The 72,089-nt window shown below is 42.9% G+C and overlaps 16 non-coding genes across 16 annotated transcripts; 2 read left to right on the top strand and 14 right to left on the bottom strand.

Moving 5' to 3' along the window:
- The first annotated feature begins 1,437 nt into the window (after positions 1-1,437).
- Positions 1,438-1,519, top strand: trnas-gcu (transfer RNA serine (anticodon GCU)). Its single transcript has one exon. It is a non-coding gene; the product is annotated as a tRNA-Ser (tRNA).
- An 11,717-nt stretch (positions 1,520-13,236) lies between these two features.
- On the bottom strand, positions 13,237-13,308 carry trnah-gug (transfer RNA histidin (anticodon GUG)). Its single transcript has one exon. It is a non-coding gene; the product is annotated as a tRNA-His (tRNA).
- A 20,522-nt stretch (positions 13,309-33,830) lies between these two features.
- Positions 33,831-33,903, bottom strand: trnav-cac (transfer RNA valine (anticodon CAC)). The gene has a single exon. It is a non-coding gene; the product is annotated as a tRNA-Val (tRNA).
- Positions 33,904-37,124: 3,221 nt separating this feature from the next.
- Positions 37,125-37,197, bottom strand: trnav-cac (transfer RNA valine (anticodon CAC)). Its single transcript has one exon. It is a non-coding gene; the product is annotated as a tRNA-Val (tRNA).
- A 1,499-nt stretch (positions 37,198-38,696) lies between these two features.
- trnal-cag (transfer RNA leucine (anticodon CAG)) lies at positions 38,697-38,778 on the bottom strand. Its single transcript has one exon. It is a non-coding gene; the product is annotated as a tRNA-Leu (tRNA).
- Positions 38,779-40,450: 1,672 nt separating this feature from the next.
- trnav-cac (transfer RNA valine (anticodon CAC)) lies at positions 40,451-40,523 on the bottom strand. Its single transcript has one exon. It is a non-coding gene; the product is annotated as a tRNA-Val (tRNA).
- A 1,499-nt stretch (positions 40,524-42,022) lies between these two features.
- trnal-cag (transfer RNA leucine (anticodon CAG)) lies at positions 42,023-42,104 on the bottom strand. Its single transcript has one exon. It is a non-coding gene; the product is annotated as a tRNA-Leu (tRNA).
- A 1,672-nt stretch (positions 42,105-43,776) lies between these two features.
- trnav-cac (transfer RNA valine (anticodon CAC)) lies at positions 43,777-43,849 on the bottom strand. Its single transcript has one exon. It is a non-coding gene; the product is annotated as a tRNA-Val (tRNA).
- A 1,498-nt stretch (positions 43,850-45,347) lies between these two features.
- On the bottom strand, positions 45,348-45,429 carry trnal-cag (transfer RNA leucine (anticodon CAG)). The gene has a single exon. It is a non-coding gene; the product is annotated as a tRNA-Leu (tRNA).
- A 1,672-nt stretch (positions 45,430-47,101) lies between these two features.
- trnav-cac (transfer RNA valine (anticodon CAC)) lies at positions 47,102-47,174 on the bottom strand. The gene has a single exon. It is a non-coding gene; the product is annotated as a tRNA-Val (tRNA).
- Positions 47,175-48,673: 1,499 nt separating this feature from the next.
- On the bottom strand, positions 48,674-48,755 carry trnal-cag (transfer RNA leucine (anticodon CAG)). Its single transcript has one exon. It is a non-coding gene; the product is annotated as a tRNA-Leu (tRNA).
- Positions 48,756-50,427: 1,672 nt separating this feature from the next.
- Positions 50,428-50,500, bottom strand: trnav-cac (transfer RNA valine (anticodon CAC)). Its single transcript has one exon. It is a non-coding gene; the product is annotated as a tRNA-Val (tRNA).
- Positions 50,501-51,998: 1,498 nt separating this feature from the next.
- On the bottom strand, positions 51,999-52,080 carry trnal-cag (transfer RNA leucine (anticodon CAG)). Its single transcript has one exon. It is a non-coding gene; the product is annotated as a tRNA-Leu (tRNA).
- Positions 52,081-53,752: 1,672 nt separating this feature from the next.
- trnav-cac (transfer RNA valine (anticodon CAC)) lies at positions 53,753-53,825 on the bottom strand. Its single transcript has one exon. It is a non-coding gene; the product is annotated as a tRNA-Val (tRNA).
- A 1,499-nt stretch (positions 53,826-55,324) lies between these two features.
- trnal-cag (transfer RNA leucine (anticodon CAG)) lies at positions 55,325-55,406 on the bottom strand. Its single transcript has one exon. It is a non-coding gene; the product is annotated as a tRNA-Leu (tRNA).
- Positions 55,407-59,518: 4,112 nt separating this feature from the next.
- trnas-gcu (transfer RNA serine (anticodon GCU)) lies at positions 59,519-59,600 on the top strand. Its single transcript has one exon. It is a non-coding gene; the product is annotated as a tRNA-Ser (tRNA).
- Positions 59,601-72,089: the final 12,489 nt, after the last annotated feature.

Genomic DNA, 72,089 nt, shown 5'->3' with positions numbered 1-72,089 from the left:
CCACCTGCTGAACAATCACATTTGGCTCTCTCTCCACACATGTCTCTTCACGTTTTAAATACTTGCAGTATGTTTGTTGATCAAGGAGTCATTGTCCAGAAAAGGTCATTTCTCAATCCACAAACACGGGTATTTTCCCATAAACTTGTCTTTGCTCAATATCACCTTCTATCCAGACCCCTCAAGACAATGAATAATTGAAGCTGCTCCATGTGAGGCTCAAACTTAAAACTTCAGCACAACACAGCCCACTATACTGGCACAGAGATACCATGCACTGTCACCTGCATCACAGGAGCAACGCATTTATGCTTACCTCCACATTCCTGGTTGTACCTTAACGTTTGGGAAACGGAAGTTCTCTGATTCCATGGCTAGTAACAGGGATTAAACGATCATCTTCACCAGTGGTTCTGACCCCGAGTGAGGAAAATGGTGAGCTACCCATTGCAAAGATGGGTAGATTTTTGAAATATATAATTGCAACATTTGCCTTCACTAACCAATGAACATTTTATTTCATTTTTCATCTGTAGAAATCTTAAAATCTTCATCTTTAACAGACTCAATGACAGATCTCCATTGTGTCTCTGGTATCAAATTCCAAAGTGTAAAACCGCTCTGAATTCTTCCACCACAGTCCGCTTTTTGGTAGTGTTCCTGTTGTGGGAAATGCACTTCCCCGCGTGTCAACTGCTGCTCCCAGCATTCTCTCTGGCACTGCACTAATTTTCGTACTGACACTTGCTCACTGTGTTGCTGTGATCATACTTGGTGTTGCATGACCCAGGAAAATGATACAGATCAAGGTTTTTGCATTGTTGAATTCAATTGTCTGTTTAGTCTTATTTAGGATTTTGAAAGTGTCTGTTCTGTACAGAAGTGCTTGTCAAAAACATCTGAGCAGAAGAAAGGTGTTCCGAATAATGACATTGAGCACTATACACTCTCCTCCAGTCTGGAAAACAATTCCTCACAGGCAATTTAATAGACAATAGACAATAGGTGCAGGAGTAGGCCATTCTGCCCTTCGAAACAGCACTACCATTCATTATGATCATGGCTGATCATCCTCAATCAGTATCCTGTTCCTGCCTTATCCCCATAACCCTTGAGTCCACTATCCTTATGAGCTATATCCAACTCTTTCTTGAAGGAACACGTCCTGCTTTCTCGGGTTCTTCATTCCGTTGACTTCAAATCTTCACAGAATTCAACAGACTTTGTTTCATTGTCTTTTCTTCATTTTTGTTCAGATCACTGTGAGCAGAGTGTCACAGTGGGAATGCCATTGCCCCACAACCCAGAGGCCAGACCATAGTCTTGGGACAGTACTGTGCTATTTAGCATTTCACCAGACCAGGGAGAAATATCTGCTGTTCTGCATAATTTACGCAATTCACTTATTCATAACTTCATACACTTACTATTATATGTGACGAGGTGGCCGAGAGGTTAAGGCGATGGGCTGCTAATCTATTGTGCTCTGCATGCGTGGGTTCGAGTCCCACTCTCATCGCCGTTTTCAAAGTTGCTATTTTTGCATGCTCACACCTGTCTTATTGAAATTGGAACTCCAATGGTCAATTTATATGCATCGACGCTATTATAAAATCTCAAAGAATAATTTGAGTCAGTTGCTTAAACTGCATTGAAACGTAGATCGCATTGGGATAATGAAAAGTAACGCGATTTTCTTTTTCATGTCAAGCTGCTGTGACCTTTTATCATATGAAAGAGATCCAGGAAAACCAAAATACAAGATATGCGAAGGGCATGTTTATGTAATGGGATTCTTAATGACTGTTTTGTCAAATGAAATCTGGAGCAGGTTGAGTAGAAGTTATTCATCTTGGTGAGAAGAGTACAGCGCGACAACACAAAATAATGGAAATATTTCAAAAGGGGCAGGGCGTGGGTGTTGGGGCACCGAGAACTGGCTATAAATGCACAGTAGAGAATTGCAGATATGGGTGCCATGCATGGATACGGAGAGACTTACACATTGGTCTCTCGCTCGCCCGTTGCTCTCGCCATTGATGAAGGCTGGACACAAGACACAGATAAACACAAGATGTGGGAAGCAAGCTCCAAAACGTTATGCACACACTGGATGCATCACATTGAACAATGAACAACTGGAGAAGTAGCATGTTCACTGCAGGGACTGAACCTAAACTGTGGATCAATAATCGCAAATTCATGCAGCATTAGCACGAAAAATGATTGAATGTGTCTTTATACGCATGTCATTAATAGACGTTTCGTTCTAATACCCGTGTGGTTGAAAGAAGAGGACACCACATGTCAAGATGGATGACAACATAACCAAGTTTTCTTTGAAATTGAGATCCATTTCATCATTGTACACAGTGGACAAGTTCATTTTAAATAATACAAACCACATTCCCTCACCTGGAATAAAAGTGTGATTGCATTACAAACATTGCCCTTGCTAAGTAGCAGTTACTCAACATGAAAAATATGATGTAATTTTTATTGAGCATACATCAATTAGCACCATGATCTAACTTCGGATTGACTGCAATACGCACATGATAAACAATATTTAAGAAAGAATGTCTTTTGGAAGTAATGATTCGGTGCTGACGAAAAATGACATTAAATTCACATGTTGCGGATATTCCACCAATGGCTCCAATGGTGGAAATAGTCAGTGGGCACTATTTACAAGTTGGTATAGAAGTGTGTGAGTTGCAAGGGTTGGGAGCTCCCACCTCATCTGGAGCAGCGTCTGCTCACATGGACCAGCGAGCATTGGGGTAGCAGGCTGGGAGTTCCCACCACACCTGGAGCAGCTTTTATTTACTTGGAGTAGCAGGGAGCATTGGGGCAGCAGACTGGGAGATCCAACCTCACCCGGAGCAGCTTCTATCGACGTGGAGCAGCAGGGAGTATTGGGACATCAGACTGGGAAATCCAGCATCACCTGGAGTAGTCTCTATTGACATGAAGCAGCAGGGAGCATTGGAACATCAGACTGCGGGATCTTACCTAATTTGAAGCAGCTTCAGTCGACATGGAGCAAGGAGCTTTGCGAGATCCGTCTGGGAGCTCCACTCTCACTTGGAGAAGCTTTTAATGTCAAGTAGCAGCGGGAAGCATTGGGACATCAGAGTGATAGATCCAACCTCAACTGGACCGCTTCTATTGACATGGAGGAGGGAGCATTTGGACATCAGACTGGGAGCACCGACCTCACAAGGACCAGCTCTTAATGACACGTAGCACCTGGGAGCATTTGGCCATGAGAGTGGAGTTCTAACCTCAACTGGACCGCTTCTATCGACATGCAGTAGGGAGCATTGAGGCATCAGACTGGGAGCTCCAACTTAAATTGGAGAAGCTGCTACTGACATGGAGCAGCAAGGAGCATTGCAACCTTAGGTTAGGGGCTCCAACCTCATCTGGAGCAGTTGATATTTACATGGAAGAGAAGGGAGGATTGGGACATTAGGCTGGGGGAAAGGATATTCAACTATTTTAATCTGACGTAAAATAGGTTTCAAAACTCAGATGTTAATTGATTTATGAATAAACTTTCCCAGGAAAATAATTAATACTTTCGATACTAATGACAAGTCCTGCAAACATCCAACTCAGGAAAATGCATTGGTACAGAGAGAAATGGGAATGATGTTTCATGTCTTTGTCTTTTCTTTTCTGACCGACTCTGCACTGGATTACATCACCGGAAGAACGTTTTCATTCATTTCATGTTGTTCAGTATCCTGCAAATACGGACAGGTCATTAACGTAATCTAAATCTGAAAATTAATGGGAATATGCGATGTTATGATTGGGCTGGAGTTTACCTCTAATTGTGGTGAAAACGCAGCAAAGTAAGTTGCAATTTTTTTGATCAGCAGCGACCTCATTGATTGGCTGCTCAAATTGTGAATGGTAGTCTTTTTAAGACAATTTGAAATGGATCATTGATGGTGATTATCTTTGTTCTTTGTTCACCTTGTGACTGTTACTGTTATTGCTCATGTCATTGTCAGCACCACAGCTCCGCAGCGTGTAAAATTTCAGCTGTGCATCTGGCCAGTGGTACAGCCATTCGTATAGCTGGTTACGGATCAGGCGGGTGCAGGTTCAACTTTTGCTTGGCGCAAGCGCATTGTGGAGATTCAACACACATCCAAACTTTTTTTTTGTTACACTGAGGTGGATAATATTTGAAATTTTCATCTCCACGAACGAAAATTCGTTTACTGTCTTCGATCAATTAAACATTACCAAAAGCTCTCAATGTTGAAAATCACATTGCATCAGATTGTATTGAACAAGCATATTTGGAAGCCCCAGTGTTCCGTGCACTGTTTCTTCATCAGGTGGTTGTCAACTGTTGGACTCTAATGTGGCTTTGTATGATTTTTAAATTTGTCCACCCCAGTCCACCACCAACACATCTAAGTCATGGGTATCATCGACACCACGAACGGTCAGTTAAAGTACAGATGATCTTCCAAACTATCGCGCATATTGACACACGCATCAAGTTTCTGCAGAAAGACACCCACCTGATGAAGGAGCGGCTCTCTGAAAGCTCGTGTTTCCACATAAACCTGAAGGACTATGCCCTGACGTTGTGTCATTTTTAACTTTGTCTACCCAACTCAAACACTGGCACTTCCATATCATTGAGAACATCAGTCATGTCCCAGCGCAGTCAGAGAAGGCAATCTTGGAATAGCCTCACTCATTGTTCAGAAGGTACGTTTAATTTTCAGAAACCAACCCACTCAATCGTGAATTACTGCAGATTGTTAATGTGCTGAGCTGTTTGTTTGAGCTTTACATTGAATGGAAGCTGGTTAGCTCAGTCCGTTGGCTAACTGGTTTTTGGTATAGAGTGAGACTAATGACGTGGGATTAATTGTCGCACTGTCTCAGGGTGCCAGAAGGATCATCATCTCCTCTGCTTACGTGATCTGTAATACAATGTGACTCTAGTGAGTAGGAATGCACCTGTCGATGTCAAGCATCATTATCATTGCCATCGATTGCCTTGGTCGTTTGGTCACAATGACCAGGAACGGGACTGAGTCCTTTTAATACTCACTGATTTAATGGGATACAGAAAAATGTTGTGCAAAATAGACTTGATTGAAAACTGGGTTTCCAAGGGTCGCTGCGTTGTTTACAGAAAATGTTACATTATCACAGGGCTTCTCACTCGGTCGGCTTCAATTCAGCACAGAATTCGATTCAACCACACTTCACGAACACGCTTCTGCAAGATCCTACAGACAACATGAAACACACTGCACTCATCATTAATCTTCACCATGGCTTCATCCAAGGACATAATGCACAGTTTTCATGAATACTGAAGACATAAGAATGTCATGCAAGAGTAAATTGAATTTCAGTTTAAGTTGTAAAGTGATAAGAATCTAGAGTAAGATACAGAACGCCCGAAATTCATGTTTATTACCGTGGTCAGAACTCTAGTCAGAAAAAGGAGAAATCTGTCCCTGAATCCCCAATATCTAACCGGCAGTTTGCTCCATGTGTCTAGTTGGAAACCTGTGTGAAGAAGCATGCAGCTTGAACGAGCACCTAGGAGAATCCTGCACTGTCTGATCTGAAGCTACAACAGCAGCTGTGAGAGCGGTGGGATAAAGGGGAGGACCTTGGTATTCCGTGGTGTAGATTCACATTGTCCTCATCATGCTATTGTTTAAAACCCTCTGTCAGAAACAGCACAGACTGAGAGGAATAGGAGGGGGCCATTTCACCCGCCAGCGCTACCCCGCCATTTGACATAATTACGGCTGATCGAACAGGTCAATGTCTTTTCCCAGCCCATCTACATCAACCTATCGCCCAAAGGGAAAAAGACACTGAATAAATCGAAGCACTCTGTGCAACCGTGGGAGGGAACTGTGTTGAAAGACAGTGGGTATCTGCAGTGGGTTTTGTGAATGCGCAGCCGATTGCTGGCTTATCATATTTCAGATGATATGATTTTCTTAAAACTCACCACCAAGAAAGTGAGGAACCTTCTCTGGTCAGTAGCAGGAACGACAACTCCAGACGAGGGGAACTGACGATGAAGCAGCAGAACAATCATTGAATCAGCTGAAATCTGAACAAAATTGCGATTCTGGCGGGAATCAAACCCACAAACTGTGAATCGCGATCTTAACAATGCAGTAGATGTCCACCACGTCTTTCATTGTGCCACTGAGCTGCGCTAGCCTCCATTTTACTGCACCGAAAGTTACAGTATTCAAGTCTTTCAATAAATATCTGTTTATCTTCGCCCCACCTTCCAGTACCTGGTCCTTATCCGTGCATGCTCTAGCTCCTCAAGTGTTCAGCTAAATTCTCCCGAAGTATTTGGATGACTCTTAGCTTTACCACACGTTCAAACAGTGAGTTCCAGACAAACAACCCTCTCCGGATGTAAACATTCTTCCTAAATCTTCCCTGAACATCCTCCCTGTAGCGTTTCATCTATAACCTTGGTTATTTATCCATCCCATATGAAGTTTATTCCTGTCAAACATACCTATTCCATTTCTGTGCACGTTAATCAATTTCTCTCTCAGCTTTCTCCGCTCTCAGATAGAGAGCCCCAGTCGAGCTCATCTATCTTTGCATTGGCGAGAGTGTGGTACTTTAAAAGCACAGAACGTCTGGCAGCATCCGAGGAGCAGGAGAATCGATGTTTCCGGCATAAGCCCTTCATCAGGAATGAGGCTTTTGAGTCGGGGTTGAAGAAGGGGAATGGGGTTGGTGGTCAGGTAGCTGGGAAACCGATAGATGGATGAAGAGAGGTAGAAGGTTGTAGTTCGGAGGGGCAATGATGGCCGGGTCCAGTGAGCAGTGCCTAGCTGGAGGCTTGGGATTGGGATAATGTTGGGGGAGGTGAAATGAGGAAGCTGTTGAAATACACATTTATCCCGTATGGTTGCAGGGTCCTAAGGTGGAACAAAAGATTTTCTTCCTCCAGGCATCGGCTGGCAATGGAATGTCGTTTTTTTTTTCCCCGAAACATCGATTTTCCTACTCCTCAGATGCTGTCTGACGTGCTGGGCATTTCCAGCACTACACTCTCGACTTTGAGCTCCAGCACCTGCAGGCCTCACTTTCGCTTATCTTCGCAGGGGGAATGGTCGAGCTCAGGCACCACGTTGATAAATCTCCTCTGACCACAATCCCGTCCAAACGCACTTTTCCTGAAAGGCTGGCAATCACAACAGAATAAAGTTATCAAAAGAAATGTAGAAATATCGGAACAAAATCTGCAGGTCTAGTGCATCTGGGGAGAAATTTTCGAGCCAAACCATCCGCCTTTGGAATGAATGGTATGTGTAGATGGGGCAGGAACATGAAAGAAGATGGGCAGGGTCTAAAATGATTGAACTCCACGTTGGGTACTGAAGATTGCACGGTCTCTCATTCGGAAATGACGTGCCACTCTTCCAACTTGCACAGGCCATGCGGAGCTCTGCAGCAGACCAAACTGACATGGAGGCATAGGAACACAGTGGGAATTTGCAGTGACAGGAATCTAGAAGCTCAAGTTCTTTTTTCTGTTTGCAGACAGAACATAGGTGTACTCGCATTTGTCACCCATTCTGTTTTTCTCTCCCCAGTCTTGACGAGATTACACTGTGAGCAGGAAATGCAGTTTGCTAAATTGAGTGAGAGGCACATAAATCACTGGAACTTTACACAGCGAGGAGAGACATCGTAAATAAGTAGCATTGCATCTTCTGAGATTTCGTGCACTTGTGCCATATGGGGAAGTGTTGGGGACCAAGGAGGACTGGATAATGGTGCTCAGAGAGAAATTGTCCTACATAGTGCCGGTATTCAGTGGTATGGGCGAGTGGGGAAAGGGCAGTAGAATGTATATTTTCCTGAGCTACCTTCTATACGTAAACACCTCACTACAAGCAAAACTACCTAATGATTTTCGTTCCAACACCGACTCTAGGTACAGCTTACAGAAGTCACGTGTTTGCACAGTCACTGTCACTGTGTCTCCCCGGGAGCAGCAGCACTCCCACACGCTGATTCAGACAGCACAGTTCTTACTCTGACATGTCCGTTCGGGAATGGAAGGACAAGTATGAATAACCCATTCTTGTAACTGAGTATCTGTATTGCTCAATCACAATCACTTAACTATCCGAACTCCTTTTTAAATCACTTGATACAGAGCCTTGTATGTCTTGGCATCACAAATTCGCATCTGAATACTTCGGAAAGTTATGTGGATTTTGCCTCTCCGATCCTTGCATGCAGTGTGTTTCAGATTTGAGCCACCCACTGCTTGCAAACGTATTTCCACGCATTCACTGTAATCTTTCCGCCTCTGATATATTGTCAACACAGGAGAAAACGGAGCTTCGTGGAATGATTGGTTCGGCTGGGATTATTCTCTTTGAAACAAAGGAGGCGGAGGGGACCTGTATAATCCCATGATAACATTTATAAACGTTCAATATTCATGGGATCTTGACAGGGTAGTTATGGGCAGGTGGTTTATCCTCTGGTATGAGGAGAACACCAGAGGACATGAACTCAGAATTAGATTTTGCCTATTTAATTCAGAAATGAGCAGTCATTTCTTTGCTCAGGGGCCAGTGAAACAGTGGAACTCCTTACCGAAACTGTTGTTGAGGTTGAGTTGTTGTGTATTTTCAAACTGTGCCAGACAGATCAGAAAGACGATAATGCTTTGTCAGGCAATGCAAGAGAATGGAGTTGAAGATTATCAGATCAGCCGTGAGATCATTGAATGTTCGAGCAGACTCGATAGTCTGAATGGCCGACTTTCACTACTGCATCATTTGGTCTAATGCCTTACTTTGTTGATAAGTTTCGAATTTTGAGGGGATGGAATGAAGTGATAGAAAAGGTTTCTCAAACTGATCAGACAGATCAGGAACTAGGCTCATAAGCTCATAAACAAGAAATGTGCTGCTGCCTGGAGACAACAAATGGCACTGGGCACACCCCAGATGGGTATGTGCAGAAGTTGTGGTTGCTAAAGAAAATTGGTGGATCTAATATTGTTGCCAACTTGGTGATCACGCTGGATGCCGGATCCCGGTATGATGCACACAGCAAAAGATTGTGAAAGAATGAAAGGCTCATTACATTTGAAAAGTTTTCTGCGGTTCCAATTCAATTGACTGTTTAAAATACTGATCAAAAGTTTGTGTGGTGTGTTACATTAAAATTCACAATCCAACTGGATAAAATATTGCACCTGATCTCTCCTTATTTGTATTGCTTTCATTCGATGTAAATTCATAGAAAGTCAAGATGGAATGAAAGGAGGAAAGAAACGTTTGCACTCCTTTTCATTATCCCAATTTAACTTACAACGGAAACAAATTGCTTGATTTCGACTTTGATGAGGTTTCGTTTTATCACAAATCTCCGGTGCAATGAAGGGCAAGAACAAGACTCTCCATTCCAATGTATACTAAAGATGTGAGGCACAAACGAAAACCACAGCTGTTTTTGATGGAAGTAACAGCCAGAGTAGGATTCAAATCCACACATGCACAATGAAAGACCAACCCGTCGCCTTCACCTCTGGGCCACTTCAGCCCATTGCAAAGGGGCTCACAGGTGACCACATCAAGATTACATATGGTGCACCCAGGGGATAAGAAATTCGCTGAGAGGAATCGAATCCACACCATTATGTTTCTGCTTTCAGCGAATAATAATACCAGCAAAATCCAAAGAATTGACCTCGTCCTTGGAAGGAATACCTGTCCTTGATTCATTCCGAGTCCGAACTGTCTCAGAATGAACCAGCAAACATGAAATTGCCGTCACATTCACACGCATATTTAGTCTTGACGCATAATTTCTTCAGACAGTTTCTCTCTCACGTGAAGAAGTATATATGGAGAGAGAAGTGAAGGTGATGTTTTAGCTCGATGGGCTTTCTCATATGGCTGCATCTGAAGTGGGTAAAATTTCCGGAAATGCAGTTTTCTTCATTTCATTTTATTAATTTTGCTGCAACTTCATTCTGTTCATTGCAATGATCGGAAGTGAATTTGATTTATATCATTGGAATGTTTAATGTTGCATTCAATTTTGCTCCGAATTTATTTCAGCTTAAAGAAAATACTGTTGAGAAAAACAGAAGGTTAAACTACAAAACAAGATGCCAGTTTTGATGCTCAGTTACGTTGGCAGATTTCAGTGGGTATCCAATGAACCCAACATCATGGCGATTGTCCTTCCATCTTTAAGGCGTGGGATTAAAGCAGGAATGGATCTCCAAGAGACAGGTCACTTCCTATTCATTATGGAATATCTTTCCTTGACAATATACAAAATCTGCTCAGTTCGATTTATAATGTTTCATGTAGAATATCAATATAAATCTTTCAAAACTCTGATGGTTCTTTGCTCAATATTATTCAGCTGCATACGTTTCCGATATTTCTTCACATCTAAATTCGTCCAAATTAGACATTGATTCCTCACAACTTCCACCGCCCACACACCTCCCCCCACCCCCAAACACACCCCACGTTTACACATTTACCTGGCCACAGGCTGTTTCTCTCATGGTGTAACTCACTGCTTCTGTGTCTCGAAATGTGTCTCTCCAAATATTTGGAAATGGATTCTCAGAGTGACAGAAATTCTGCTCTTATTATTTCTTTGCCCGACATCGATGGTTTTGAAAGCCTGACGTTCAGAAATTTGCGAACTTGAAAGAGAGCATTTACCAACTATTTACTCTCTCCAAACCTCAAATACTCTGGAAAACTTCCATTCGGTTTTCCTTGGTTCAGTTTCCAATTTTCCAACACACAAATAAATAAAATTTCATCCCCACGAAACGCCGTCAGCATCGTCTCTAATGTCTTAGCAGCCCAGTAAGCGCTGGCAGTGTCCTCTCCGATAGAATCACAGATTCCCAACAATGCAGGAAGTACAATTCAGCCGATCAGGTCTGCAGGGACATTGGAAACAGCATCTCAACCAGACCTAGCTCCCGTCTCTATCCTGGCATGCCTTTGGCTTGTGATTTCAAATAAACCTGTTGGAATGAAACCTGGCATCGTGTGACTACTGACCTTATCACTGCGTTACCCATGGCTAACTCACTTAACTTACTGAATTCACTCCCTGAACACATCAACGAATTTAACACGGCCAATCCACCTAACCTGCAGACTTACCAGCAGTGCGAACCAATGAGCAAATGTACCATCATATTGAACACTATCCGTATCATGTTTAATGGCTTTATACACTTGCAACTCAGCCGAGTGAAAGCAAGCTGCGCCCTCAAACCGAGCTCAATGCATGCAAACGCGGTTCTGCGCTGTACAACCTCATTAGTGCTGCTGGAAATGTTTCTGCACTCAGATCTGAATGGGTTTACTCTGTTTTCTTCCTCAGATTGCTGCTTTATATAAACACACAGTCAGGAACAACTCTATATAATGGTTTTCATTGCAACACAAACACAATGTGCAGTTTGCAGAAGTTACGTGTTTGCACTTTCACTGACACACTCTCTCCCCAGGAGCTGCAGTCCTTCCCCAGCTGATTCTGACAGCATTGTCCTTCCTGTGACATAACCAATCGAGAATAGAAGGCCAGGCATTAATAACCTTCACTGGGGAACAGAGCGACAGGTTTAAAACATTTACGATACCCCCAGCTGAGAATTGAGCCCAGTGACAGGCGGGGACACTAACCACGATACTGTGGAAGACAACAAAATCGAAGGAGGCCCTGCAGCCTGTTGTGGCCGCACTTGTTCAACACAACTGCTTAACTACCTGAAACAAGATTTCCATTGTTTAGCCCATAGTCTGATATGTATGGCATCACAATTTCACATCTGAATTTTTTTTTCAGGTTAAAAGAGTTTCCGCCTCTCTGACCGTTTCCGCACATATAATCAAACCTTTCTGCCTTTTCCCAAAATCTGTTGGCCCCGTTGTTCAATCCCTCCATCAATAACAAACGCTTCTTTCAGTCGATCCTATCCATATCCCTCATTATTTTGTACATCTCAGTCATGTCTTCTCCAATCTCCTCTGCTTGGTGACAAACAACCCCAGTCTATCCAATCTCTCCTCATAACTGAAACTCTTCAGCCCAGACAATATCCCAGTGAATCTCTCCTGCAACGTTCGCAGTGCCATCACATCATTGCTATACTGTGAATTGCAGAACTGCACACAGTACTCTAGCCAGAGCTAAATTAACTTTTTTCCTATTCTGTTACAGAATGAGGGCATCGCTGTCTCGGCAGCATTGATTGCGATCCCTAATTGCACAGCGGGTAGTCGATACTCAACCGTATTGCAGTGAGTCTGGAGTCACATCGAGGCCTGACCAGGTAAGAATAGCAGGTTCCTTCCTCAAAGGACGTCAGTGAACACGATGGTTTTGTTTTTTTTCAACAATTGGCCATGTATTTATAGGTGTTATTAGATTCGTAATTCCAGATATGTATTGTATCCCAATTCTAACACCTGGCATGGTTGGAGTCAAACCCGGGTCCCTGGTTCATCTGCTTGGTATCTGAGTTAACTATAATCGTGCTCGGCCATTGCGGAAAACCCGTGGAAGTAATCTTTCTGAAAGCAGTCGCTTTTCCTCGATATTGTCCTGAATCATTTTCCTGAGCTTGACCGCCCATAATCGCAAGTCCATATCAGTAAAAGCTGCTACCTGAGGATTGGCCTCACAACAACCGTAACCAAATGGATCAACTGGTCTTCAGGTCCTGATGGTGGGGTTGGGGCACGTTCAACCAGCAACGGTGACCGCAGAAGCACAAACTGAATGGTATCAATGTGAGAGTCAGTGTTAGATTCTGCAGTGCCTTAATGAAATAGGAAATGACTCCACAACCACATGATGAAAGAGCAGCGCTCCGAAAACTAGTGCTCAGTTCAATCTGTTAGACTCTAACCTGGTGTTGTGTGTTTTTTAACTTTTTACACCATAGACCAACACCGGCATCTCTAAATTAATGTAATGGGGGTGTGGGATGAAAAGTTCAGTTAGTGATCGTAGGAGGGAGTGAAATCTCTGAGAACGGGTGGATTTGAATTCTGACATATGAAATACAGAGATGTGAGCGAGCAGAATTTGAAGGGCAAAGATCATCACCTTGGAAAAAATTACCTTATCCAAACAACTGATTCCTTTGTGTTTCCCAAGAGCTGGAGAAGATAGAGCAATTACTGCCGTGACTCGGATTCGAACCGAGGTTGCTGCGGCCACAACGCAGAGTACTAACCACTATACGATCACGGCATTCCACACATGAGGGCGTTGACAGCGTGCAATAAGTACAATCTCATAGGACACATTAGGCAGAGCACCAAATGCACAATATCAGTGCTAAGCGAATAGTGGCAGTTATGTGGGAACTCAGAATGGGCTGACCGTTTAATGTCGGTTCCCCCAGAAGCTGTGGTGATTCCATCATTAATATGCTGAAGGCTGAGATAAGTAGATTTCTCCAAAACATCAAAAACTCCGGGGACAGTGCCGATGTTGTTGAAATGTATGCTTCAATCGTAATGCAGTTTAACATTGGCTACTTCACCAGTTTCCCCACACAAGGCAGTAACCACTGCTGCCACATAGTCCCAATTCCCAGCCCCAGAATCAGAGGAACTGAGTGGCGCAGTCGCGAAGATGTGCGAAAAAGCTTTATCAGCCAGTGGGTGGTTGGAATTTGGAATATACTATCTGCATTGTTCAGAGCGACAGAAACCTTTACAAACTGAATAAATATTCAGATGTGAGCTTGTGATGCCAAGACATGTAAGGCTGTGGGGTAAGAATTGTGAAATGTGATTCAGTTCATTAGGCAGTTGTATTTGAGAAGTGTGGCCACATTTGGTTGAAGGGACTCCTTTGACACTCTTGTTCTCGGTAGTATAGTAGTTAGTATCCCCGCCTGTCACAGGGCTCAATTCTCCGCTGGGGACAGTGTAAATATTTTAAAACTGTCGCTCCATTCCCAAGTGCGGGTATTGATACCTGTCCTTCTATTCTAGATGGGGCATGTCACAGGAAGGAAACTGCTGCCTGAATAAAGGTGGGGAAAGACTGCAGCTCTCAGGAAGGCTGTGTGTCAGTGAACGGCCAAACACGTGCCTTCTGCAAACTTCACCTTGTGACTGTGTTGGAATGAAAAGTATTTGACAGATTTGTTCCGGATTGAAGTGTTTACAAGAAGCAGGAAGCTGAGGAAGAAACAACGTAAACACATTCAAATATGAGTGCAGAAACATTTCCCGCAGCACGAATGAAATTGTAAAGGACAGAGTAGCGTTTCGTTACATTGAATTTGGGTTCATTTATTCTGATGAGTCTGTTACCAGGGTATAAAACCATTACAAAATGACACAGCATTTACTCAGTATGATGGAACATTGTCTCAGTAATTCGCATTGGTTTTCAGAGGGAGGGTTCGGTTGATTGGCAAAGTTAAGTTGCCCTCTCGTGTCCAGGGAGTGAATTAAGTAAGTTAAGTGAATTAGCCATGGGCATTGTGGGGATAAGGTCAGAAATCACAGGACGTCAGATTATACTCCAACAGGTTTATTTGAAATCATAAGGGAGAGGGATTCCCCTTCTTCAGGTGAAATATATGGAAATAGGGAGGGGAGGTGGGTCTCGGTGAGATGCTCTTCAGAGAGTCGATACCGGCCCGATTGACTGAAATGCTCTTTCTGCACTGTAGGATTCTGTGATTCAATGAATTGATGATGACGGGGTTTACTGGGGTGTAAAGCCATTCGAGAAGATGCTGATGGGGGTGTACTGAAGATGAGATTTTGTTCACTTGTCTTCTTGGAAAACTGAGAACAGTTATCATTTAACCAAGGAAGACTTAATGTTTTTTTTTTCCAGTTTATGAAATGTTTGGTCAGAGTAAATAGGTGGAAAATTCCATCTTTCAAGTAAGTAAACATATAGATATCAGGTGTTCAATACCTTTAATCAAACCTTTGAAGGAGAAAGAAATGATGAGAACAGAATCACTGCCACTCCGAGAATCTGGTTTTCAAAATATTTGGAAAGGCACTTTTGTTGACATACAAGGAATAAATTTCACAAGGAGAGACACAGCGTGTGGGTAGGTAAAGGTGTAGGGATGGGGTGTAGTCGGTCGGAAGTTGTGGGGAAACAATGTCTAGGTTAGTTGACTTTAAATGTAAAGAAATTCCTTTAATGTGTGCAGCTGAATAAGATTCGGTTCCAAAACTCTGCATTTTGAAAGATTTGGCATAATATTCCACCTTAAGCATTGTAAATGGAACTGAGTGGATTTTTATTTATTGTGAAGGGAAGATATTACATAATGAATAGGAAGTGAGCAGTTGCTTGGAGAACGACTTCCTGCTTTCATCACATGCGGTCAGGATGTGAGAACAAACACCATGATGTTTGATCCATGTAGTACTCTGTGAAATTTGTCAAAGCAACGAGCAACAAACCTGGTGGGTTTTCTTTTGCACTTTAACCCTCTGTTTTTCTTAGCAGTATTTCCTTAAGCTGAAATAAAGTCAGAGCAAATTTGAATACAACATTAATCGTTCCAATGAGATATATCTAATTCACTTCTGATTATTAATGAACATTGTGAGGTTTCAACAAAATTAAAACGAAACGAACAAATCAGCGGTTCTTGCGATTTAATCCAATTCAGGTTCAGCCAAATGAGAAAGGCCATTGAGCGACAACATCGTCCTTATTTCCCTTTCCATGGCTGCTTCTTCACGTGAGAGAGAAAGTGACGGAAGAAATTATGAGTCAAATGTACGTGTAAATATGAAAGAAAATTTTTTCCTATTTCATTCTGACTCAGTTCTGACTCAGAATGTATCAATGACAGTTATTCATTCTGACCAGCATGGCTATTTATTGGAATTTGCTGTTATTATAATTCTGGTGAAGGCAGAAGCACAATGGTGTGGTCATATGTCACCCCTCTACAAAATGTGCAGAGGGGACCGAGGGATTATGGTGGTGGGTAATTATACCGCTGTGATCCACATTCACAGGTTCGAGTCACACCCTGGCTGCTAACTTTATGTACCGCTCTGGCAGTTTTTATTTGCAGCTCACACTCTGGTATACACTGGATCGAGAATCTTGTTCTTGCCCTTCACTGCACGGGAGATTCACAAATAATCGACACCACATTAAAGTCGAAATGAAGAGTGAGAGCAGCCATTCTATTCAATTGTAGATGAAATTGATGAAATGAGAAAGAACCCATTTTTCTTTCCGCCCTACATTCCATCTTGTCTTTCTATGAATTTACATCGAAAGAAAGAAAAAAAAACCTACAGATCGGAAGCACAGGCTTATCCAGTGGGGTTGTTCATGAGTATTTTAACCTAACACTTCACACAAAAATCTGATCAGTATTTCAAACAGTCAATCGGAATTGGAACTACAGAAAATGTCTCCAATGAAACAAACATTTCATTCTTCCACAAATTTCTGCTGTGTGTGAATCATGCAACGATCCATCATCCAGCGTGATCACTGACTTGCCAACTGTATAAAATCTAGCAACTTCCTTCAGCAATCACAGCTTCTGGACACAGCCACCTGTGCTGGGCCCAGTGTCATTTGTTGCCCCCAGGCCACAGCATATTTCTTCTTCCTGAGTTGATGAGCATTGTTCCTGCTGTGTCTGATCTGTTCAATAAACCTTTTATGTCTCTTCATCCCATCCCCTCACAATTCTGAACTTATGAATAAAATAAGGCGTTAGACGAAATATTAAACCAAGTGTAAGTATGCTATTCAGCGCAAGGAGTCTGCTCAACCATTCAACGAACTCATGGTTGATCTGATTTGGAAATGCTGGTGTTGGACCGAGGTGGACAAATTTAAAAACCACACAACACCAGTTTATAGTCCAACAGGGTTAATTGGAAAAACACTCTCTTTCGGAGCGATCACCTGATGAAGGAGCGTCGCTCCGAAAGCTAGTGTGCTTCCAATTAAACCTGTTGGACGATAACCTGGTGTTGTGTGATTTTTAACTTTGTACACCCCAGTCCAACACCGGCATCTCCCAATCATATTTTACCTGTCCAGTAACGTCAAGTGACCTGTCGCACATAATTGAACATTCTAAATATTCCTACAGCTGGAGAAATCGGAGCTAAAAAGGCCAAACTAAAGCAAACATTAGACAAAATAATCAGCTCCAGAAAATTGTGGAAAGACCAGTCAAAGAGGTCACAAAGGTTCGAGAGATCCAGTCATAACCAGCCCGAGAGTTGTGCTTTGAAGAGTTTTATGCAGACTTCCTGGCACCTTGACTTGCAGCCAGTGCCTGAGCGTTATACACCTCGCTTCAGAATGACGACAAGTGAAGGGTGTTTTCATGAAACCCATTGAATGCTTAGAATCCAGAATTTTGGTAAAATGTTGTAAAATATTTCTCAGATCATGGAAATCAGCTCAACATTATTAAAATCAAAGTACTCGTAATGGTCTTCAAAGCCACCAAATTACTGTTCGGTGAAATACGCTTTGTACATGCCTTATTGTTCTCAGGATGAATAATCACAGCAAACATTCAGGTCTCACCAGACACAAACATATGGAAGAGAAACCTTATTATAATTTACACACTATATCTTTCCCAGACCCATGATGACACCTTATTTCTTATGACTGAGATACTACACGTAACATGTATCGAGATGAAGCAAGTCCTGAATATAGGATTTTTTTCTGATAGATTTCCAAGCCAAAAATTATGATAAAAATTTAATTGTGGCTCATTACATTGTCAAAAGATCCCCATTAAATGTATTTACCTGTTTACTCAGAGACAACATTGAAACAAATACATTGATAAATGCTGTTGACTGTATGCTTCTGTGAAAATAAATCTCCCTTATGACTTACTTTCTTTATAATATTGACTCAAATGTCTAAATATTGATGAGATGAAAAATTGCATGCATTAAGTACAATGCAGAATTTGTTCTTATTATATATTATATTTCTTCAGAAGAAAAGTAGAGAAACCAAGTATAGAGATTTTGAAGATCTGAGAATTTTGAATGACAAACCATTTCTGATCAATGTTCACTGAATGTCTAATGTCTTTCCATATCATCATGCCGGAATTTGCATTCTCGGCTGACAGATTAAGAAATATCTAGTCAACATCAGAGCAAATCCATTTAGACATATTGAATCATTTACTTTGCCAAAGTTCTAAAATTAATTAACAATTCATTGTCATTCCAAAAATCACACAGTTTAGGTTTTGTAACAAACATCGTCAAATTCACATTTTAATTAAATCCAGTATTTCTTAGTGTCATTATTTTTTTAAAAAGTTCTCTTATTCCAGGATAACACAAATACAAACTAATTAATGATTCCTAATCCAACACTCACAGGTAATATCTGTTCCCTTCTCGTTTGAATGTTCACTGAAATCATTGGATTAATATTCATCCTGACATATTAAGAGAGGTCTGATTATTTCACCCTCCAATAAATGCTGTTCATTTTTACACATGACAGGCAGCTATATGAGATTTCTAATCATTTTGAAATTCGCTATGAAATGTTTTTAAGATTAATTGTTGCTTATATCTAATAGTTAAGAATTGACCAAATCCAGTGTATCTAGTTTTAAGTGTGTAGTTAAGGCTCAGTAACATAAACGCATTGCATTTTACAGATACCAATGGTAGCGAATGGTGATTTTTATTTCAATACTTGAATCTTAGTTGATTTGCTGTTCTGGGCTGCCCCCACTTGGAATAGAATGGTCCATATTGGCTCATACAAAATGCCTGACTTTCAAAAACAGGCAGCCTACCTCAGAACTAAAATACAAGGTGTCAGGGGGCGATAAACTAGACTAACATTCTGTTCCAGCCTTAAATTAAAAGAAAGCACACTACCAATGGACCGAGTCCAACGCCGGGACTACAACATGCCAGACATTTCTGCATAAGAGCATGCCGACATACAGTCAAATGACCAATCCTGACCTTCATAAATGAAAGGATAATTGTCCCAATAAATGAATAAACAGAAGCTGCAGGGTGCAGCCCAGTTAACTTACAAAGCAGCTATTATGACAACAGAAGAGTTCATTTGTCAGATATAGTTATTATTTTACAGTTACTCAGAACATTAAACAAAGGTTCTAATTACAGATTCTTGAGTATAATAGGGGAAATTTGCAACATAAGTTTGATACATGTAACCAATGCCTACTACAAACATCATAGCAAAGCATTTAGACTGAGATTTGAAGTTACTTAGTTTTAGGAATTAACGTCACGGTATGATGTTGATTGCCCATTAATTATGAAGTCCTGACAGAAAGAGTAGCTGTACAATTTTACACAATATAAGGAACTTTATAACACAAGTCATATTACTAATCTTATAGCAAGTAAGCTAAAATTAACTGTCTTTTCTATTTCTTTTTACATACATAATTAAGACAGTGAAAAATATAAGGAGTAATTGGCTTTGATAAAATAAAATATAATGACTAGCAGAATTCAAAATTTCCCAACTGGTAAGGTATCCTGAGAGGCCCGAGGGAGTTCAGGAATAACTTTGGAATCTATGTCAATAAGATGCATGGAAAGTTCCCAGTTGGAATCTGGGGATGTCCATGAGAATGCCCATCTGCGATTATGTGATTCAATTGAGTGTTTGGATGAGGAGTGAAGGGCGGTAACCACATTGCATGTGGCCATTGTGATGCAGAAAGTCCATAAAATGCTGCTTTTTACTGTATATGTTACAGTGTGTCATGGATCTCCCTTCCGTGATTGGCCTCGGGGGATGATCCCTTCATTAACTGATTGCTGCACATGCCTCAGCTCAGCCTGCCTCCTGAGTCCTCATTCCCTGTCAGGGGGAAAACACTTCTACAGCTATGATGACATTTCAATTCAACATAAACATTTATTGTGTGTGAAATGATTACATTCAGAGCGATATAATTTTCAGGATAAAATTGCTTTACATTTACTTTTTTCGTGTACAAGAAAACATTTTGATTTTATCAATTTATTCTTTTGTTCAACCAACACAAAGTTTTAAATTATTGTAAAGACTACAATGGGGGAAACGGGAACGAGTTTTCAGCTCAAATGTCAAATGAAATGACTGTTTCCTTTTTTCAAACAAATTGCCCTCCAAAATGATTTTTATTTTCATTTCACTATAAGAAAAATATTCCTTGGAAATGTTGACAATTCTCCTTTTCCTCCCATATTAGATGTCAGTGAACAATAATCACACAATTATGAGAATTCCTTTCCAGATGAAATGTCATTGACTCTATGTTTTGTTCACAGTAATAGTCCCTTCCATGGCCAAATTCTTTCCCTCCTAATTCTGAAATAAATATCAAAACATTTATTGTGATAAAAATTACATCAATAAAATTGACATGACTCTTCAAAAAACTATTGGAAGCACATAAATCTTGCAATGCCTGCATTTTTAAACAAAATCATTTTTTTCAATTGCTGCTGAATGACTTTTTTCACATCATAGAGCGTAGTTTTATGCTTTAATTTTCAGTTCCCTAATCTTAATGAATATCCAATCAACATCAGAGAAAAGTGTTTTCAAAAATATTAAGTCAATTTATCTGTTAGGATTCTAAAAGCAATTATCAATTACAGTAATTGAACAGCAATTTAACATAGACTATGTAAAAATGCGGTGTTTAAAAAAAAATCAATCATTATTTCTGATTGTCAATGCTACTATATTAATACCTATTTGTTCAGGCCCATGCACATACCAAACGACCAAGAATTTCCCTGGCAACATTCATTGTAAATGTCTGATTTTTGCTCAGGTGAAATATAACAATTATCTCAGCCTTTGAAATTCAGAGAGCTCCAATTACTTTTCCCTACAATATTACTCTTCATTTCTACATATTACTCAGTCTAATATCAAGATGGGATATCTCATTATTCTCAAATTCACGAATATGTATTTTTAAATCCCTTTATTGCTAATATATCTTATATCTAATAATTGTGTAATCCAGTAAGGGCTGCAAATGTGGAATTATGCTTATGTGCAATAAATACTGCAAGGACATTGCAATGTCCAATCTCTCAATCATTGTGAATATTGCATTTATTTTAAACTTGGAAACATTTTTGAATTGATTTGATTGTAATTTACTTCGATGCTGACACTTACTGTATTTCCAGTCACAATGTCTGTAGATTATTTGGAGGTATAATCGTCCATTCCAATAATCACAGTATCTGCTATATACTTTCTTCTGGTCACTCATAGCAAAATGTATCCATCTACACTCAATCAATATTCCTCAAAAAATATTTGAGAATGTTGCAGTCATAAAGCTTAAATATACAAAGTCATGATAGTCATTAATTTTCTCTTGTTCTGTAGATCTTAATTAAAACAACATAGAAATTTATGCTCCAGTGCTATGAGGAAAGATCAATGACTTCTCAGTAAAATAAACAAATGCCACTTGCTATTATTTATCAATTTTTAATTACTGATCAGTTTATCAATTGTGTGAGATTTGTTTTTAGCTTTCCAGTCATCTAGTTATATTGAATATGATACTGAAATGGTGTGAAAATATCAGGGTGTGCTCATTTGAAAATTCAATTTGCATACCTCTTACTTATCCCGTTAATTGCATGATGGTTTAAGAACGTTTCACTCAGCAATCCTCGTAAATATTAAAAATTGTCTGATTTTAAATCAGATCATTCGCACGCAATTATCGATCTGTTCCTAATTCATGTAAATATGTCAATTTTATCGAACCCAATGTTCACACTAAACAATACACATAAAGCAACACAAAGACTTCCATCACCATCTGATTATTGTTCAGTAAAATACCTTATTGCTCCTGAAACCAATGACAACAGTAACCATTTGTTTACTATTCCATGCAACACGTGCAATTGATATCTTCTATTTCAGTTCAGTAGTTAAAGATGATTTATGTTGCTTAAAACAATGCTTCTACTTTATCACAGATATTGACTGTAACACAATCATGCAAACAACAAACGTTTTGTCATTCTAATAATCTTTAAGTTTACTTATTTTAAATTTGTGTGCAAGAGATATTTCAAATTACAACCATTTTTGTTGTATATTTCAGCAGACCTAAATTTTGAATTTGGGAAAGACTCCATTTTTGCAGAATGGAAGTAGTTTTCAGTTTACATAACACATGAAATGACTGCTTTTTTAAAATCACGTGCTGTGCAAAATGATTATTGGTTTCATTTAATTGTAAGAAAAGAACTGCTTTGAACATATTGATTCTTTTTTGTCTTTTCTATTCCAACATTATTCATCACTGTACAATAATGAACAATTTTTATAATTCCTTTATGTACCAAATATCATTGACTGCATCATTTGTTCACTTTCATGCTCACTTTCATTATCTATTAACTTTCTTCCGAATTCTGACACAAATGTCTGAACTCTGATCATAATATTAATCATCTAAATTAAAATAACATGTCTCCATGAGGAAACCATTTGATAGAAATTCATATTTCTTGTGTTACCTGCATTTTTTAGTCAAGAAAGAAAAATATTGTTCTATAATCACTGGTTCAGTTTTTCTTCAATTCATAAAGCTAGTTACTATATTCTATTCCACAATTTACCAATTTTAATAAATATCCAATCAACATCACAGCAATGTGTTTTTGAAATATTGAATCATCTTCATTGCTCATATTGCAACATTAATTATCACGTCATTGTCATGATAATACTTGCACAATTGTTTAAGAAAGTCTTTTGAACAAATAAAATGAGATTCAGATTTTAATTTGACAATTGTTTCTGAGTACCAACACTGCAATATGAAACTTGATTTTCAGGTCAAGTATCCCACAATGGATCCAAGGACTTCCCATCCAACATTAATTGTGACTGTCTAATGTTTGCTTATTTGAATGATCTCCACAGTCACAGACTTTAAATTCACAGACCTGCAATTACTTTTCACTGCAATAATTCCTGTTTGTTTGCAAATATTCCTCAGTCACATAGCAAAATGAGATTTCTCATTATTTCTAAATTCATTGATGGAATTTTGTATTCAGTTGTTGCTCATACCTAATAATTATTCAATCCAGCATTTGCCGTAAATGTGGAATTACGGCTCTTTACATTAATAACTAAATATATTGTAGTGTATAATCTCAATCATTATTAATATGAATTCTTACTTTACTCGCGGAAACATAGTTGAATTAATTTAAATATATTTCACTTCAATGCGAACATTTGTTGTATTTCTGATCACAATAAGATTTAAGTATTTTTCACGCAACAAAATCATGTAACATTCCGGCGTTTTGTTAAGTCAAATGAAAAAGAATTAACATCTCTGTTTTGTCTCATTAAACAATGACAATACATTTTGAATTTTTCGAAGTTGAGCATTTTGCAAAGAAGGGATGTTGTCTTCAGCAGAATAATCGCATTGACTGACTAATTCACAGAATCTGCTGTTTATTCTGTTTGTGTTCCCATGAAATCAAAGTGACTAATTCTGCTTGTTCTAAATTCCTGGAAAGTATTTGATAATGTTTGAGTCTTAAGGATGAATAAGTCGATGGAATTGCATTGATTTTTTTTTATTGAAAAGAGCTTACTTCAAACATTTCAGGCACATACACCACTTTTCTGCAGTGTTGCAAAGATGAAAAGCAAGTCAATTTCTCCATCAGTGAAACAAACAAATGTCACTGCCCGTTATTCATTAGTTAACTCATTCCCAAATTTGTTGTTAAACAATGAAATTCACCTGAATATTGTTGTGTCCTTTGATCATATTAATTTTCTAATTATTGCTCATTCATGATTTGTTAGTGATTTTTATTTTGCACGTATCTCACTTTTTCACTTCTTGCATGGGAATTGGGCATTGAGAACAGAGGATCAGTGGTTAGCACTCGTGTCTTACAGTGTTATGCACTTGGGTTTGATTCCATCCTCGGACACATGTATGTGTGGAGTTTGTATGTTCTGGTTTTCTCCCACAATCCGAATATATGCAGGTTAGGTTGATTGGCCATGCTTAGCTGCACGTTCTGTTCAGGGATGTGTAGGTTATGTGCATTAGTCAGGGGTAAATGTCCAGTAATCTGCGAGAAGAATGGTGCTGAGTAGATTATTCTTAGGAACGTCAGTGTAGACTTGTTGGGCTAAATGGCCTGTTTCCACACAGTAAGGATTCGATAAACTTAGAATTGTGTTTCGCTATCCAAAACTAACAATTTTTTTAAAACGTTGCATTTAAAACTTACCTTTAAGTGTCAATTGTTAATCTTGTAAAATATCTCAATGTTACCGAAATCGATGTTCAAACAAAACACTGCACATAAAGCCACAAAAAGATCTTCATGGCCATCTAATTACTGTTCAGTGGAATAATCACAGTAAAATTTTATTGTCGAGGAGATCAATCACCACTATCACAGTAAGGATCTGGTTATCATTCCCTCCAATAAATACAATCGGTGTCCTCTGGTATTTCAGTTCAGTCGTTATACAGCACATTGGTTGTTCAAAGCATGGTTATTCTTTATTATGAATGTCCAAGGATTCTAACGGCAAGAGATGTTGTTCGATCGAATTCTCTGCATGTTCTCAAACAGGTTTTCACTATAAATATTGCAAAAAATGTGTCAATTTGGTCTTGTTCAACTGCTGATGCTAACATTTTCAGTTCATGTTCATTAAACATATTTGTAGAAGGTGAGGAAAGCTGTAGCATTGGAAAAGGGAAGGCACATTCAAAGAGCAGGAGTATCGGCCTGTCGGGCATTCGGCCATCATCAAAAAAGATTCCTGATGAAGGGCTCATGGCCAAAACGTCGATTCTGCTCCTCGCATGCTGCCTGACCATGCTCTTTTGACATTAGAAATATTTGTCTGAATATTCAGTGGTAATACTAAAGGTTGCTTCTGTCAATTTAGTTTACTGTGCTTTCTATTCACTGAGTTTTCATGTTAATTTCTCGTCTTTTTATTCTTAAGTCTGATGCAAATACAGAACACATTAAAATTCACATGAATTATAAGTTTGATTTCTCGACAAGAAAACCAATGGAACACAATATAGAATTCTTGAACAGCCGACACGTTTGAATGAAAAAGCAATTCCTTCCAAAATATGATTGCCCGTCTGTATCTCTCTTTCAATTCAATAATCCTGCAAATAGTTTATAATTGCCAGTTGATCTCTCTGAATGAGTACCTAATCAATGTCAATGTAACCAGCTGAAACATTAACAACAGATTGATAATTGGGTGTTACAGATCTTATTTGAAGTGAACAAATGTTTGGAAGTTACTTGAATTCCACCAGGAAACATTCTTGAATCATAATACAAGAAATGAGATATGTGAGAGATGTGCAAACCTTATTTTTAAATGAACAAACTCCAATATTTTCAAAGTATTTCAACCTTACGGTCAAAATGAACAGGTGAATGGAAAAATAAAAACAAGTTTGTGGCAATTCATAAACTGAACAACAATTACAAATTCACTTTGATCAAAGGACAGAGTAACATTTATATGAATCACAATATTTAGTTACAAAGTCGGCAATCAGCTGACTGACAAGTAATAGGTGGGAGCATTTGTTAGTTTACTGAAGAAGATATCAACTTTATTTCCAATTTATAGCACGAGAAAATAATGTTTAATGTGTTTCAAATGTTTGGACTTGCCCCTTTGCAACAAAAAAACAGATCAATCTCATTACTTGGAATGTTGAATTCTGCAACATTTTCAAATATTCTCCAGGAACTTATAAGCGACAGAATTAGATACAGGTATCCCTACTATCCGAAAGTAAAGCATTATTATGAAACCTTTCATAAGCTGAAAAGGCGTTGGTTGAAGAAGCATTAATTTATATGGGAAACAGCTCCACTTTTTTCGTAAAAGTGAAAATGCTCTTCAGATTTCTTACAGTTAGAGAAAACAGGGACAGATGTCAGTCTTTTGTAAAAGCAACGTGGCAAAAACGAATTTTCCAACACATATTTCTTGGTAACCTGACTCAAGTAAGTATCAGATTTTGTGATTATTGATGTAATAGTCAAAAGCAGATCGAATATTAGATTGAAAAGCAATTCAATCTGTGCTTAGGTACTCTCTAATCAACATTCAGAGCAGCTCTTCATATATTTCTGTTGAAGGTGTGATTTGAAACCTTCCCTCGGGTCTAGTAATAGAGACACTGCCACAGCTCCACAAGCTCCTTTCATAATGTTCCCACTCAGGCCGGCAGGACTGTAATATTATGTTTAATGTGGTTACTCAAATGAAAACTAATCAACTCTTTATTGCAGTAATTTGAATGGGAATTGATTAGGTAGTTTCTGTGTGTAATGGACTGGAAATTAAACAATATTTTACAATAACAAAGAATAAAGGAATAATAGACTTAAATAAACAGGAATCTCATGACAATTCTTTGAAATACAAATTGACCAAACTGTATGATTATTGTACTTTGATTTGTAAAATACATCAGTCATTCAATGTGAATGTTCAGCTGAAGACAATTCCCCTTCCTTTCAACAATGTACACCTTCCACAAATTCAAAATGAACAGTCATTGAAAAAGGAAGGAACAAGCAGATGTTAATTCTATTTTCTGTACGTAAGCATGCGATTAATTTTAATTAAGTTTTATATATGTAAAAAGGAAACTCTTATTGTGGTTCAAAATACAATAAATGTTAGCGTGAAGTGAAATATAATCAAATCAATTCAACTTTTTTCTCAGTTAAAATATAGTTCAATATTCAAAGTAATCGAGTAATTGTACACTGCAATATCTTTACATTAATTCAGTGCTGAGACATAATTCCACATTTATACCCCTAATAGCGAAGCAAACTTGTGCCAGGAGTCAGAGGAGGTCGGGGAGGTCCTTAATGAGTACTTTGCTTCAGTATTCATGAGTGAGTTGTATGTTGTTCTTTGTGAGGACAATGGGAAACAGGCTGATATGGTCAAACCAATCCATGTTAAGACGGAGAATGTGATGAACATATTGAAAACTCATGGGAGTAGAGAAGTGCCCTGGGCCAGAAAGGACATAACTTAGGTTGTTATGGGAAGCGAGGGAAGGGATTACTGTGTTTTGGCAATGATCTTTGCATCCTCACTATCCACTAGAGTCATACCAGATGATTGGAGGGTTGCAAACATTATTCCGTTTTTCAACAAAGGCAATCAAGATAATCCTGGGAATCATTGATGAGTCAGTCTTACATCAGTTGTGGAGAAATTATTGGAGAGGATTCTGAGAGACAGGATTTATTTGGAAAAGCATAGATTGATTAGAGATGGCCAGCATGGCTTTGTGAGCGTCAGGTTATGCCTCAAAACCTTATTGAATTATTTGAGGATGTGACAAACATGTTTGTGAGGATAGAGTAACGGATGTGGTGTATATTGATTTCAGCAATGTGTTTGATAACGTTCTCCATGGAAGGCTTATTCAGAAAGTGGTGAGACACGGGGTACAGGGTTATCCTGGTATCATGATTCAAAGTTGAGACATTTGTGTCAGAGACTGCAAGGGGGTGAGTGAGAGAGAAATGAATAAGATAAAAGCAGAAAGGAAAGGAACTGGTGAGCAGAAGAGCTCCAAATGTAGTTTCGCACCCTGCCTGCATCGTATTGGGTGAGCCGGAACACAGACTGTCAACCAACGGCCTTACACATTCAGAATCATTCCTTACAATGTCCCAGACACCACCATCACCATCCCTGTATGTCCTGTCCCACCAGCAGGACATGGATGTAACTTAAATGCTGGAACATGCAGGGCTATGGACCAAAGTCTGCAGAATAGGATCAATGTGATTTATTTGTCATTTCTCCAGAATATTAAACTCCAATCCAATTTGAAAATGTATTAACGTCATCAGACTTGAACTCCAAATGTCAGATAAAAATATCAGAAACTTACAGCACAGATCGCGGCCACTTGGCCCATCCTATGTATGTTGCTGTAATAGAACTACCCAGGCTTTACAATGTTCTGTACTCACCAATGAGAGCAACAATTTCAGACTGTGAACTCTGCCCTCTATGTTGTTATAATCTGTTTTTCCAAAGTATTTGACAGCTGCATACCTTGTTTCCTGGTTTCTTTCCCAGCCCTAATTCCATTCCATCTGACCTTGAGGGACTACCATTTCTGCTGTTTAATCTCGCTTTTCTTCCCCCGTGTGACAGACTGTCTTTTTGTCCTTGTCTGATCCCCACCTTCCTCACAATCTATTACATTTCTGATGTTTCCCAGGCCTCTTTATCATTCATTGTGGCCCCTGGGTCAGTGGCACAAGTTTTGATTTCTCTTCCTCCAGAGATAATTGGAAATCTTTCTGGTTGCAGTTTCACCCAGATTCTATTTTTTAAAAACAGAACATTTGTGTCAGAGTCAAATATTCGCGAGCCTTCATCCACAATTCCAAGCATTTGGATGTAATTAGATTACTTACAATGTGGAAACAGGCCCTTCGGCCCAACAAGTCCACACCGACCCGCCGAAGCGCAACCCACCCATACCCCTACATTTACCCCTTACCTAACACTACGGGCAATTTAGTATGGCCAATTCACCTGACCCGCACATCTTTGGACTGTGGGAGGAAACCGGAGCACCCGGAGGAAACCCACGCAGACACGGGGAGAACGTGCAAACTCCACACAGTCAGTCGCCTGAGTCGAGAATTGAACCCGGGTCTCAGGCGCTGTGAGGCAGCAGTGCTAACCACTGTGCCACCGTGCCACCCAAAATCTGCGACCCTCCCACAGATGTGCAGGCTTGCTCTGTTGGCCGTGCTCACATGTCCTGTAGTGTGCAGGTTCAGGCCGGTTGGGTTAGCCATGGTAAATGTGGGGCTATGGAGGTAGGGTGGGAGAGCAGTTCATTGTAGGCTCGATGGACTGAATAGCCTCTTTCTGCACTGACAGGATTCTGTGATTCTAACTAGTTGTGATTGTCGTCACATTTTTCTAATGCCAGGTTCATTCAGTTCATGTACACACGCTGCCTTTGTGTTTCTGTGGGTTCTCACTCAATCCTTTCCTTCTCTTTTACAGCAATTTCACAGTGTATATGAGGGTGAGAATGAATTTGTAAAACAAATACTCCAACCTAAACCCGCACAGGTCAGCTGGCATAACTCACAAGGAACAGAACAATAATAAAGGATTCGTCACAAATCTTACAGGAAAATAGAGTTTTTAATCACCAGGAAAGGCTGAACAATTCAAAATGTTTTTTTCTCAAGAAAAGAGGAGGCTGAGGACAACCTGACATAAGGAGGAAGCTTTGTTTTTGTGGGATCAGAGATTTGAGGTTGGAATCGTTGGGTCTGAAACATGTTTCATTACCCCAGGTCAAAGTTGCTATCTAAATGTCTTTTGTCTTTCTGTCTGAGTTAACAATCAGATGGGTAGGTCAGTGTCTGAGTGCTTTCCCAAATCCCTGATTGAATCTGCCTCCCCCACAATCTCAGGCGCCTCACCACTCATTGGGTCACAGAGAAACACTGCCGTTACAATGAGAACTGTCTTTGCTGTCGCCTCTCCTCGAGTTTCTGCCTAATCCCCACTTCCTTTCATTAAATCCCAGCTGTCTGTAGTCCACCCACATAGACATGTTGAAGAGCATGACAGGAGAATAGATTGAAACAGAGAGTTCAATAACCAGAATGAGAGAGGGAGGAAATAAATGGGGTTTGTGGATCCCAGAGGATACAGACTCCAGGCTGAGTCCTTTGTGGACATTCCCGCAGTAATACAAGACAGCATTCCATGATGAGAGTTAATACCGGGTGGCAAGACAGGGAGCCACTGATCTTCAGCAGGTTTAGTTCAAACACAGGAGGTTTGTTCAGTCAGTAATGGTGAGTTAGACATGGATGTGAAGTGAACAGTGAGGGGAAATGTTACCAAAAGCCGCAGATGGACAACTTTCATTGGAACATGAGGAGACCATTCAGCCCTTCAAACCTGCTCTGCCATTCAATAGATCATGGCTGATTTGTGGCCTAACTTGCAATTTTCAAAACTCTCCAAATTCATCAATAAACTCCTCTGAAAAAGACAAGATGAATATTGAACAATGAACCATCTGCAAACCAGAAACAAAAACAGACATTGCTGGAAAAATTCAACAGATCTGGCAGCATCTGTGGAGAGTGAACCTTTCGGGTCCAGTGACCGGTCAGGTGACCAGCTGCAGCTGACCATTCTGCCTGTTCTGTAACACTCTTTGGAACAGGTTCTGGTGCGAGGGGAATGAGATTGTCAATAATAACTGAGAGAAAAAGGAGGACCTTGGATGCTGCCTGAACTGCTGCATTTTTCCAGCAACAAATTTTTCAGCCCTTATCTCCAGCATCTGCAGTCCTCACTTCCTCAGTGAGAATAAAACCCATTTTGAAAAATGTGTTGCTGGAAAAGCGCAGCAGGTCAGGCACCATCCATGGAGCAGGAGAATCGACATTTCGGGCATGAACCCTTCTTCAGGACTGCAGATGCTGGAGATCAGAGTCAAAAGGTGTGGTTCTAGAAAAGCATAGCCCTGAAGAAGGGCTCATGCCTGAAACATCGATTCTCCTACTCCTTGGATGCTGCCTGAACTGCTGCATTTTTCCAGCAACAAATTTTTCAGCCCTTATCTCCAGCATCTGCAGTCCTCACTTCCTCATAAAACCCATTTTGGTCTTACACTTCTAATTCAACTGCAAACATTTTTCATTATTATTTCCAAAATAGGATATTAGACCAGAAATCAACTCCTCATGTCATTGGGCCTGTGAAACGTTTAATTCTGACCTGGTCCAGCCGACATGTGAATCCAGACTCTGAATAATGTAGTTGACTCTGAACCATCTCCTGGGCAGTCAGAATGGATGACAAATGCTGCCCCAGCAAGTGACGCTGTGATCCCATGCAATTTCTTTCATTGCTGTTGCTGATTGAATGAGTCACTAACGAGCGAACTGATCCAAGCCATGATTCAGCACCTCTGCTGCCAATTCTCGCACGTTGAATAACGACAGACAGCTTCCAAATGAGGTCTTTCAGATCCGACTTTGGGGTACATTTGACAGACAGACTAGTTCAGGAATCTGTGGTGTACTGTGACACCAGCGCGTCAGCTTCTTCCCTGTCTTTGAACCGGACCGCCTGCACAAGGAATGCAAACGCGGTACTGCTTGTGGTGGAAGATTCAGAACGCGGTAACTACACTCTGAAGCAGAATGTCATATGATCAGACCAAGTTTGGAGAAAAACTTTACAATGCTTTGCAAACTAATTTAATGGAATTGCATCACATTTCACAAAGAGAGCAGATTTGTTCGAGCATTTTCGAAGGCAGGTTTGCAGATGGGAGAGCAAGCAAGAAAGCTCCGTTCTTGTCCGTGTAAAAGGCTACAAATGAAGAACAAAGCAGCTTCGTACTGGGGAACCTTTCGCGTGTTAGGCGAATGTGATGACCACGACACTACAGAAACGATTATCAGCCAGGCGCGCTGTGGTCCTGTGGCATCCAGCACTGAAAGTTGAAGCCATTCTACGTTTCACCTTTCTTTTTCCAATAGCTCGTTGTTATCCAGGGAAATTGACATTTTGAAAAAGTTAAAAAATATAGACTGAAATTCAATAACATATGCATTGGAAAGATTTTCCCATTCGCCAGAAAGCCAAATAACGATGAATCGACTCACCGCCGGACTTTGTTTCACAACAGCGATGAAATAACAGTCTCCATTCGGTTCCAGTAAAACCTCAACTTGCCTGGAACATAAACCAACCGCGGAACTATTTACGATTTTCTGCAGGGGAGGCGAACAATATCGTGACAACAGAGAGACCTCACAATGCGCAGCACATTTCCACAGTTAATTTCTCGGGAACATCAATGCAGCATTCTAACAGTGCGGCGGTGGTGGAGTTGATCAGCTGAAATGGCATCTGAACACAAGCCCCTTTCAGGACTGGAACCTGAATCCAGCGCCTTAGACCGCTCGGCCACACGACCAGACAGCCTGAGCGTCCATTTTCTTGCATTTCGAATTGTGCTCCTGCATAACCACACATGCAAAGTCACATGAAAAGGGTTCCATGGTCCCTGTCCGACTCGCACAGCAGCTGGTATGTGCCCGGCTACAATGTCTATTTCGCAGCAGATAATGAAAGCCCATCAATCCAGACAAAAATCAATGGTAAGCTGTGTCTATCTTCTCAGACTCTTTTCAGCCAGAAATGTATCTTTGACTGCGTGAGAATATATGTTCGGTAATGATTTGGTCAAATCACCATGAGCTGCTTGACATTACTTCAATTTCGATTCTTGCTTTGCTGAATGATTTCACCGATTGCTCGAAACAGGACAACTTTCACGTTTACACGGAACACGAAACACACCGGACTACAGGGAAAATGCACAAAGCTGAGCAGGCCGTGTTCCACATCATACCGTGCACTATATTTTCAGTCACTGTGTCTGTTTTGCAAAGAATGTTCTCCACCCTAAAACCGGAGGTAGCATTACAATCCGAGAACGACAGATCACCTTGTGAGGATGATATGACCTCGGGGCTGGTTCGAGATGCCACTTTCCTTGCCATTTACCTTAACCGTGCAATTGGCTGCAGGGATATTCACACCTGGACATGAGCCACATCGATACCGACTGACTTGGAAACCTGTGTGGGAAGCGACGAGAAGCGACTCAATAAATCTTGCTAAATTCCATGGTGCTCATTAGAAATGCAGTTTCTGTTCACCTCAATTTAAAAGGCAGTTTCTGAACATAGTAATTGAAGTCAAAAGGTAATTATCTCACCCCACCCCAATTCCGGGAGAGGTGCTAACTGCACTTGATTGCTTTTTGTTCTCGATGTGAAGAGTTCTCAGGCATGAGTCACCTTCACGTCTCTTGGTGCTGAGTGACTTACAAAGAAGGAGTTTCACCAGAGCTGCAACTGCCTCACTTTCCCACTCGCCCTGCCCGTTTACAGTTTCCTGCTCGTCAGTGATTTAAAGAAAACCAAAAGGTTGCGATGTTATTCTGCAGCCTCTCTGTCAATTCCTCCGTTTCAGTTCCAACATGGCTTAGATCTCGGGGCTCACCTTAATACTAGCGACGCTATGAAACCACAAGTCCAGAGGTTCCTCTGGGAGTGCAATTTCTTTCATTGCTGTTGCTGATTGAATGAGTCACTAACGTGCGAACTGATCCAAACCATGATTCAGCACCTCTGCTGCCAATTCTCGCACGTTGAATAACGACAGAGAGTTTCCAAATGAGGCCTTGCAGAGACGACTTTGGTTTACATTTGACAGACAGACTAGTTCAGGAATCAGTGGTGCGCTGATCAGTAGCACCAGCGCATCAGCTTCTTCCCTGTCTTTGAACCGGTCCGCCTGCGCAAGGAATGCAAATGCGGGACAGTTTTTCGTGGAAGGGATCAGAACGCGGTAACTACACTCTCAAACAGAATGACTTATGATCAGAACCAGGTTTTACAATGGTTCTGATCAGAACAAGCCTTTACAATGCTTTGCTCACTAATTAAATGGAAGTGCATCACATTTCACAAAGAGAGCAGATTTGTTCGAGCATTTTCGAAGGCAGATTTGCAGATGGGAGAGCAAGCAAGAAAGCTCCGTTCTTGTCCGTGTAATAGGCTGCAATTGAAGAACAAAGCAGTTTCTGCCCAGTTTCGAACTGGGGACCTTTCGCGTGTGAGGCGAACGTGATGACCACTACACTACAGAAACGAGCTTCAGCCGAGCGCGTTGCGGCTCTGTGGCATCCAGCACTGAAAGTTGAAGCCATTCTACGTTTCACCTTTCTTTTTCCAATAGCTCGTTGTTATCCAGGGAAATTGACATCTTGAAAAAGTCAAAAAATATAGACTGAAATTAGTGACAAAATATAGACAAGGATGTCGTCAATGTTTGGACTGGAGTGTGAAGTGGAATAAGCTGGGACAACTTTCCCGGCAGCATAACGGCTGCGACATGGTTTTATGGAAGGGTTGTAAACTGAGTATTTACGTGTTTTACACAAGCTAGGGTGAGTTGGAAACTCGAGAGCATAGGTTTAAGGTGAGTGGTCTGAAATTGACAAAGGACCCCGACGCACATTTTCCACTCACAAGGTTGTGGGTGTATGGAATGAGCTACCAGAGGGAGTGGAGGAGGCTATTGCACTCAGAAAATTGCAATGGTAATCGGATGAGTTTCTGGATAGGATGGGTTTAGAGGGATTGAGGAGAAATGCTGTGGAACGGGACTTGTTTAATTTTGGTGATGTGGTGAGCATGGATGAGATACACCGAAGTCTCTGTTTCCACGCGGTGTACCCCAATAACCTTGCGTTGCTTACACCGGTTTTAAAGGATTACTTTTCAGCGGAGCTTGTCGTCGCAGTCTGTAGCACAATCATTTAGTCTGTTCGACTGCTCACGGGAAAGGTAGTATTGTGAAACACTGCAGAAACGAACGACTTCCTTACTTTTGCTCCGACTGACCATGCTTCGTGAAACTTTCCCAGATCCTCAGTTGAGGATTTTTGCTGCTGCAAGTTACCTCAGAACCCCTGTTAACTCGTAATGTATTGACCGAATCGCAAACAGAAAGCATTTAACACGGAACACAAACAAAACTGGCATACCTAATGCATGTTCAGACACAGCGAAGCATGAATGCTAAATGTGAGACAGTCCGAGGGCATGAGGCATAAAGTAATCTCACAACTAACAACAGGGCAATTCCAAACTACTCTTTCAAACATACTGCAGCCTTAGTGCACCACCACTTCCCAGACAATGCTGAAAAGAGAGAAAGAAAGAATATAATAAGTATGGGCCATAAAAAAGTGAATTTCACCAATCACAGTCTCGATTAGATTACCTTTCCCTTCCGGTGTCTCCAGGACGGAAATGCAGGAAATGGGAGAAATTCAATAACATATGCATTGGAAAGATTTTCCCATTCGCCAGAAAGCCAAATAACGATGAATCGACTCACCGCCGGACTTTGTTTCACAACAGCGATGAAATAACAGTCTCCATTCGGTTCCAGTAAAACCTCAACTTGCCTGGAACATAAACCAATCGCTGAGCTGCTTGCGATTTTCTGCAGGGGAGGCGAATAACATCATGGCAGCTGAGAGACCTGACAATACTCGGCACCTGTCCACAGTTAATTCTCCGAGAACATCAATGCAGCGGGGATCGAAGCAGCATTCGAGCTGATCAGCTGAAATGGCAGTGGTGGGATTCGAACCTGCATCCAGCGCCTTAGACCGCTCGGCCACACTACCAGACAGCCTGAGCGTCCATTTTCTTGCATTTCGAATTGTGCTCCTGCATAACCACACATGCAAAGTCACATGAAAAGGGTTCCATGGTCCCTGTCCGACTCGCACAGCAGCTGGTATGTGCCCGGCTACAATGTCTATTTCGCAGCAGATAATGAAAGCCCATCAATCCAGACAAAAATCAATGGTAAGCTGTGTCTATCTTCTCAGACTCTTTTCAGCCAGAAATGTATCTTTGACTGCGTGAGAATATATGTTCGGTAATGATTTGGTCAAATCACCATGAGCTGCTTGACATTACTTCAATTTCGATTCTTGCTTTGCTGAATGATTTCACCGATTGCTCGAAACAGGACAACGTTCACGTTTACACGGAACACGAAACACACCGGACTACAGGGAAAATGCACAAAGCTGAGCAGGCCGTGTTCCACATCATACCGTGCACTATATTTTCAGTCACTGTGTCTGTTTTGCAAAGAATGTTCTCCACCCTAAAACCGGAGGTAGCATTACAATCCGAGAACGACAGATCACCTTGTGAGGATGATATGACCTCGGGGCTGGTTCGAGATGCCACTTTCCTTGCCTTTTACCTTAACCGTGCAATTGGCTGCAGGGATATTCACACCTGGACATGAGCCACATCGATACCGACTGACTTGGAAACCTGTGTGGGAAGCGACGAGAAGCGACTCAATAAATCTTGCTAAATTCCATGGTGCTCATTAGAAATGCAGTTTCTGTTCACCTCAATTTAAAAGGCAGTTTCTGAACATAGTAACTGAAGTCAAAAGGTAATTATCTCACCCCACCCCAATTCCGGGAGAGGTGCTAACTGCACTTGATTGCTTTTTGTTCTCGATGTGAAGAGTTCTCAGGCATGAGTCACCTTCACGTCTCTTGGTGCTGAGTGACTTACAAAGAAGGAGTTTCACCAGAGCTGCAACTGCCTCACTTTCCCACTCGCCCTGCCCGTTTACAGTTTCCTGCTCGTCAGTGATTTAAAGAAAACCAAAAGGTTGCGATGTTATTCTGCAGCCTCTCTGTCAATTCCTCCGTTTCAGTTCCAACATGGCTTAGATCTCGGGGCTCACCTTAATACTAGCGACGCTATGAAACCACAAGTCCAGAGGTTCCTCTGGGAGTGCAATTTCTTTCATTGCTGTTGCTGATTGAATGAGTCACTAACGTGCGAACTGATCCAAACCATGATTCAGCACCTCTGCTGCCAATTCTCGCACGTTGAATAACGACAGAGAGTTTCCAAATGAGGCCTTGCAGAGACGACTTTGGTTTACATTTGACAGACAGACTAGTTCAGGAATCAGTGGTGCGCTGATCAGTAGCACCAGCGCATCAGCTTCTTCCCTGTCTTTGAACCGGTCCGCCTGCGCAAGGAATGCAAATGCGGGACAGTTTTTCGTGGAAGGGATCAGAACGCGGTAACTACACTCTCAAACAGAATGACTTATGATCAGAACCAGGTTTTACAATGGTTCTGATCAGAACAAGCCTTTACAATGCTTTGCTCACTAATTAAATGGAAGTGCATCACATTTCACAAAGAGAGCAGATTTGTTCGAGCATTTTCGAAGGCAGATTTGCAGATGGGAGAGCAAGCAAGAAAGCTCCGTTCTTGTCCGTGTAAAAGGCTGCAATTGAAGAACAAAGCAGTTTCTGCCCAGCTTCGAACTGGGGACCTTTCGCGTGTGAGGCGAACGTGATGACCACTACACTACAGAAACGAGCTTCAGCCGAGCGCGTTGCGGCTCTGTGGCATCCAGCACTGAAAGTTGAAGCCATTCTACGTTTCACCTTTCTTTTTCCAATAGCTCGTTGTTATCCAGGGAAATTGACATCTTGAAAAAGTCAAAAAATATAGACTGAAATTAGTGACAAAATATAGACAAGGATGTCGTCAATGTTTGGACTGGAGTGTGAAGTGGAATAAGCTGGGACAACTTTCCCGGCAGCATAACGGCTGCGACATGGTTTTATGGAAGGGTTGTAAACTGAGTATTTACGTGTTTTACACAAGCTAGGGTGAGTTGGAAACTCGAGAGCATAGGTTTAAGGTGAGTGCTCTGAAATTGACAAAGGACCCCGACGCACATTTTCCACTCACAAGGTTGTGGGTGTATGGAATGAGCTACCAGAGGGAGTGGAGGAGGCTATTGCACTCAGAAAATTGCAATGGTAATCGGATGAGTTTCTGGATAGGATGGGTTTAGAGGGATTGAGGAGAAATGCTGTGGAACGGGACTTGTTTAATTTTGGTGATGTGGTGAGCATGGATGAGATACACCGAAGTCTCTGTTTCCACGCGGTGTACCCCAATAACCTTGCGTTGCTTACACCGGTTTTAAAGGATTACTTTTCAGCGGAGCTTGCCGTCGCAGTCTGTAGCACAATCATTTAGTCTGTTCGACTGCTCACGGGAAAGGTAGTATTGTGAAACACTGCAGAAACGAACGACTTCCTTACTTTTGCTCCGACTGACCATGCTTCGTGAAACTTTCCCAGATCCTCAGTTGAGGATTTTTGCTGCTGCAAGTTACCTCAGAACCCCTGTTAACTCGTAATGTATTGACCGAATCGCAAACAGAAAGCATTTAACACGGAACACAAACAAAACTGGCATACCTAATGCATGTTCAGACACAGCGAAGCATGAATGCTAAATGTGAGACAGTCCGAGGGCATGAGGCATAAAGTAATCTCACAACTAACAACAGGGCAATTCCAAACTACTCTTTCAAACATACTGCAGCCTTAGTGCACCACCACTTCCCAGACAATGCTGAAAAGAGAGAAAGAAAGAATATAATAAGTATGGGCCATAAAAAAGTGAATTTCACCAATCACAGTCTCGATTAGATTACCTTTCCCTTCCGGTGTCTCCAGGACGGAAATGCAGGAAATGGGAGAAATTCAATAACATATGCATTGGAAAGATTTTCCCATTCGCCAGAAAGCCAAATAACGATGAATCGACTCACCGCCGGACTTTGTTTCACAACAGCGATGAAATAACAGTCTCCATTCGGTTCCAGTAAAACCTCAACTTGCCTGGAACATAAACCAATCGCTGAGCTGCTTGCGATTTTCTGCAGGGGAGGCGAATAACATCATGGCAGCTGAGAGACCTGACAATACTCGGCACCTGTCCACAGTTAATTCTCCGAGAACATCAATGCAGCGGGGATCGAAGCAGCATTCAAACAGTGGAGTGGATCAGCTGAAATGGCAGTGGTGGGATTCGAACCCACGCCCCTTTCAGGACTGGAACCTGGATCCAGCGCCTTAGACCGCTCGGCCACACTACCAGACAGCCTGAGCGTCCATTTTCTTGCATTTCGAATTGTGCTCCTGCATAACCACACATGCAAAGTCACATGAAAAGGGTTCCATGGTCCCTGTCCGACTCGCACAGCAGCTGGTATGTGCCCGGCTACAATGTCTATTTCGCAGCAGATAATGAAAGCCCATCAATCCAGACAAAAATCAATGGTAAGCTGTGTCTATCTTCTCAGACTCTTTTCAGCCAGAAATGTATCTTTGACTGCGTGAGAATATATGTTCGGTAATGATTTGGTCAAATCACCATGAGCTGCTTGACATTACTTCAATTTCGATGCTTGCTTTGCTGAATGATTTCACCGATTGCTCGAAACAGGACAACGTTCACGTTTACACGGAACACGAAACACACCGGACTACAGGGAAAATGCACAAAGCTGAGCAGGCCGTGTTCCACATCATACCGTGCACTATATTTTCAGTCACTGTGTCTGTTTGGCAAAGAATGTTCTCCACCCTAAAACCGGAGGTAGCATTACAATCCGAGAACGACAGATCACCTTGTGAGGATGATATGACCTCGGGGCTGGTTCGAGATGCCACTTTCCTTGCCTTTTACCTTAACCGTGCAATTGGCTGCAGGGATATTCACACCTGGACATGAGCCACATCGATACCGACTGACTTGGAAACCTGTGTGGGAAGCGACGAGAAGCGACTCAATAAATCTTGCTAAATTCCATGCTGCTCATTAGAAATGCAGTTTCTGTTCACCTCAATTTAAAAGGCAGTTTCTGAACATAGTAACTGAAGTCAAAAGGTAATTATCTCACCCCACCCCAATTCCGGGAGAGGTGCTAACTGCACTTGATTGCTTTTTGTTCTCGATGTGAAGAGTTCTCAGGCATGAGTCACCTTCACGTCTCTTGGTGCTGAGTGACTTACAAAGAAGGAGTTTCACCAGAGCTGCAACTGCCTCACTTTCCCACTCGCCCTGCCCGTTTACAGTTTCCTGCTCGTCAGTGATTTAAAGAAAACCAAAAGGTTGCGATGTTATTCTGCAGCCTCTCTGTCAATTCCTCCGTTTCAGTTCCAACATGGCTTAGATCTCGGGGCTCACCTTAATACTAGCGACGCTATGAAACCACAAGTCCAGAGGTTCCTCTGGGAGTGCAATTTCGTTCATTGCTGTTGCTGATTGAATGAGTCACTAACGTGCGAACTGATCCAAACCATGATTCAGCACCTCTGCTGCCAATTCTCGCACGTTGAATAACGACAGAGAGTTTCCAAATGAGGCCTTGCAGAGACGACTTTGGTTTACATTTGACAGACAGACTAGTTCAGGAATCAGTGGTGCGCTGATCAGTAGCACCAGCGCATCAGCTTCTTCCCTGTCTTTGAACCGGTCCGCCTGCGCAAGGAATGCAAATGCGGGACAGTTTTTCGTGGAAGGGATCAGAACGCGGTAACTACACTCTCAAACAGAATGACTTATGATCAGAACCAGGTTTTACAATGGTTCTGATCAGAACAAGCCTTTACAATGCTTTGCTCACTAATTAAATGGAAGTGCATCACATTTCACAAAGAGAGCAGATTTGTTCGAGCATTTTCGAAGGCAGATTTGCAGATGGGAGAGCAAGCAAGAAAGCTCCGTTCTTGTCCGTGTAAAAGGCTGCAATTGAAGAACAAAGCAGTTTCTGCCCAGCTTCGAACTGGGGACCTTTCGCGTGTGAGGCGAACGTGATGACCACTACACTACAGAAACGAGCTTCAGCCGAGCGCGTTGCGGCTCTGTGGCATCCAGCACTGAAAGTTGAAGCCATTCTACGTTTCACCTTTCTTTTTCCAATAGCTCGTTGTTATCCAGGGAAATTGACATCTTGAAAAAGTCAAAAAATATAGACTGAAATTAGTGACAAAATATAGACAAGGATGTCGTCAATGTTTGGACTGGAGTGTGAAGTGGAATAAGCTGGGACAACTTTCCCGGCAGCATAACGGCTGCGACATGGTTTTATGGAAGGGTTGTAAACTGAGTATTTACGTGTTTTACACAAGCTAGGGTGAGTTGGAAACTCGAGAGCATAGGTTTAAGGTGAGTGCTCTGAAATTGACAAAGGACCCCGACGCACATTTTCCACTCACAAGGTTGTGGGTGTATGGAATGAGCTACCAGAGGGAGTGGAGGAGGCTATTGCACTCAGAAAATTGCAATGGTAATCGGATGAGTTTCTGGATAGGATGGGTTTAGAGGGATTGAGGAGAAATGCTGTGGAACGGGACTTGTTTAATTTTGGTGATGTGGTGAGCATGGATGAGATACACCGAAGTCTCTGTTTCCACGCGGTGTACCCCAATAACCTTGCGTTGCTTACACCGGTTTTAAAGGATTACTTTTCAGCGGAGCTTGCCGTCGCAGTCTGTAGCACAATCATTTAGTCTGTTCGACTGCTCACGGGAAAGGTAGTATTGTGAAACACTGCAGAAACGAACGACTTCCTTACTTTTGCTCCGACTGACCATGCTTCGTGAAACTTTCCCAGATCCTCAGTTGAGGATTTTTGCTGCTGCAAGTTACCTCAGAACCCCTGTTAACTCGTAATGTATTGACCGAATCGCAAACAGAAAGCATTTAACACGGAACACAAACAAAACTGGCATACCTAATGCATGTTCAGACACAGCGAAGCATGAATGCTAAATGTGAGACAGTCCGAGGGCATGAGGCATAAAGTAATCTCACAACTAACAACAGGGCAATTCCAAACTACTCTTTCAAACATACTGCAGCCTTAGTGCACCACCACTTCCCAGACAATGCTGAAAAGAGAGAAAGAAAGAATATAATAAGTATGGGCCATAAAAAAGTGAATTTCACCAATCACAGTCTCGATTAGATTACCTTTCCCTTCCGGTGTCTCCAGGACGGAAATGCAGGAAATGGGAGAAATTCAATAACATATGCATTGGAAAGATTTTCCCATTCGCCAGAAAGCCAAATAACGATGAATCGACTCACCGCCGGACTTTGTTTCACAACAGCGATGAAATAACAGTCTCCATTCGGTTCCAGTAAAACCTCAACTTGCCTGGAACATAAACCAATCGCTGAGCTGCTTGCGATTTTCTGCAGGGGAGGCGAATAACATCATGGCAGCTGAGAGACCTGACAATACTCGGCACCTGTCCACAGTTAATTCTCCGAGAACATCAATGCAGCGGGGATCGAAGCAGCATTCAAACAGTGGAGTGGATCAGCTGAAATGGCAGTGGTGGGATTCGAACCCACGCCCCTTTCAGGACTGGAACCTGGATCCAGCGCCTTAGACCGCTCGGCCACACTACCAGACAGCCTGAGCGTCCATTTTCTTGCATTTCGAATTGTGCTCCTGCATAACCACACATGCAAAGTCACATGAAAAGGGTTCCATGGTCCCTGTCCGACTCGCACAGCAGCTGGTATGTGCCCGGCTACAATGTCTATTTCGCAGCAGATAATGAAAGCCCATCAATCCAGACAAAAATCAATGGTAAGCTGTGTCTATCTTCTCAGACTCTTTTCAGCCAGAAATGTATCTTTGACTGCGTGAGAATATATGTTCGGTAATGATTTGGTCAAATCACCATGAGCTGCTTGACATTACTTCAATTTCGATGCTTGCTTTGCTGAATGATTTCACCGATTGCTCGAAACAGGACAACGTTCACGTTTACACGGAACACGAAACACACCGGACTACAGGGAAAATGCACAAAGCTGAGCAGGCCGTGTTCCACATCATACCGTGCACTATATTTTCAGTCACTGTGTCTGTTTGGCAAAGAATGTTCTCCACCCTAAAACCGGAGGTAGCATTACAATCCGAGAACGACAGATCACCTTGTGAGGATGATATGACCTCGGGGCTGGTTCGAGATGCCACTTTCCTTGCCTTTTACCTTAACCGTGCAATTGGCTGCAGGGATATTCACACCTGGACATGAGCCACATCGATACCGACTGACTTGGAAACCTGTGTGGGAAGCGACGAGAAGCGACTCAATAAATCTTGCTAAATTCCATGCTGCTCATTAGAAATGCAGTTTCTGTTCACCTCAATTTAAAAGGCAGTTTCTGAACATAGTAACTGAAGTCAAAAGGTAATTATCTCACCCCACCCCAATTCCGGGAGAGGTGCTAACTGCACTTGATTGCTTTTTGTTCTCGATGTGAAGAGTTCTCAGGCATGAGTCACCTTCACGTCTCTTGGTGCTGAGTGACTTACAAAGAAGGAGTTTCACCAGAGCTGCAACTGCCTCACTTTCCCACTCGCCCTGCCCGTTTACAGTTTCCTGCTCGTCAGTGATTTAAAGAAAACCAAAAGGTTGCGATGTTATTCTGCAGCCTCTCTGTCAATTCCTCCGTTTCAGTTCCAACATGGCTTAGATCTCGGGGCTCACCTTAATACTAGCGACGCTATGAAACCACAAGTCCAGAGGTTCCTCTGGGAGTGCAATTTCTTTCATTGCTGTTGCTGATTGAATGAGTCACTAACGTGCGAACTGATCCAAACCATGATTCAGCACCTCTGCTGCCAATTCTCGCACGTTGAATAACGACAGAGAGTTTCCAAATGAGGCCTTGCAGAGACGACTTTGGTTTACATTTGACAGACAGACTAGTTCAGGAATCAGTGGTGCGCTGATCAGTAGCACCAGCGCATCAGCTTCTTCCCTGTCTTTGAACCGGTCCGCCTGCGCAAGGAATGCAAATGCGGGACAGTTTTTCGTGGAAGGGATCAGAACGCGGTAACTACACTCTCAAACAGAATGACTTATGATCAGAACCAGGTTTTACAATGGTTCTGATCAGAACAAGCCTTTACAATGCTTTGCTCACTAATTAAATGGAAGTGCATCACATTTCACAAAGAGAGCAGATTTGTTCGAGCATTTTCGAAGGCAGATTTGCAGATGGGAGAGCAAGCAAGAAAGCTCCGTTCTTGTCCGTGTAAAAGGCTGCAATTGAAGAACAAAGCAGTTTCTGCCCAGCTTCGAACTGGGGACCTTTCGCGTGTGAGGCGAACGTGATGACCACTACACTACAGAAACGAGCTTCAGCCGAGCGCGTTGCGGCTCTGTGGCATCCAGCACTGAAAGTTGAAGCCATTCTACGTTTCACCTTTCTTTTTCCAATAGCTCGTTGTTATCCAGGGAAATTGACATCTTGAAAAAGTCAAAAAATATAGACTGAAATTAGTGACAAAATATAGACAAGGATGTCGTCAATGTTTGGACTGGAGTGTGAAGTGGAATAAGCTGGGACAACTTTCCCGGCAGCATAACGGCTGCGACATGGTTTTATGGAAGGGTTGTAAACTGAGTATTTACGTGTTTTACACAAGCTAGGGTGAGTTGGAAACTCGAGAGCATAGGTTTAAGGTGAGTGCTCTGAAATTGACAAAGGACCCCGACGCACATTTTCCACTCACAAGGTTGTGGGTGTATGGAATGAGCTACCAGAGGGAGTGGAGGAGGCTATTGCACTCAGAAAATTGCAATGGTAATCGGATGAGTTTCTGGATAGGATGGGTTTAGAGGGATTGAGGAGAAATGCTGTGGAACGGGACTTGTTTAATTTTGGTGATGTGGTGAGCATGGATGAGATACACCGAAGTCTCTGTTTCCACGCGGTGTACCCCAATAACCTTGCGTTGCTTACACCGGTTTTAAAGGATTACTTTTCAGCGGAGCTTGCCGTCGCAGTCTGTAGCACAATCATTTAGTCTGTTCGACTGCTCACGGGAAAGGTAGTATTGTGAAACACTGCAGAAACGAACGACTTCCTTACTTTTGCTCCGACTGACCATGCTTCGTGAAACTTTCCCAGATCCTCAGTTGAGGATTTTTGCTGCTGCAAGTTACCTCAGAACCCCTGTTAACTCGTAATGTATTGACCGAATCGCAAACAGAAAGCATTTAACACGGAACACAAACAAAACTGGCATACCTAATGCATGTTCAGACACAGCGAAGCATGAATGCTAAATGTGAGACAGTCCGAGGGCATGAGGCATAAAGTAATCTCACAACTAACAACAGGGCAATTCCAAACTACTCTTTCAAACATACTGCAGCCTTAGTGCACCACCACTTCCCAGACAATGCTGAAAAGAGAGAAAGAAAGAATATAATAAGTATGGGCCATAAAAAAGTGAATTTCACCAATCACAGTCTCGATTAGATTACCTTTCCCTTCCGGTGTCTCCAGGACGGAAATGCAGGAAATGGGAGAAATTCAATAACATATGCATTGAAAGATTTTCCCATTCGCCAGAAAGCCAAATAACGATGAATCGACTCACCGCCGGACTTTGTTTCACAACAGCGATGAAATAACAGTCTCCATTCGGTTCCAGTAAAACCTCAACTTGCCTGGAACATAAACCAACCGCTGAGCTGCTTGCGATTTTCTGCAGGGGAGGCGAATAACATCATGGCAGCTGAGAGACCTGACAATACTCGGCACCTGTCCACAGTTAATTCTCCGAGAACATCAATGCAGCGGGGATCGAAGCAGCATTCAAACAGTGGAGTGGATCAGCTGAAATGGCAGTGGTGGGATTCGAACCCACGCCCCTTTCAGGACTGGAACCTGGATCCAGCGCCTTAGACCGCTCGGCCACACTACCAGACAGCCTGAGCGTCCATTTTCTTGCATTTCGAATTGTGCTCCTGCATAACCACACATGCAAAGTCACATGAAAAGGGTTCCATGGTCCCTGTCCGACTCGCACAGCAGCTGGTATGTGCCCGGCTACAATGTCTATTTCGCAGCAGATAATGAAAGCCCATCAATCCAGACAAAAATCAATGGTAAGCTGTGTCTATCTTCTCAGACTCTTTTCAGCCAGAAATGTATCTTTGACTGCGTGAGAATATATGTTCGGTAATGATTTGGTCAAATCACCATGAGCTGCTTGACATTACTTCAATTTCGATGCTTGCTTTGCTGAATGATTTCACCGATTGCTCGAAACAGGACAACGTTCACGTTTACACGGAACACGAAACACACCGGACTACAGGGAAAATGCACAAAGCTGAGCAGGCCGTGTTCCACATCATACCGTGCACTATATTTTCAGTCACTGTGTCTGTTTGGCAAAGAATGTTCTCCACCCTAAAACCGGAGGTAGCATTACAATCCGAGAACGACAGATCACCTTGTGAGGATGATATGACCTCGGGGCTGGTTCGAGATGCCACTTTCCTTGCCTTTTACCTTAACCGTGCAATTGGCTGCAGGGATATTCACACCTGGACATGAGCCACATCGATACCGACTGACTTGGAAACCTGTGTGGGAAGCGACGAGAAGCGACTCAATAAATCTTGCTAAATTCCATGCTGCTCATTAGAAATGCAGTTTCTGTTCACCTCAATTTAAAAGGCAGTTTCTGAACATAGTAACTGAAGTCAAAAGGTAATTATCTCACCCCACCCCAATTCCGGGAGAGGTGCTAACTGCACTTGATTGCTTTTTGTTCTCGATGTGAAGAGTTCTCAGGCATGAGTCACCTTCACGTCTCTTGGTGCTGAGTGACTTACAAAGAAGGAGTTTCACCAGAGCTGCAACTGCCTCACTTTCCCACTCGCCCTGCCCGTTTACAGTTTCCTGCTCGTCAGTGATTTAAAGAAAACCAAAAGGTTGCGATGTTATTCTGCAGCCTCTCTGTCAATTCCTCCGTTTCAGTTCCAACATGGCTTAGATCTCGGGGCTCACCTTAATACTAGCGACGCTATGAAACCACAAGTCCAGAGGTTCCTCTGGGAGTGCAATTTCGTTCATTGCTGTTGCTGATTGAATGAGTCACTAACGTGCGAACTGATCCAAACCATGATTCAGCACCTCTGCTGCCAATTCTCGCACGTTGAATAACGACAGAGAGTTTCCAAATGAGGCCTTGCAGAGACGACTTTGGTTTACATTTGACAGACAGACTAGTTCAGGAATCAGTGGTGCGCTGATCAGTAGCACCAGCGCATCAGCTTCTTCCCTGTCTTTGAACCGGTCCGCCTGCGCAAGGAATGCAAATGCGGGACAGTTTTTCGTGGAAGGGATCAGAACGCGGTAACTACACTCTCAAACAGAATGACTTATGATCAGAACCAGGTTTTACAATGGTTCTGATCAGAACAAGCCTTTACAATGCTTTGCTCACTAATTAAATGGAAGTGCATCACATTTCACAAAGAGAGCAGATTTGTTCGAGCATTTTCGAAGGCAGATTTGCAGATGGGAGAGCAAGCAAGAAAGCTCCGTTCTTGTCCGTGTAAAAGGCTGCAATTGAAGAACAAAGCAGTTTCTGCCCAGCTTCGAACTGGGGACCTTTCGCGTGTGAGGCGAACGTGATGACCACTACACTACAGAAACGAGCTTCAGCCGAGCGCGTTGCGGCTCTGTGGCATCCAGCACTGAAAGTTGAAGCCATTCTACGTTTCACCTTTCTTTTTCCAATAGCTCGTTGTTATCCAGGGAAATTGACATCTTGAAAAAGTCAAAAAATATAGACTGAAATTAGTGACAAAATATAGACAAGGATGTCGTCAATGTTTGGACTGGAGTGTGAAGTGGAATAAGCTGGGACAACTTTCCCGGCAGCATAACGGCTGCGACATGGTTTTATGGAAGGGTTGTAAACTGAGTATTTACGTGTTTTACACAAGCTAGGGTGAGTTGGAAACTCGAGAGCATAGGTTTAAGGTGAGTGCTCTGAAATTGACAAAGGACCCCGACGCACATTTTCCACTCACAAGGTTGTGGGTGTATGGAATGAGCTACCAGAGGGAGTGGAGGAGGCTATTGCACTCAGAAAATTGCAATGGTAATCGGATGAGTTTCTGGATAGGATGGGTTTAGAGGGATTGAGGAGAAATGCTGTGGAACGGGACTTGTTTAATTTTGGTGATGTGGTGAGCATGGATGAGATACACCGAAGTCTCTGTTTCCACGCGGTGTACCCCAATAACCTTGCGTTGCTTACACCGGTTTTAAAGGATTACTTTTCAGCGGAGCTTGCCGTCGCAGTCTGTAGCACAATCATTTAGTCTGTTCGACTGCTCACGGGAAAGGTAGTATTGTGAAACACTGCAGAAACGAACGACTTCCTTACTTTTGCTCCGACTGACCATGCTTCGTGAAACTTTCCCAGATCCTCAGTTGAGGATTTTTGCTGCTGCAAGTTACCTCAGAACCCCTGTTAACTCGTAATGTATTGACCGAATCGCAAACAGAAAGCATTTAACACGGAACACAAACAAAACTGGCATACCTAATGCATGTTCAGACACAGCGAAGCATGAATGCTAAATGTGAGACAGTCCGAGGGCATGAGGCATAAAGTAATCTCACAACTAACAACAGGGCAATTCCAAACTACTCTTTCAAACATACTGCAGCCTTAGTGCACCACCACTTCCCAGACAATGCTGAAAAGAGAGAAAGAAAGAATATAATAAGTATGGGCCATAAAAAAGTGAATTTCACCAATCACAGTCTCGATTAGATTACCTTTCCCTTCCGGTGTCTCCAGGACGGAAATGCAGGAAATGGGAGAAATTCAATAACATATGCATTGGAAAGATTTTCCCATTCGCCAGAAAGCCAAATAACGATGAATCGACTCACCGCCGGACTTTGTTTCACAACAGCGATGAAATAACAGTCTCCATTCGGTTCCAGTAAAACCTCAACTTGCCTGGAACATAAACCAATCGCTGAGCTGCTTGCGATTTTCTGCAGGGGAGGCGAATAACATCATGGCAGCTGAGAGACCTGACAATACTCGGCACCTGTCCACAGTTAATTCTCCGAGAACATCAATGCAGCGGGGATCGAAGCAGCATTCAAACAGTGGAGTGGATCAGCTGAAATGGCAGTGGTGGGATTCGAACCCACGCCCCTTTCAGGACTGGAACCTGGATCCAGCGCCTTAGACCGCTCGGCCACACTACCAGACAGCCTGAGCGTCCATTTTCTTGCATTTCGAATTGTGCTCCTGCATAACCACACATGCAAAGTCACATGAAAAGGGTTCCATGGTCCCTGTCCGACTCGCACAGCAGCTGGTATGTGCCCGGCTACAATGTCTATTTCGCAGCAGATAATGAAAGCCCATCAATCCAGACAAAAATCAATGGTAAGCTGTGTCTATCTTCTCAGACTCTTTTCAGCCAGAAATGTATCTTTGACTGCGTGAGAATATATGTTCGGTAATGATTTGGTCAAATCACCATGAGCTGCTTGACATTACTTCAATTTCGATGCTTGCTTTGCTGAATGATTTCACCGATTGCTCGAAACAGGACAACGTTCACGTTTACACGGAACACGAAACACACCGGACTACAGGGAAAATGCACAAAGCTGAGCAGGCCGTGTTCCACATCATACCGTGCACTATATTTTCAGTCACTGTGTCTGTTTGGCAAAGAATGTTCTCCACCCTAAAACCGGAGGTAGCATTACAATCCGAGAACGACAGATCACCTTGTGAGGATGATATGACCTCGGGGCTGGTTCGAGATGCCACTTTCCTTGCCTTTTACCTTAACCGTGCAATTGGCTGCAGGGATATTCACACCTGGACATGAGCCACATCGATACCGACTGACTTGGAAACCTGTGTGGGAAGCGACGAGAAGCGACTCAATAAATCTTGCTAAATTCCATGCTGCTCATTAGAAATGCAGTTTCTGTTCACCTCAATTTAAAAGGCAGTTTCTGAACATAGTAACTGAAGTCAAAAGGTAATTATCTCACCCCACCCCAATTCCGGGAGAGGTGCTAACTGCACTTGATTGCTTTTTGTTCTCGATGTGAAGAGTTCTCAGGCATGAGTCACCTTCACGTCTCTTGGTGCTGAGTGACTTACAAAGAAGGAGTTTCACCAGAGCTGCAACTGCCTCACTTTCCCACTCGCCCTGCCCGTTTACAGTTTCCTGCTCGTCAGTGATTTAAAGAAAACCAAAAGGTTGCGATGTTATTCTGCAGCCTCTCTGTCAATTCCTCCGTTTCAGTTCCAACATGGCTTAGATCTCGGGGCTCACCTTAATACTAGCGACGCTATGAAACCACAAGTCCAGAGGTTCCTCTGGGAGTGCAATTTCGTTCATTGCTGTTGCTGATTGAATGAGTCACTAACGTGCGAACTGATCCAAACCATGATTCAGCACCTCTGCTGCCAATTCTCGCACGTTGAATAACGACAGAGAGTTTCCAAATGAGGCCTTGCAGAGACGACTTTGGTTTACATTTGACAGACAGACTAGTTCAGGAATCAGTGGTGCGCTGATCAGTAGCACCAGCGCATCAGCTTCTTCCCTGTCTTTGAACCGGTCCGCCTGCGCAAGGAATGCAAATGCGGGACAGTTTTTCGTGGAAGGGATCAGAACGCGGTAACTACACTCTCAAACAGAATGACTTATGATCAGAACCAGGTTTTACAATGGTTCTGATCAGAACAAGCCTTTACAATGCTTTGCTCACTAATTAAATGGAAGTGCATCACATTTCACAAAGAGAGCAGATTTGTTCGAGCATTTTCGAAGGCAGATTTGCAGATGGGAGAGCAAGCAAGAAAGCTCCGTTCTTGTCCGTGTAAAAGGCTGCAATTGAAGAACAAAGCAGTTTCTGCCCAGCTTCGAACTGGGGACCTTTCGCGTGTGAGGCGAACGTGATGACCACTACACTACAGAAACGAGCTTCAGCCGAGCGCGTTGCGGCTCTGTGGCATCCAGCACTGAAAGTTGAAGCCATTCTACGTTTCACCTTTCTTTTTCTAATAGCTCGTTGTTATCCAGGGAAATTGACATCTTGAAAAAGTCAAAAAATATAGACTGAAATTAGTGACAAAATATAGACAAGGATGTCGTCAATGTTTGGACTGGAGTGTGAAGTGGAATAAGCTGGGACAACTTTCCCGGCAGCATAACGGCTGCGACATGGTTTTATGGAAGGGTTGTAAACTGAGTATTTACGTGTTTTACACAAGCTAGGGTGAGTTGGAAACTCGAGAGCATAGGTTTAAGGTGAGTGGTCTGAAATTGACAAAGGACCCCGACGCACATTTTCCACTCACAAGGTTGTGGGTGTATGGAATGAGCTACCAGAGGGAGTGGAGGAGGCTATTGCACTCAGAAAATTGCAATGGTAATCGGATGAGTTTCTGGATAGGATGGGTTTAGAGGGATTGAGGAGAAATGCTGTGGAACGGGACTTGTTTAATTTTGGTGATGTGGTGAGCATGGATGAGATACACCGAAGTCTCTGTTTCCACGCGGTGTACCCCAATAACCTTGCGTTGCTTACACCGGTTTTAAAGGATTACTTTTCAGCGGAGCTTGCCGTCGCAGTCTGTAGCACAATCATTTAGTCTGTTCGACTGCTCACGGGAAAGGTAGTATTGTGAAACACTGCAGAAACGAACGACTTCCTTACTTTTGCTCCGACTGACCATGCTTCGTGAAACTTTCCCAGATCCTCAGTTGAGGATTTTTGCTGCTGCAAGTTACCTCAGAACCCCTGTTAACTCGTAATGTATTGACCGAATCGCAAACAGAAAGCATTTAACACGGAACACAAACAAAACTGGCATACCTAATGCATGTTCAGACACAGCGAAGCATGAATGCTAAATGTGAGACAGTCCGAGGGCATGAGGCATAAAGTAATCTCACAACTAACAACAGGGCAATTCCAAACTACTCTTTCAAACATACTGCAGCCTTAGTGCACCACCACTTCCCAGACAATGCTGAAAAGAGAGAAAGAAAGAATATAATAAGTATGGGCCATAAAAAAGTGAATTTCACCAATCACAGTCTCGATTAGATTACCTTTCCCTTCCGGTGTCTCCAGGACGGAAATGCAGGAAATGGGAGAAATTCAATAACATATGCATTGAAAGATTTTCCCATTCGCCAGAAAGCCAAATAACGATGAATCGACTCACCGCCGGACTTTGTTTCACAACAGCGATGAAATAACAGTCTCCATTCGGTTCCAGTAAAACCTCAACTTGCCTGGAACATAAACCAATCGCTGAGCTGCTTGCGATTTTCTGCAGGGGAGGCGAATAACATCATGGCAGCTGAGAGACCTGACAATACTCGGCACCTGTCCACAGTTAATTCTCCGAGAACATCAATGCAGCGGGGATCGAAGCAGCATTCAAACAGTGGAGTGGATCAGCTGAAATGGCAGTGGTGGGATTCGAACCCACGCCCCTTTCAGGACTGGAACCTGGATCCAGCGCCTTAGACCGCTCGGCCACACTACCAGACAGCCTGAGCGTCCATTTTCTTGCATTTCGAATTGTGCTCCTGCATAACCACACATGCAAAGTCACATGAAAAGGGTTCCATGGTCCCTGTCCGACTCGCACAGCAGCTGGTATGTGCCCGGCTACAATGTCTATTTCGCAGCAGATAATGAAAGCCCATCAATCCAGACAAAAATCAATGGTAAGCTGTGTCTATCTTCTCAGACTCTTTTCAGCCAGAAATGTATCTTTGACTGCGTGAGAATATATGTTCGGTAATGATTTGGTCAAATCACCATGAGCTGCTTGACATTACTTCAATTTCGATGCTTGCTTTGCTGAATGATTTCACCGATTGCTCGAAACAGGACAACGTTCACGTTTACACGGAACACGAAACACACCGGACTACAGGGAAAATGCACAAAGCTGAGCAGGCCGTGTTCCACATCATACCGTGCACTATATTTTCAGTCACTGTGTCTGTTTGGCAAAGAATGTTCTCCACCCTAAAACCGGAGGTAGCATTACAATCCGAGAACGACAGATCACCTTGTGAGGATGATATGACCTCGGGGCTGGTTCGAGATGCCACTTTCCTTGCCTTTTACCTTAACCGTGCAATTGGCTGCAGGGATATTCACACCTGGACATGAGCCACATCGATACCGACTGACTTGGAAACCTGTGTGGGAAGCGACGAGAAGCGACTCAATAAATCTTGCTAAATTCCATGCTGCTCATTAGAAATGCAGTTTCTGTTCACCTCAATTTAAAAGGCAGTTTCTGAACATAGTAACTGAAGTCAAAAGGTAATTATCTCACCCCACCCCAATTCCGGGAGAGGTGCTAACTGCACTTGATTGCTTTTTGTTCTCGATGTGAAGAGTTCTCAGGCATGAGTCACCTTCACGTCTCTTGGTGCTGAGTGACTTACAAAGAAGGAGTTTCACCAGAGCTGCAACTGCCTCACTTTCCCACTCGCCCTGCCCGTTTACAGTTTCCTGCTCGTCAGTGATTTAAAGAAAACCAAAAGGTTGCGATGTTATTCTGCAGCCTCTCTGTCAATTCCTCCGTTTCAGTTCCAACATGGCTTAGATCTCGGGGCTCACCTTAATACTAGCGACGCTATGAAACCACAAGTCCAGAGGTTCCTCTGGGAGTGCAATTTCGTTCATTGCTGTTGCTGATTGAATGAGTCACTAACGTGCGAACTGATCCAAACCATGATTCAGCACCTCTGCTGCCAATTCTCGCACGTTGAATAACGACAGAGAGTTTCCAAATGAGGCCTTGCAGAGACGACTTTGGTTTACATTTGACAGACAGACTAGTTCAGGAATCAGTGGTGCGCTGATCAGTAGCACCAGCGCATCAGCTTCTTCCCTGTCTTTGAACCGGTCCGCCTGCGCAAGGAATGCAAATGCGGGACAGTTTTTCGTGGAAGGGATCAGAACGCGGTAACTACACTCTCAAACAGAATGACTTATGATCAGAACCAGGTTTTACAATGGTTCTGATCAGAACAAGCCTTTACAATGCTTTGCTCACTAATTAAATGGAAGTGCATCACATTTCACAAAGAGAGCAGATTTGTTCGAGCATTTTCGAAGGCAGATTTGCAGATGGGAGAGCAAGCAAGAAAGCTCCGTTCTTGTCCGTGTAAAAGGCTGCAATTGAAGAACAAAGCAGTTTCTGCCCAGCTTCGAACTGGGGACCTTTCGCGTGTGAGGCGAACGTGATGACCACTACACTACAGAAACGAGCTTCAGCCGAGCGCGTTGCGGCTCTGTGGCATCCAGCACTGAAAGTTGAAGCCATTCTACGTTTCACCTTTCTTTTTCTAATAGCTCGTTGTTATCCAGGGAAATTGACATCTTGAAAAAGTCAAAAAATATAGACTGAAATTAGTGACAAAATATAGACAAGGATGTCGTCAATGTTTGGACTGGAGTGTGAAGTGGAATAAGCTGGGACAACTTTCCCGGCAGCATAACGGCTGCGACATGGTTTTATGGAAGGGTTGTAAACTGAGTATTTACGTGTTTTACACAAGCTAGGGTGAGTTGGAAACTCGAGAGCATAGGTTTAAGGTGAGTGCTCTGAAATTGACAAAGGACCCCGACGCACATTTTCCACTCACAAGGTTGTGGGTGTATGGAATGAGCTACCAGAGGGAGTGGAGGAGGCTATTGCACTCAGAAAATTGCAATGGTAATCGGATGAGTTTCTGGATAGGATGGGTTTAGAGGGATTGAGGAGAAATGCTGTGGAACGGGACTTGTTTAATTTTGGTGATGTGGTGAGCATGGATGAGATACACCGAAGTCTCTGTTTCCACGCGGTGTACCCCAATAACCTTGCGTTGCTTACACCGGTTTTAAAGGATTACTTTTCAGCGGAGCTTGCCGTCGCAGTCTGTAGCACAATCATTTAGTCTGTTCGACTGCTCACGGGAAAGGTAGTATTGTGAAACACTGCAGAAACGAACGACTTCCTTACTTTTGCTCCGACTGACCATGCTTCGTGAAACTTTCCCAGATCCTCAGTTGAGGATTTTTGCTGCTGCAAGTTACCTCAGAACCCCTGTTAACTCGTAATGTATTGACCGAATCGCAAACAGAAAGCATTTAACACGGAACACAAACAAAACTGGCATACCTAATGCATGTTCAGACACAGCGAAGCATGAATGCTAAATGTGAGACAGTCCGAGGGCATGAGGCATAAAGTAATCTCACAACTAACAACAGGGCAATTCCAAACTACTCTTTCAAACATACTGCAGCCTTAGTGCACCACCACTTCCCAGACAATGCTGAAAAGAGAGAAAGAAAGAATATAATAAGTATGGGCCATAAAAAAGTGAATTTCACCAATCACAGTCTCGATTAGATTACCTTTCCCTTCCGGTGTCTCCAGGACGGAAATGCAGGAAATGGGAGAAATTCAATAACATATGCATTGGAAAGATTTTCCCATTCGCCAGAAAGCCAAATAACGATGAATCGACTCACCGCCGGACTTTGTTTCACAACAGCGATGAAATAACAGTCTCCATTCGGTTCCAGTAAAACCTCAACTTGCCTGGAACATAAACCAACCGCTGAGCTGCTTGCGATTTTCTGCAGGGGAGGCGAATAACATCATGGCAGCTGAGAGACCTGACAATACTCGGCACCTGTCCACAGTTAATTCTCCGAGAACATCAATGCAGCGGGGATCGAAGCAGCATTCAAACAGTGGAGTGGATCAGCTGAAATGGCAGTGGTGGGATTCGAACCCACGCCCCTTTCAGGACTGGAACCTGGATCCAGCGCCTTAGACCGCTCGGCCACACTACCAGACAGCCTGAGCGTCCATTTTCTTGCATTTCGAATTGTGCTCCTGCATAACCACACATGCAAAGTCACATGAAAAGGGTTCCATGGTCCCTGTCCGACTCGCACAGCAGCTGGTATGTGCCCGGCTACAATGTCTATTTCGCAGCAGATAATGAAAGCCCATCAATCCAGACAAAAATCAATGGTAAGCTGTGTCTATCTTCTCAGACTCTTTTCAGCCAGAAATGTATCTTTGACTGCGTGAGAATATATGTTCGGTAATGATTTGGTCAAATCACCATGAGCTGCTTGACATTACTTCAATTTCGATGCTTGCTTTGCTGAATGATTTCACCGATTGCTCGAAACAGGACAACGTTCACGTTTACACGGAACACGAAACACACCGGACTACAGGGAAAATGCACAAAGCTGAGCAGGCCGTGTTCCACATCATACCGTGCAGCATAGTTTCAGTAACTGTTTCTATTCGAGAAGCCACTTTCCTTGCCCTTTACCTTAACCGTGCAATTTACTGCAGAGATGTTCACACCTGGACATGAGCCACATGGATATCAACTGAGTTGGAAACCTGTGTGGGAATCGACAAGAAGCGACTCAATAAATTTTGCTAAACTCCATGGTGCTTTTTAGAAATGGAGTTTGTGTCCAAGTAAATCGAAAAGGCAGTTTCTGAACATAGCGACAGAAGTTACTGCTCACCCCACCCCCACTCCGGAAGTGGTGCTAACTGCACTTGGTTGCTTTTTGTTCTCGATGTGAAGATCTCTCACGAATGAGTCACCTGCATATCTCTTGTTGCTGAGAGACTCACAAAGAAAGAATTTCACCAGAGCTGCAACTGCCTCACTTTCCCACTCGCTCTCCCCGTTTACATTTTCCTTCTCGTCAGTGATTTAAAGAAAACCAAAAGGATGCGATGTTATTCTTGCCAATGCAAGCAGATTGCCAAATCTTAGTTTTAAAATCTTGCTGCAACTGTTCTGATCTTAATGAAGGCACACATGGGATTCAGTGCAGTAATGATCCCCTAAACTGGAGAAGGAAATCCTTGCCTTCAAGAATGCGTCCGGAATGTTCACTGATTCATCCCAGTGATGGCAGGACTGTCCTCTGGAAGCATATGAGTAAAATCATTCAATGTTCCATGGAGTTTCGAATGAGTGGTGAAGGGAAAGTCTCCATTCACAAATTAATCATTCAGTAGAATTCAATACAGGGACCCATGAAATGATGAACACATTGTAAAAGAACATGGACGTACGATACACAATAGCTAAGACAATTACTATGTGAAAAAACTTTGATTTCAGATCCACGGTGGCCTTTGGTGATGACATTTACTGTCCAGAACCAGTCTGCACTGGAATGACTGGAGACACACTATGAAGTATTTGAACTTGAGTCGCCTTTAGAAATAGCTGAGGCTCACTCAGGGCACGGGGAGTTAGAGATGTTGGCCTTACAAAACTTTCAAACATTTCATGGAAGAATAAAGGGAGTGATAGATAATTTTCGATCCTACGGAGATGATGTTCATGAACTGGATAGATAATAATTTACCTGAGTGGAGTTTATACATAGTGACGTCATATTTAAAAAGCAAAGAGTTCATAGTGTGACTGTAAAATCTTCAGGTCACCCTCAGTGGGAGCATTGTGTGTAATCCTTGTCCTCATGCTCCACCAACAACATGTGAAGAGGTTAGAAAGGACACCGACGCTGTTTCCTGGATAGCAAGATATTAGAAAGCCAAGTGACGTTGTTTACTGAGACATAAAAATATCAGAAAGGATGCAAACGGGATGATGGAAAGAATGAGGGAGTTTATTCACGAGATCTGGAAATGCTGGAGCAGAAACACCCAAGTTTGAAGTCAACAAATGAGATTTTCACATAACATGAGGTTTGAATGACTAAATCAGGGAGATCCCCTCTTTCGAGTGAATCAATAACTTTAGTTAGAGCTTCAAAACCATTAGTGAATGATTAAGAAAAGTTTGAATGAGAGTTTCTTCCAATCAATACAGTTAGTTAAATCGTGAACGACTTTCCAGAAATAAAACGTAGAAGCTGATTTCACAGTGTTTTAAAAGATACACGAACAAACATACAAGGAGGGAATTTACCATTGAGAGGAAGTCAGTGTGGTTGCGTAAGAATTTCGAATTTGGTTGACTTCAGCCACAAAGACATTTCATGAACACGTAGAACTGATTAAGATTGAGTAAAAAACGTTCATGGATTGGTAAGGTGTGGCGTGTTATTCATGGTGAAACTCTGTAAATGGAGCTGATGTCCTAAAATAACTGCAGACAGAAGTTATATCCTAATCAGTCGGAATTGAATCGTCACTTGGAGACGCAACACCTACTTTAAAGATTCGACCACATTCACATGATGTTATGTATATTTCGTACATTCTTTACTCCACCCAAGAAATGCACCAAGAAGATCTGTTATTTTGTATTGTTAACCCTCTGTACTTCTCTGCAGCATGCCATTGAAGATAAAATATGCTCAGGCCAAAATTCAATTCAATACAATATTCAAACGGTCCTATGTGATTTTTCCTTTTTGATTATTGCAATAACCTTTGCGACTTTGCAACAAAATGCATAACATAAAACCAGTTCAACATTTATTTTCGCGAAATTAAAGCAATGCACATGGGAAACGTTATCCACCTGCTGAACAATCACCTTTGGCTCTCTCTCCACACATGTCTCTTCACGTTTTAACTACTTGCAGTATGTTTGTTGATCAAGGAGTTATTATCCAATAAAGGTCATTTCTCAATCCACAAACACGGGTATTTTCCCATAAACTTGGCTTTGCTCAATATCACCTTCTATCCGTACCCCTCAAGACAATGAATAATTGAAGCTGCTCCATGTGAGGCTCAAACTTAAAACTTCAGCGCAGCACAGCCCACTATACTGGCACAGAGATACCATGCACTGTCACCTGCATCACAGGAGCAACACATTAATGCTTATCTCCAAGTTCCTGGTTGTACCTTAACGTTTGGGAAACCGAAGTTCTCTGATTCCATGGCTAGTAACGGGGATTTAACGATCATCTTCACCAGTGGTTCTGACTCCGAGTGAGGAAAATGGTGAGCTACTCATTGCAAAGATGGGTAGATTTTTGAAATATATAATTGCAACATTTGCCTTCACTAACCAATGAACATTTTATTTTGTTTTTCATCTGTAGAAATCTTAAAATCTTCATCTTTAACAGACTCAATGACAGATCTCCATTGTGTCTCTGGTATCAAATTCCAAAGTGTAAACCCCCTCTGAATTCTTCCACCACAGTCCGCTTTTTGGTAGTGTTCCTGTTGTGGGAAATGCACTTCCCCGTGTGTCAACTGCTGCTCCCAGCATTCTCTCTGGCACTGCACTAATTTTCCTTCTGACACTTGCTCACTGTGTTGCTGTGATCATACTTGGTATTGCATGGCCCAGGAAAATGATACAGATCAAGGTTTTTGCATTGCTGAATTCAATTGTCTGTTTAGTCTTATTTAGGATTTTGAAAGTGTCTGTTCTATACAGAAGTGCTGGTCAAAAACATCTGAGCAGAAGAAAGGTGTTCTGAATAATGACATTGAGCACTATGCACTCTCCTCCAGTCTCGAAAACAATTCCTCACAGGCAATTTAATAGACAATAGACAATAGGTGCAGGAGTAGGCCATTCTGCCCTTCGAGCCGGCACTACCATTCATTGCGATCATGGCTGATCATCCTCAATCAGTATCCTGTTCCTGCCTTATCCCCATAACCCTTGAGTCCACTATCCTTATGAGCTCCAGCCAACGCTTTCTTGAAGGAACACATCCTGCTTTCTCGGGTTCTTCATTCTGTTGACTTCAAATCTTCACAGAATTCAACAGACTTTGTTACATAGTCTTTTCTTCATTTTTGCTTAGATCACTGTAAGCAGAGTGTCACAGTGGGAATGCCATTGCCCCACAACCCAGAGGTCAGACCATACTCTTGGGACCGTACTGTGCTTTTTAGCATTTCACCAGACCAGGGAAAAATATCTGCTGTTCTGCATAATTTACGCAATTCACTTATTCATGCAGGAGCTCATATACGTGACGAGGTGGCCGAGAGGTTAAGGCGATGGACTGCTAATCCATTGTGCTCTGCACGCGTGGGTTCGAGTCCCACTCTCGTCGCTGTTTTCAATGTTGCTATTTTTGCATGCTCACTCCTGTCTTATTGAAATTGGAACTCCAATGGTCAGTTTATATGCATCGACGCTATTATAAAATCTCAAAGAATAATTTGAGTCAGTTGCTTAAACTGCATTGAAACGTAGATCACATTGGGATAATGAAAAGTAACGCGATTTTCTTTTTCAAAGCTGCTGTGACCTTTTATCATATGAAAGAGATCCAGGAAACCAAAATACAAGAGATGCGAAGCGCATGTTTATGTAATGCGATTCTTAATGACTGTTTTTTCAAATGAAATCTGGAGCAGGTTGAGTAGAAGTGATTCATGTTGGTGAGAAGAGCACAGAAAGGCAGAACAAAATAATGGAAATATTTCAAAAGGGGCAGGGCGTGGGTGTTGGGGCACCGAGAACTGGCTGAAAATGCACAGAAGAGAATTGCAGATATGGGTGCCATGCATGGATACGGAGAGACTTTCACATTGGTCTCTTTATCGCCCGTTGCTCTCGCCATTGATGAAGGCTGGACACAAGACACAGATAAACACAAGATGTGGGAATCAAGCTCCAAAACGTTATGCAGACACTGGATGCATCACATTGAACTATGGACAACTGGAGAAGTAGCATGCTCACTGCAGGGACTGAACCTAAACTGTGGAGCAATAATCGCAAATTCATGCAGCATTAGCATGAAAAATGATTTAATGTGTCTTTATACGCATGTCATTAACAGACGTTTCGTTCTAATACCTGTGTCATTGAAAGAAAAGGACACCACATGTCAAGATGGATGACAACGTAACCAAGTTTGCTTTGAAATTGAGATCCATTTCATCATTGTACACAGTGGACAAGTTCATTTTAAATAATACAAACCACATTCCCTCACCTGTAATAAAAGTGTGATTTCATTACAAACATTGCCCTTGCTAAGTGGCAGTTACTCAACATGAAAAATATGATGTAATTTTTATTGAGCATACATCAATTAGCACCATTATCTAACTTCGGATTGACTGCAATATGCACATGATAAACAATATTTAAGAAAGAATGTCTTTTGGAAGTAATGATTCGGTGCTGACGAAAAATAATATTAAATTCACATGATGCGGATATTCCACCAATGGCTCCAATGGTGGAAATGGTCAGTGGGCACTATTTCTAAGTTGGTATAGAGGTGTGTGAGTTGCAAGGGTTGGGAGATCCCACCTCATCTGGAGCAGCGTCTGCTCACATGGACCAGGGAGCATTGGGGCAGCAGGCTGGGAGTTCCAACCACACCTGGAGAAGCTTTTATTGACTTGGAGTAGCAGGGAGCATTGGGGAAGCAGGCTGGGAGATCCAACCTAACCCGGAGCAGCTTCTATTGACGTGGAGCAGCAGGGACCATTGGAACATCAGACTGCGGGATCTTACCTAATTTGAAGCAGCTTCAGTCGACATGGAGCAAGGAGTTTTGTGAGATCCGTCTGGGAGCTCCACTCTCACCTGGAGCAGCTTTTAATGTCAAGTAGCAGCGGGAAGCATTGGGACATCAGAGTGATAGATCCAGCCTCAACTGGACCGCTTCTATTGACATGGAGGAGGGAGCATTTGGACATCAGACTGGGAGGACCAAGCTCACAAGGACCAGCCCTTAATGACATGTAGCACCTGTGAGCATTTGGGCATGAGAGTGGTAGATCCAACCTCAACTGGACCGCTTCTATTGACATGGAGCAGGAAGCATTGAGGCATCAGACTGGGATCCCCAAATTAAATTGAAGAAGCTGCTATTGACATGGAGCAGCAAGGAGCATTGGAACGTTAGGTTGGGAGCTCCAACCTCACCTGGAGTAGCTGGTATTTACATGGAAGAGAAGGGAGGATTGGGACATTAGGCTGGGGGAAAGGATATTCAACTATTTTAATCTGAAGTAAAATAGGTTCCAAAACTCAGATGTTAATTGATTTATGAAGAAACTTTCCCAGGAAAATAATTAATACTTTCGATACTAAAGACAAGTCCTGCAAATATCCAACTCAGGAAAATGCATTGGTACAGAGAGAAATGGGGGTGATGTTTCATGTCTTTGTCTTTTCTTTTCTGGCCGACTCTGCACTGGATTACATCACGGGAAGGACGTTTTCACTCATTTCATATTGTTCAGTTTCCTGCAAATACGGAAGGGTCATTAACGCAATCTAAACCGAAAATTAATGGGAATATGTGATGTTATGATTAGGCTAGAGTTTACCTCTAATTAAGGTGAAAACGCAGCAAAGTAAGTTGCAATTTTCTTGATCAGCAGCGACCTCATTGATTAGCTGCTCGAATTGTGAATGGTAGTTTTTTTTAAGACAATTTGAAGTGGATCATTGATGGTGATTATCTTTGTTCTTTGTTCACCTTGTGACTGTTACTGTTATTGCTCATGTCGTTGTCAGCACCACAGCTCTGCAGCGTGTAAAATTTCAGCTGTGCATCTGGCCAGTGGTACAGCCATTCGTATAGCTGGCTACGGATCAGGCAGGTGCAGGTTCAAGTTTTGCTTGGCACAAGCGCATTGTGGAGATTCAGCACACATCCAAACTTTTTTTTTTGTTACACTGAGGTGGATAATATTTGAAATTTTCATCTCCACGAACGAAAATTCGTTTACTGTCTTCGATCAATTAAACATTACCAAGAGCTCTCAAAGTTAAAAATCACATTGCATCAGATTGTATCGAACAAGCATATTTGGAAGCACCAGTGTTCCGTGCACTGTTTCTTCATCAGGTGGTTGTGAACTGTTGGACTCTAATCTGGCTTTGTATGATTTTTAAATTTGTCCACCCCAGTCCAACACCAACACATCTATGTCATGGGTACAATCGACACCACGAACGATCAATTAAAATCCAGATGATCTTCCAAACGATCGCGCATATTGACACACACATCAAGTTTCTGCAGAAAGACACACACCTGATGAAGGAGCGGCTGTCTGAAAGCTAGTGTTTCCAAATAAACCTGCTGGACTATGCCCTGACGTTGTGTAATTTTTAACTTTGTCTACCCAACTCAAACATTGGCACTTCCATATCATTGAGAACATCAGTCATGTCCCAGCGCTGTCAGAGAAGGCAATCTTGGAATAGCCTCACTCATTGTTCAGAAGGTACGTTTAATTTTCAGAAACCAACCCACTCAATCGTGAATTACTGCAGATTGTTAATGTGCTGAGCTATTTGTTTTAGCTTTACATTAAATGGAAGCCGGTTAGCTCAGTCCGCTGGCTAACTGGTTTTTGGTATAGAGTGAGACTAACAACGTGGGATTAATTGTCGCACTGTCTCAGGGTGCCAGAAGGATCATCATCTCCTCTGCGTACATGATCTGTAATACAATGTGACTCTAGTGAGTAGGAATGCAACTGTCGATGTCAAGCATCATTATCATTGCCATCGATTGCCTTGGTCATTTGGTCACAATGACCAGGAACGGGACTGAGTCCTTTTAATACTCACTGCTTTAACGGGATACGGAAAAATGTTGTGCAAAATAGACTTGAATGAAAACTGGGTTTCCAAGGGTCGCTGCGTTGTTTACAGAAAATGTTACATTATCACAGGGCTTCTCACTCGGTCGGCTTCAATTCGGCACAGAATTCGATTCAACCACACTTCATGAACATGCTTCTGCAAGATCCTACAGACAACATGAAACACACTGCAGTCATCATTAATCTTCACCATGGCTTCATTCAAGGACATAATGCACAGTTTTCATGAATACTGAAGACATAAGAATGTCATGCAAGAGCAAATTGAATTTCAGTTTAAATTGTAAAGTGATAAGAATCTAGAGTAAGATACAGAACGCCCGAAATTCATGTTTATTACCGTGGTCAGAACTCTAGTCAGAAAAAGGGGAAATCTGTCCCTGAATCCCCAATATCTAACCGCCAGTTTGCTCCATGTTTCTAGTTGGAAACCTGTGTGAAGGAGCATGCAGCTTGAAAGAGCACCTGGGACAACCCTCCCCTGTCTGATTCGAAGCTACAACAGCAGCTGTGAGAGCGGTGGGATAAACGGGAGGACCTTGGTATTCCGTGGTGCAGATTCACATTGTCCTCATCATGCTATTGTTAAAAACCCTCTGTCAGAAACAGCACAGACTGAGAGGAATAGGAGGGGACCATTTCACCCACCAGCGCTACCCCGCCATTTGACATAATTACGGCTGATCGAACAGGTCAATGTCTTTTCCTAGCCCATCTACATCAACCTATCACCCAAAGGGAAAAAGACACTGAATAAATCGAAACACTCTGTGCAACCGTGGGAGGGAACTGTGTTGAAAGACAGTGGGTATCTGCAGTGGGTTTTGTGAATGAGCAGCCGATTGCTGGCTGATCATATTTCAAATGATATGATTTTCTTAAAACTCACCACCAAGAAAGTGAGGAACCTTCTCTGGTCAGTAGCAGGGACGAGAACTCCAGACGATGGGAACTGACGATGAAGCAGCAGAACAATCATTGAATCAGCTGAAATCTGAACAAAATTGCGATTCTGGGGTGAATCAAACCCACAAACTGTGAATCGCGATCTTAACAATGCAGTAGATGTCCACCACGTCTTTCATTGTGCCACTGAGCTGCACTAGCCTCCATTTTACTGCACCGAAAGTTACAGTATTCAACTCTTTCAATAAATATCTGTTTATCTTCGCCCCACCTTCCAGTACCTGCTCCTTATCCGTGCATGCTCTAGCTCCTCAAGTGTTCAGCTCAATACTCCTGAAGTAGTTTGATGACTCTTAGCTTTAGTACACGTTCAAACAGTGAGTTCCAGACAAACAACCGTCTCCGGATGTAAACATTCTTCCTAAATCTTCACTGAATATCCTCTCTGTAGCGTTTCATCTATAACCCTGGTTATTTACCCTTCCCATAAGAAGTTTATTCCTGTCAAACATATCTATTCCATTTCTGTGCACGTTAATCAATTTCTCTCTCAGCTTTCTCCGCTCTCAGATAGAGAGCCCCAGTCGAGCTCATCTATCTTTGCATTGGCGAGAGTGTAGTACTTTAAAAGCACAGAACGTCTGGCAGCATCCGAGGAGGAGGAGAATCGATGTTTCGGGCATAAGCCCTTCACCAGGAAAGAGGCTTTTGAGTCGGGGTTGAGGGAGGGGAATGGGGTTGGTGGTCAGGTAGCTGGGAAACCGATAGATGGATGAAGAGAGGTAGAAGGTGGTAGTTCGGAGGGGCAATGATGGCCGGGTCCAGAGAGCAGTGCCTAGCTTTAGGCTTGGGATTGGGATAATGTTGGGGGAGGTGAAATGAGGAAGCTGTTGAAATACACATTTATCCCGTATGGTTGCAGGGTCCTAAGGTGGAACAAAAGATTTTCTTCCTCCAGGCATCGGCTGGCAATGGAATGTCGGTGTTGTTTTTTTCCGAAACATCGATTTTCCTACTCCTCAGATGCTGTCTGACGTGCTGAGCATTTCCAGCACTACACTCTCGACTCTGAGCTCCAGCACCTGCAGCCCTCACTTTCGCTTATCTTCGCAGGGGGAATGGTCGAGCTCAGGTACCACGTTGATAAATCTCCTCTGACCACAATCCCGTCCAAACGCACGTTTCCTGAAGGCTGGCAATCACAACAGAATAAAGTTATCAAAAGAAGTGTAGAAACATCGGAACCAAATCAGCTGGTCTAGTGCATCTGGGGAGAAATTTTCGAGCCAAACAATCCGCCTTTGGAATGAATGGTATGTGTAGATGGGGCAGGAACATGAAAGAAGATATTCTGGGTCTAAAATGATTGAACTCCATGTTGGGTACTGAAGATTGCACTGTCTCTCATTCGGAAATGACGTGCCACTCTTCCAACTTGCACAGGCCATGCGGGAGCTCTGCAGCAGACCAAACTGACATGGAGGCATGGGAACACAGTGGGAATTTGCAGTGACAGGAATCTAGAAGCTCAAGTTCTTTTTCTGTTTGCAGACAGAACATAGGTGTACTCGCGTTTGTCACCCATTCTGTTTTTTTCTCCCCAGTCTTGACGAGATCACATTGTGAGCAGGAAATGCAGCTTGCTAAATTGAGTGAGAGGCAGATAAATCACTGGAACTTTAGACAGTGAGGAGAGACATCGTAAACAAGTAGCATTGCATCTTCTGAGATTTCGTGCAATTGTGCAATATGGGGAAGTGTTGGGGGCCAAAGAGGACTGGATAATGGTGCTCAGAGAGAAATTGTCCTACATAGTGGCGGTATTCCGTGGTATGGGCGAGTGGGGAAAGGATAGTAGAATGTATATTTTCCTGAGCTACCTTCTATAAGTAAACACTTCACTACGAGCAAAACTACCTAATGATTTTCATTCCAACACTCTAGGTACAGCTTACAGAAGTCACGTGTTTGCACAGTCACTGTCATTGTGTCTCCCCGGGAGCAGCAGCATTCCCCCACGCTGATTCAGACAACACAGTTCTTAGTCTGACATGTCCGTTCGAGAATGGAAGGACAGGTATTAATAACCCACTCTTGTAACTGAGTACCTGTATTGCTCAATAATAATCGCTTAACTATCCGAACCCCTTTTTAAATCACTTGATGCAGAGCCTTGTATGTCTTGGCATCACAAATGCACATCTGAATACTTCGGAAAGTTATGTGGATTTTGCCTCTCCGATCCTTGCATGCACTGTGTTTCAGATTTCAGCCACCCACTGCTTGCAAACGTATTTCCACGCATTCACTGTAATCTTTCCGCATCTGACCTTAACTCGATGCCTGCTCATGATGGAAATCGCCGTCAAAGTGAAACATGCATTTCAGTCTAAGCTATCCATACTCCTTTATATTTTGTACATCTTAATCATGCTCCCTCAATCTACTCTGCTCCACGAAATACAAATCCAGTTTGTTCAATATCTCTTCTTCAGCCCAGACAATATCCTGGGAAATCTCCCCAGCATCGTTTGCAGTGCGATCAGATCCCTGCTATAATGTGAACTGCATAACTACACAGAATAGTCTCGCCAGAGCCGAATGAACAAGTGAAATAAATGATGTGGAAGTCCACGGAACCTGGTGTTTTTTTTAACAAAGTTTATTTTCCTCAATGCGGCCCTGTGCCCTTTTCCTGTGACTGATGTTTCAATAATCGCTGGTCCATGTCAGTAAAAGCTGCTACATGAGGAGTGATCTCACAGCCGCGGTATAGAAATGGATCAACTGGGTTGAAGGTCCCGATAGTGAGATTTGCGCATGGTCACCCAGCAACAGTGAGCACAGCAGCACAGACAGAATGAGGTCAATGTGAAAGTGACTGTAAGGGAAATGGGAGGCGGTACTTAAAGAAGGTAAGTGATTGCAGGAGGGAGAGAAGGAAAGGGGTTTGATGGAAAAAAAATCATAATGTCTGAGAAAATGTCATGTAAAATCAACTAATTCCTTTCTGTGTTTCTTCAACATGAATCACAAGGAGGAAAATGCAGTAACTCGGATTCCAACGAGCTTCCTACGGCCACAATGCAGAATACTTTAAAATTCAAACCATAAATGAGTCATGCAGGGAAATACATTTTAAAAAAACCCAGCAATTATCACAGTGACAGAGGATATGTTAGGTAGAGTAGCAGATGCACAATAGGAATATTAGGCGAGCGATAGTAGACATGTGGGAAATCAGAATTAGATGAATTTTAAATTCGATATGCCCAGACGCTGTGGTGGTTCCATCAAGTACTGCATGTTGAAGATTGACTTTGATAGATTTCTAGAAACAAAAATGTTCAGGGTAGAGTGCGGGATATTGGTGCATTGTATGTTTCAATAACAATGAGTTTGAAAACGGTTGCTTCCCAAACTTTTTCACACAAGGAGGTACCCATTGCTTCAGTTAGTCACACAACCCCAGTTCCAAGAAACGGAATTCGACAAACGTCGTGGCGCAGCCGCCAATACAAAACCGGAAGTGGGGTCGGAAATGAGCACGTGAAGCTATTCTGTTGCATCAGTGACATGATTGGTAAAGGCGCGATCATAGACTCATAGAGATGTACAGCATGGAAAGAGACTCTTCGGTCCAATCCGTCCATTCCGACCAGATGTCCCAATCCAATCTAATTCCTCCTGCCAGCATTCAGCTCATGTCCCTCCAAATCCTTCTTATTCATATACCCATCCAAATACCTTAGAAATGTTGCAATTGCACCAGCCTCCATCATTTCGTCTGGCAGCGTATTCCATACACGTGCCACCCTCTGTATGAAAAAGTTACCCCTTAGGTCTCGTTTATATCTTTCCCTTCTCAATCTAAATCTATGCCCTCGCGTTCTGGACTCCCCGACCTCAGGGGAAAAAAAAACCTGACTATCCAAGCACGTGAAATGATGAGGCTGGGTGTGATTCTGGTCAAAGGCGGGGTGGAAAGGTATATTCGTCTCAAATTATCATATTATTAACAATCAGCAGCAGCATTAACCCGCACTGAGGATTGGCTCAGAGGAAGCCTGAGAATTCGAATTAGATTGAATGACTTGCAATGTGACCACACCGACCCGCCGAAGCAACCCACCCATACCCCTTCACCAAATATTACGGGTAGTTTTAGCATTGCCAATTCAACGAACCAGCACATTTTTGGACTGTGGGAGGGCGCCCATGCAAACTTGGGGAGAACGTGCAAACTCCAAACAGTCAGTCGCCTGAGTCGGGAATTGAACTCCGGTCTCTGGTACTGCATGGCAAACCACTGTGCCACCATGCCACCCAATCTGCCGACCGTAATGAATTCTGTCAACATGTGACTCCAGACCGACAACAATGTTGTTAATCCATGACTTAGTTCAAGGTGAATTAGAATTAACAACAAATGCTCTTCAATTCAATGATAGCCACATTCCGTGGAAGAATAAGGAGCTGTTAATCCCAACCAGCAATGAACCATGGCTGGATGCGTGTTTCCAGTGAAATGCCACTGTACTCTGATGTAGATCAATGGTTTAGACTTAGTTGCAGGAGCCATGATTTAGAACTTTGCTGATGATGCAACAATTGGTCGTGTAGTTGACTAAGGTTAAAATGCCAGGGACTGCTGGGATGTATCAATCAGGTGGAAAGGTAAAATGCTGAATGGAATTGAATTCAGACCAATGAGTGTAAATGAATTTGGGGAGAAGAAACAATGACAGTGAGCGTTCTGTGTGGTGTAGACAGACAAAGAGATCATGGAGTCGACATGCACGATCTCTGAAGATCAATGGTTAGGGAAATCAGTTGGACTGAAGTATGTACGGCAGGAGCTGGATTCAAATCAATATTAGAGTGGTACTGAAGAAGCATAGCAGGTCAGGCAGCATCCGAGTTACAGAAAAAAGTGACTTTCCGGGCAAAGGACCTTCATCAGGAATAAGTCTGGGAGCCTCAAAGGTGGAGACATAAATAGGAGGACTGGGTCTGGGAAGAATTTAGCTGAGAGTGCAATAGATGGATGGAGATGGGGTTAAAGGTGGTAGGTCGGAGAAGAGGGTGGATCGGATAGGTAGGAAGGGAGGTAAACAGGTGGGACAGGTCAGTTGGATGGTGCCAAGCTGGAAGGTTTGAAGTCGGATAAGGTGGGCGTGAGGAGATGAGGAAACTGGTGAAGACCACATTGATGCCCTGGGGTTGAAGGGTCCCGACATGGGGGATGAGGCGTCGGGTGGTGAGGGAATGGTGGTGGAGGAGGCCCAGGATCTGCATGTTGTCGGGAGAGTGTGGAGGGGATTTGATGTGTTCGGTCTTGGGGCGCTCAGGTTGAATGTTGCGGGAGTCCTGGAAATGTTCACTGAAACGCTCTGCGAGAAGGTGTCTGTTGGTCCCAGTGTAGAGGAGACCCAACCTCTTGCGCTACCAGTATCCTGTATTCCCAATTCCTCCACCTGCTTTGTATCAGCTCCCAAAGGAGAAGCACAGCAGTTCAGACTGCATACGAGGAGCAGTAAGATCGACGTTTCGGGCAATAGTTGAGCTGGGGAGGGGATGAAGGTGATAGGTCAGGGAAGAGGGTGGAGTGGATAGTTGGAAAGGAAGATTGGCAGGGCGGATAAGACATGGGGACAGTGCTGAGCTGGAAGTTTGGAGCTGGTGTGAGGTGGGGAAAGGGGAAATGAGGAAACTGTTGAAGTCCACATTGATGCCCTGGTGTTGAAGTGTTCCGAGGCAGAAGATAAGGCGTTCTTCCTCCAGGCGTCGGGTGGTGAGGGAGGGACGGTGAAGGAGGTTCAGGACGTCCATGTCCTCGGCTGAGTTGGAGCGGGAGTTGAAATTTTGGGCGACAGGGCAGTGTGATTGATAGGTGTGGGTGTCCCAGAGATATTCCGTAAAGTGCTCTGCTCGGAGGCTTCAAGTCTCTCCAATGTGGAGGAGGTCATATCGGGAACCGTGGTTACAATAAATGATATTGGTGGATGTGGAAGGCTCCTTTGGGGCCTTGGATGGAGGTGAGGGAGGAGATGTGGGCGCAGGTTTTGCAATTCCTGCGATGGCAGGGGAAGGTGCCAGGACGGGGTTGGGGGTTGTTGGAGGCCGTGGACCTGACCAGGTTGTCACGGAGGGAACTGTCTTTGGGGAAGGCAGAAAGGAGTGGGGAGGAAAATATATCCCTGGTGGTGGGGTCCGTTTGGAGGTGGCGGAAATGTCGGTGGGTAATTTGGTTTATGCGAAGGTTGGTATGGTGGAAGATGAGCACCAGCGAGGTTCTGTCCTTGTTACGAGTTGGAGGGGTGGAGTCAGAGGGCGGAGGTGCGGGATGTAGACGAGATGCATCGGAGGGCATCTTTCACCACGTGGGAAGGGAAATGGCAGTCTCGAAAGAAGGAGGCCATCATGGTGTGTTCTGCACTCGGTACTTCATTCTCCCTACATCCACCCTCCTCTCATTTATCTCTCTAACCTTCAGGCACTCTGCCTTTATTCCTGATGAAGGGCTTTTGCCCGAAATGTCGATTTTACTGCTCCTTGGATGCTGCCTGAACTGCTGTGCTTTTCCAGCATCACTCTGATCTAACCTCTGGTTTCCAGCATCTGCAGTCATTGTTCTTTCCCTCTGCTCCCAAAGGACCATTTCCACCACATAACACACCAGATGGCCTCCTTCTTTAAAGACCAGACCGTCCCCTCCTATGTGGTTGAAGATGCCCTCCAACGCATTTCATCCATGTTCTGTACCTCCGCCCATGAACCCCACACCTCCAACCACAGCAAGGACAGAACCCCACTGCTCGTTATCTTCTATCCCACCAACCTCCGCATAAATCGCATCATCCGCTGACATGTTCATCATCTCTAAACGGATTCAACCACTAGGGATTTGTTCCCCTCCCCACCCTATCCACTTTCCGCCGAGGCCATTCGCTCTGTGACTGCCTAGTAAAGTCCACGGCCTCTAATGATCCACCCATCCCTCCTGGCACCTTTCCCTGTCACTGCAGGAATTGCAAAAAATGCACCCTCACCTACACCCTCATCTCTGTCTAAGGCTCCAATTGAGGCTTCCACATCCAACAAAGATTCACCTGCACTTCCGTACATGTCATTTCTTGTAACCGTTGCTTCTAATGCGGTCTACTCTAAATTGGGGAGACCGGATGCCTTCTCACAGAGCACATCAAAGAATATCTCCAGGACACCCGCAAGAATCAACCTCAGTGTCCTATGGCAAACATTTCAACTCCCCCTCCCACTCTCCCGAGGATATGCATGTCCTTGGTCTCCTCCATCGCCACTGCCTCAGCAACCGATGCCTGCAGGAAGAAATCCTCATCTTCCGCCTTGGGACACTTCAACCTCATGGCATCAATTTGGACTTCAACAGTTTTCTCATTTCTCCATTCTCTACCTTACCCCAGTCCCCACCTTTCAGCTCAACACCGTCCTCCTGACCTGTCACACCTGCGCATCTTCATTCCCACCAATCCAATCCACCTTCTGTTCTGACACGCCCACCTCCATTCACCTACTGCACTCTCAGCTACCTTCTCCCCAACCCCACCCTCCTCCCAGTTATCTCTCTATCCCATATGCTCCCAATCTCATTCCTGATAAAGGACCTTTCCTGAAATGTTCATTTTTCCTGCTCCTCAGATGTCCCGGACCTGCTGTGCTTCTCCAACACCACTCTAACCTGGGGGGAATCAGTTAATTGAGAGGTTTTTCGGACATTGTCTAATGTTGACTACAGTCTGTGGATGATAGTAGAAAATTAGCAAACACCAGATTAGGGAACAGCTGATGGACTGAGCACAAGTCCTGTCACCGCATAAATCAACACGTTTTAAAATTGTAAGATAAAAGATGGAAGGCTGAAGTATGCAACTTTTTCCATCACGACCGTTTCACCAATGAGTTTATCACTGATTCCTTTCCAAGTCAGGGTGCTATGGCCCTTGGAGGGGAACTTTCAAATGGTAGTGTTTCGTTGCATCTTCCAACCTTGTCCTTAGAGTCAGGACAGC

The sequence above is a fragment of the Hemiscyllium ocellatum genome, chromosome 29 (genome assembly GCF_020745735.1).
Source record: "Hemiscyllium ocellatum isolate sHemOce1 chromosome 29, sHemOce1.pat.X.cur, whole genome shotgun sequence".
NCBI lineage: Eukaryota > Metazoa > Chordata > Chondrichthyes > Orectolobiformes > Hemiscylliidae > Hemiscyllium > Hemiscyllium ocellatum.
The sequence above is the reverse complement of the archived record's forward strand: the minus strand, read 5'-3'. Positions and strand labels throughout refer to the sequence as shown.